The sequence below is a fragment of the Furipterus horrens genome, unplaced genomic scaffold (assembly GCF_987537825.1).
Source record: "Furipterus horrens unplaced genomic scaffold, mFurHor1.1.pri manual_scaffold_1, whole genome shotgun sequence".
Classification (NCBI taxonomy): domain Eukaryota; kingdom Metazoa; phylum Chordata; class Mammalia; order Chiroptera; family Furipteridae; genus Furipterus; species Furipterus horrens.
Window position 1 is genome coordinate 208,674,341 of NW_028327171.1, and position 61,798 is coordinate 208,736,138.

General features: G+C 40.3%; 1 protein-coding gene across 1 annotated transcript; it reads right to left on the reverse strand.

Moving 5' to 3' along the window:
* Window positions 1-50,011: 50,011 nt before the first annotated feature.
* CCDC195 (coiled-coil domain containing 195) lies at window positions 50,012-60,616 on the reverse strand. Its single transcript, XM_090269173.1, has 3 exons — window positions 60,355-60,616; window positions 54,455-54,695; window positions 50,012-50,135 (listed from the first exon to the last, which is right to left on the reverse strand). Exons 1-3 carry the CDS (start codon window positions 60,614-60,616, stop codon window positions 50,012-50,014), a joined length of 627 nt encoding a protein of 208 aa, XP_090125299.1.
* Between the last annotated feature and the right edge of the window lie 1,182 nt (window positions 60,617-61,798).

A 61,798-nucleotide genomic window follows, 5' to 3' on the forward strand; every position in this document is an offset into this window, starting at 1 on the left:
ACCCACTAGCTGCTAGCAGCACCCCTCCCCCACTTGGTTGTGAGAACAGACCTTGCTCAATGTGCTCTGGGTGCAAAATCGTCCCTGGTTGAGAACCACTGATGTAATACCAAGAGGTTCCGAAGGTTTGGGAGGTCTGGCAGAGCTCCTGCTTAGAACCAGACCTTCCAGAAAACAACAGGTCAGGGCAAGGTAGAATCCGCTTAGGACAATCTCATATACCAAATTATCAAAATGAGTTTGGTCACAGATACAAGCTTCAGTGTGTTTTAAACTCCTATCAGAGCAGCACTAGGTGATGAAACGATTAAAATGGGGCTTCTCCATTTATCTCAAATGATAAAGCTTGGTCTGCCTAGGGCTCAGGGTGGGGTTAAGCCTGTAGAGGGTGTGCAGTGACTAGAAAGCAGAGAGAATAAGCAGGTCACAACCAGATAGCATTGCAAGGCCAGAATTGTCCCAGCTGAGATGATTCAGAAAGTATCATAGAAGAGCTGTCCTCCGGGGGCGGGGGGGGGGGGGGGTGTTATTGTTTAAAGGCAAACTCAGTGGTTGTGAGGGACAGACACCTACCCACATTACTTCCAGTTGAAAAGGACGTTTAGTTTTAAGACACGGAGCTCTCGTGTACCTGAATTAACAGCTGGAAATGGGGCTGCCAACTGGGGAGCTGCCAAGGACCACAGTTGCTTTTTCTTCCAGTGGCTGTCCAATTCCCCTCTTGTGAATAATTTGCAAGCCTGTTCTCTTCTGTTTAACAAACTGACTTTCTTTGCTTATTCTTCGTGTCTAATGCTTCATAACTTTGCCTTGCACAAACACGGCTTTGGGTTGACATGGTACTAGCTAATGGATAGACCCTAGATGAACTTTTACATGGCTTTCAATGTTGACTCACTATGTTAATTCCAGATTTGCAGCCAAAAAAAAAAAAAACCTAAAAACTCTGATTGCTTCAGTTTTGCTCAGCTATGCACCTACCACAATCCATCCAGCTCAGGGTAGAACTGAGAATACATGATAAAAATACAGTCACATATACCCACCCCTTTAGCAGCCCTCGTAGGGTACAGTGGACTCTGGCAGGTCTCAGGAAAGGGAGTTCGGGAAGACTCATTTCTGAAAACTTAACTACGACAGCTTTAAAGTGTGAGGTGGTTGTTTTCAGAAGGTCAAGGGTGTTGAGCAGTCGGCTGCGGCATTTAAACTTTCCAGGGCAGCTGTTATCTCTGTGGACACACCGTGGAGGAAAGCTTTGTGTTTTTCGAGAACATATTCTTTGGCTCCCAGGCTCCAGAGTCAAGTAGCAGATTAATTTGATTTTATGGTGTATTTACAGAGAAGTCAAGCCATGAAAGGAGACACTCAGATATAAGGCACCTGGAATACAAGTTTGCTTAGTAAGCTAGTCAAAAAGAGAGGCTATCTGATATCTCAACTTCTAGTTATTTATTTGTTTGTTTGTTTATTGAGGGGAAGGGAGGGAGAAAAAGAGGGAGAGAAACATTGATGTGTGAGAGATACATTGATCAGTTGCTTCTTGTATGCCCCCACCTGGGGACCTGGCCCGCATCCCAGACAAGTGCATGGCTGGAAATTGAACCAGCAACCCTTCAGTTCACAGGCCAGAGCTCAATCCACGGAGCCACACCAGCCAGGGCAATATCTCAACTTTTAGAAATAAAGTCAGTAGATCACTAGAAAACATTTAATTAAAAAATCAAGCCAAGAAGCCAAGAGCTGATCTACTACAACTACAAACAACAACAATAATTAAAAAAACTAATGTTTATCAAGCTTCTTCTATATGCTGGAAGTTGTGTTAGGTGTTTGTGTGAATGGAGCAAGATAAGTGAGTTGTGTTCACGATCTTGTAAATGCATATTACCTTTTTCTTTCAGTGACTAGAGTCACTGATTCTTTGAATTGCAAGGGGCAGGCTTCTCTAGCACTTACCTGTTACTCCTCTAACAGTTATCAGAGGCTCCCTGGTAACCGGCTAACCAGCTAGAACCTAACTAGTCCAGAGCTGAACAGAGTTCCAATTACACAGCCTTCCAAGTCTGAAGGCTGGACAAGCAGTTCCATGCGCACGAGGTAGGGTAGGCTTGGATTCCACATTTTTGGACTTAGAGTCCACACTAGAATATCAAAAGTGTTTTGTAAACTATATATCTCTATAGAGAAGAAAAATCTCTCCTAGGATTTAATAAGCCTGCTTCTTGCTTTAAATTTAATGCTAATGGCCAACTGAAAAAGATTTCTAGTGACAGATAATTAGCGATAATGGTGATCACCAGCATTTATGGTCTTTCACCCAAACAGATGGCGAAGAGCTTAAAAAATGAATGCTCTTAAGGCATAATTTCTCCCCTTTCTTAACTAAAATTTCCTCCAGGGTCAATGATCGTTTGTATGTAATACACTGCATTATGTTACCCATACTAAATAACAATTCTTGGGCAATTCAGTTAGTCTGTTAATTTGCTTAGCAATTAGCTCCGAATAGATTTTTTACCCTGAATACATTACAGAGGTACAAATGAATGCCTGCTGTATTTATTTTTCTTAGTCACTTATTTAACTTTTACAAGCCTCTGTGGTTTCCATCACATGGCTTTCAGGTCACAGGAGCCTCAAGTCACTTAGCGGGCCTCTCTCTGGTGGCCTGCAGAGCCAGTCCCTGCCGCCATCAAGAAAGCCAGCCTCTTGCGATGTACAGGGATAGAGCTGGGTGTGAGACCTGTAGGTATTCTCAGATCCCTAGCACCAAGGACGCAATTTCTAGGTATCTTTTTTTCTCTTTCTATGTCAAGTTTCAAAGACACAATATTAAAAAGGCATTAATGTTTAATCAAAGTGTATCCTCTATTAAGTTATGACAGGTAACACTGAGTTTCTTCCTTGCTCTCTCTTCTCCCTTCCTTTCACCTCCTCTCTTGGGGAAGGTGGTAAAGGCTTTGTATTATTCACTGTCTGGTTCACATGGGTGCATCCTGGTGTGATCTGGGGAAAATTCAGGGCAAATGTGTTTGGGTCTAATAAGTCTAAGATATTAATTTGGAAGAAAAAAGTCAAGGTAATGTTAATGGCAAGAACATGAATTTCTATTCTAGACCTCAGACCAGGCTTCAGAAGGAAATGAGTCTTGGTGTTGGTGGATGGGTTTGGTTTTGCCTCTCAACAGAGGAGGTGTGGCAGCAGGTAATTTGGGAGCTGTTACAGTCTGGAAGAAAGACCCCAACTTCCCTGGCTTCCACCCTATCCCTCAGTCCTTTTCATGCCTTGGGCAGACTTCCTTATCTTGAAATTCTCACTAAGATCCCTGAGCATCCTCATAACCATTTTTTGGACTCTATATCTGATAAATTTCTTGTCTCCATTTTTGGATCAGAGACCAGCTCTCTCCTTTTTAGAGCAGAATATGCTGGATGGCTGGGGATGGGGATGGGGGGGGGTGCGGTGGGGCAAAGCAAAAGAGGTAACGTGGTTGGAAGCCTGGATAGGTGATCTGGATTGGAATCGTGTAGCTTGGTATCACCAGGAATGCCATTCTCTATCTGAAGCTTCAGCTTCTTCCTTGTGTAAAATGGGCTTACTAAGTTCCCTGAGTATCATATAAAATACTAAGACACTTAGCCCATAGTGCTGGCCATGCCGTATAAACTATCATGTTAGCGCTTCTTATTAATCACCGGCACTCAGTGCCTGGAATTGTGACATTTACTTGGTTAGTTTCTTCACAAAGGAGCAAAAAGCCCTGGGAAAGATGGAAATGGGATATTAGAAAGGAAGAGAGGAGATAGGAAACTTGGGAGACCCAAGCAAGACATCCTCTGAGAGCCTGAGAGGCTTCCTCATGGGGCTCATCCCCTGCCTAGGAGGGCGAGACCTGAAATCTTAGCCACAGTGAGGCCCGAGAAACCTGAGAATCTCCATGAGGTGCACCAGGTTTAATCCCACCTCCATCTCACTTCACTCCCCGCTTGGAACGCGACCTGGAGGGGAAGACCTGGTGCAGGAGCAGCAAGTGCTAATGTCTTCAGGGACCACAGCCACAGCTCAGCGGTCAGAGGCATCCAAGTGGAAGAGAGCTGGGGGTCGGGGCATGTGTGTGTCTCACCTCAAGGCCCTCAGATTCACATTTTTTGGGGGGAAAAAAAAGCCCTTTCTACCAAACGGTTCTGCCCATCTTTTGCTTTGTTTACAAGCTTTCCCTTAATTTTTTAAGCGGTCCTGTGCAATGTCGCTTCAACGAAAGGGACACGGGGCAGTAACTGTAAAAGGGAGCAGAGACAGCTCTCTTTCCTTCTCCTTGTCACGCAGAGCCCTCATCATGAGTCACTGGGCTCCGGAAGCTTCTTCTGGTAGACCCCGAATATCTCAGAAGGCCAAAGAGGCAGAGAAGGTCTGCCGCCTGGGTTATGTAATAATGCCCTTTTATTGGGAAGAACTCAGTTAGTATTGGCTTGGAACTGCGTAGAAGGTAATGAGAAGACAAATATCACATGATTTTGTTCATGTGTGGAAGCTAATGAACAAACTAGACTTATAAGCAAAAAAGAAACAGACATAGAGAGCAGGATGGCAGTCATGGGGGCAGTTAGAGGGTGGAGGGACCGAGCAAAATGGAAAAAGGGCTCATGGACACAGACAATGTGGTGACGTTTGAGGTGGGGCCAGGGGGGGCGCACGGGGGATAAATGGTAATGGGGAAAAATTTACAATAAAGAAAAAAATGAAGGCAATGAATTCAGTGAGACGAACGGTCAGGAAGAACCAACCCTTTGGGACATGACTGGCTGGTGGTATGTGGCCTGGAACTGGAGTCTCGGATTCTAAAATACTGAAACCTCCAACCCTCACATTTCGTATTTGTCAAACAGAACCCTCACCGCGCCCTCATGCAGATGTGCATGTCTGATGAAGCCACCCAGAGGGAAGTGTTGCTCTGTTACATTTCCACTGTCTGCTTATTTGCATGTGTACTCTCTGTCTGCAAATGTTCCCTTGATCTCTTTATCCCTTTTAGCACAAAGCTGTTCCTTTTTCTGAAAATTTAAATGCAGCTCCTAATCTCCCCCTCAAAAAAGTTGTCTATTTCCAGATAATTTTGTATATCTTTGACTTTCCTCATGAGTGATGAGACAAACTCTGTTTGATAATTGTCCTTATGTTCCCCCATGCCAACGCTGGAAAGGTCTATGCATTCTGAAACGATGTTCAGTTCTGACGCATCTACCCCAGCGGCTGCTTAGCTGGTACTTTCATCCACAGCCCACCTGCAAAGATGCATGTATTGTTCATTGTGGTTGAAGTTATCTGCTGTCGCTGGAAGGAGGTGCTGGAAAATTGGCCTCTTCTCATGGTCTGGCAAATCTGTTTATTTATAAGCAAACCTTTGTATACAATTCATATCTGTCTATGTACACCAGATGCAAGGAAGCACAGTAAAGGCTAGCTGCCATTCTGTATGACAAATTAGAGGTTCATTTAAGAATCTGTGAAACAAATAAGAAAAAAAGATGGCATAGGTAGATTTCTCAGTGATGTTTTCTAGTCAAAGTGTTAGAGTGCGTGTCTAAATCATTTTTCTATCCTGATACAGTTTTCTGACAGAAGAAGCCGCTTCTAAGAGTTGGGAAATAGCTTAATCTCGGTTTCTCAGCTTCTCTGGGATCATATTTCTTTGAATCTGGTACGTATGAGTCAGAGCTTTCCAAAGAAACAGCACCTTAGGGGTGGGCAGGTATGTATGTATAGATCCTAAAAAATAAGGCAAGTGACCTGTGTGATTTGTGGAGATCTGTGCTCAGCAAGCCGGAGACCTAGAGAATCATGATGTAAGTCTGGTCTGAAGGCCTGCAGGCTCCAAAACCAAGAAAAACCTATGTTTAAGTTTGAAACATTGCATACGCATTCTATTTACAACTTCTTCTTAAAATATAAGTTTAAATGAGAAAAAAAGCATTTCTCTAAACAATCTATAATTTAGGCTGTCTTTAATGACCACCAAAAAGCTGAAGAAAAGAAAAATCCAGTCAGACAATAGAAATGCCTTCAGTTCCCGTCTTTGAAAACACTTGTTTTTGTACGTCCTTTGCTTAACCTGACCAAACTTGTCGACCAAAATTCTCCAGTTGGAGTTTTTATCAATTTCTCTAAAACCATAGAGAAGCTGGTTTTATTTTAGAGGGCATCTTTTGGTAAAATGGAACTCAGACAATGGCAGTGTTTTTATTTTCCAATAACTTCTTTTCTTTTATTCTGCCTTTATTACACGAACACCAGAAAATGTAGCTCTGAGGCAGCTGCTATTAATGGCTGCCTCATCCTCCTTTTCTCAGGTCTATACATTAAAAGCAATAAAAACGAGATCATCTTACATGTGGCTTTTTAACATTTTCAAATTTGTATTTATACTTATACTCAAAGAAATTATTTTTAAAAAGTTATTCTGGCATATTTTACACCATGCTATTCTTTTGGGTGATAAAAGAAATAATCAGTGCAATCACAAATTAATTCTCTATGAAACTCGTGTTACGTTTTTACTGAGTATACTTTTTTTGGTGCGATGTATATTCCTTAGTTGTTGTTAAAAAAATGACCAAACTAAATAAAATTATATTTCCTTGGGTTTGAAAATAGTTTGTGGTATAGGAAATGAATATTATGTGGTGTTTTAGGTGATGGTATTATATAGTTTTAATGAAAGTTTTAATACATTTTTGCTCTTTTATCTTCTACTGCCAATGTTTTTTAAATTAAAATTTCTAGAAGTTAAGAAAAAGAATTCTTCAAAAACATGGGAAGTGGCAAGAACTTGGTGAGCTTTAGTGGTAGGAAGACAAGAGCCCTGGTCAAATTGTGTGGGTCTTCACATTTTTTCATTGCACACATACACACACACACACACACACACACACACACACGCACACACTCTTCTACCCAGGTGAAATTATTGACTCAAAATTAGCACTCAGTGTGATTCTGAGTACAAAGTGATGTCACAGCACATCTAGGGCCTGAGGGCATTTGTTACATGTGGTCATGTTTACGAACTCCAGTTCTGCCTCAGCACCTGCTTTCTCTTAAGCACTAATTGTTTTCTCAGTTATCATCCAGAAGGCTCGGTAGGGCAGCTCTTAGTACTTTAAGAAGATTTTGGTGGGTCGGGGGTGGGAGGGACTGTAAGGACCCCTAATCTGGAAATAGAGGATCCTGGATGATTACAATAATAATTAAGTATGTGTAATGAAAGGGTGAAGCGGGAGAGCTTATGTGTACGAACCATGGGCACGGACTTGGGGGGGAGGGATTGCTGGGGGAGGGGGGGCTGGGGGGAGGGGAGTAAAGGGGAAAAAATTGGAACTATTGTAACAATATAATCAATAAAATATACTTAATAAAAATAATTAAATATACATACATTGCATTTTTGTTGTATAATTTATAAAATTGAGATATAAATCATATATCATAAATTCACCCTTCTAAAGTTTACAAATCAGGGATTGTAGTATATTCATAGATTTGTGCAACCATCACCATGATCTAATTTAAAAACATTTCTATCACCCTTGTCCCTATTAGCAGTGACTCTTTAGTATTCTTTCCTCCCAGCCCGGTTCTGCTAATCTACTTTCTGTCTTTGTGGATTTACCTACTTTGGACATTTCATATGATTAGAATCATATAAATGTGGATTTTGTGTGTGTGTGTTGGCTTCTCTCACTTTCTATAAAGTTTTCAAGTTTCATCCACGTTGTGATGTGTATCAGTATTTCATTCCTTTTCATGGCTAAGAAACATTCCACTGCATAGCTATGCTATACATTTGGTTTATTTGTTTATAACTTGGTGGGCAATGCAGTTAGTTATTTCCACTTCTTGGCTTTTAAGAGTAATACTGCCCTAAATATTCATATACAAGTGTTTTGTTTGTAGATGATATTTTAGTATTTTTGATGTGCTTTTAGGTCTGATTTGGACCTCACAAATACTTCGTGAGATCAAGACAAGGCTTCCTCTTTCTATTTTTCAGGTAGGAAAACAGAGGCTCGCAGAAATAATTGCCAACTAAGTAGTGAAGTCAGCACACAACTCCAGTTCTGTTATGAAGAATAGCTTAAAGAATGTCAAAAGAAGCATACTGTTTCCAAAGAAAGACAAAATTTGTTGTTTAATTTCAGTTTTATAAAGATGTGAATGTATTTACCCATGCCTATTGGAAAAAAGTTGCTTAGATTAATTTACAGTTTTCAGGAGATAATATTTTCATAACAAGTCATCAAAATTTCTTAAAACAGAGTTCTATTTCTTATACAGATACAGGCAGTTTTGTCCTTTGTTGTTTCATGATTTTACTTTCAAGGAAAATGGAAAGACATATTGTAGCTGTTCACAGTTTTAATGGTTCACAGAAAGTAACATCTCTGGATTATTTTTCCTCCTAATTTTCATGCATCTTATCTTGGAGACATATTTATGACTAGATTTAAATCATAACACACTCTATTAATACTTCAGTTTTGGCATCAGACACATGGAATAGTATTATTCATGAAAACCTTGCCAAAAGCACTCTATGAGTCAAAACTCAACTAAATTAAGTCCTCTTTTGATCATTTCAGTCATCATATATCAAAATTTTGCAAGGGGTTTTGAAGAGTTTAATCCAAAGTTCTTACTTAATGCATATGTTCTGGTCCAAGAATTGAATTCGTCCTGCCCACCTGCCTTGTTACAGACAACAGCGACATCAGTAATAATAAAGAACAGAAGTTGAACAAAACCACAAAAATTCCTCTTCAGTTTTTACTTGTTTGGAATATCTTTGCCACACACTGTATTCCTGATTAATTCTGACTTGTTTTTGCCTTTCTCTGGCTTGCTGGGGTAGACAACTCTATCTTGTATGAATACTCTTATTCCATGTATCACATTGTATTAAAATGACTCGTTTTAAAAGACTATGTTCTCTACTAGATGATGTCTTGAGAATTACGTGTTTTGTTCTCTTTGGCATCTGGTAGAATTCCTAGTATAGTAATGTAATAAAGATTTGTTGAATTGAATTGACTTTTTAATAGGATCTCGAGAACTCTGAGTTCTGACTTTGACTGCTGATTGTGAAATCACTCTGTATATTACTATCATAGCCCTCATAGCTAGAGGAAGTGAACTGGACCTAGAAGATTGTAAAGTATCTTGCACCTGGTCCCTGAACTTAGGAAGTTAATAAAGTCTTTGCAAAGTAGAAGTCAAGCCAGAGAAAAGTAAGTTCAAAATTAATATTTAGAATGACTACCCATTGTATGCATGTAACTAGTGGAATATCAGTGTGTAGGATATATGAAAGGATTAGAAATATGAGTATTGGGATTAGGTCATGGTAGTCTATAGGCATTGGGTAATGTTATTAACCAACTTCCCAAAGGTTAATCAGTCCTTCTTTCAACATGAAATTATTGAGCAATTATTTTGAAGGTGGAGCCAAAAAGATTTCCTGACTGATTGGATGTAGGTGTAACAGGTAAGAGCCAAAAATCCCTCTGATGTTTTTGACCTGGGCCACTGAAGAAATGAAGTTGTCATCAAATGAGAAGAAGAATCTGTGGTGAAGCAGATTGTGGGGGATGATTAGGAGTCAGTCCTATGCTGTAGGTGGGCACGTGGGACCCCTCAGTGAACAAGAAAAGCTACCAGCACTGCCATTACATTCTCATGGAGGAGGGGGGACAAAAGCGTGGCTCCTAAGAAAATGAGAGAGATGTAAGAAGAGATGAAAGCTCGGAGAAAGTGTAGGGCAGGGGAAGGGGATTGGGAGCGCTGGATGGAGGTGGAGGACATCTGAAGAGGAGTGATTTCAAGCAGGGAAAATAGTTCAAGGGCCCTGAGACCGTGTTTGCTAGTTTCTCCTAGGATCACTGGGGACTAAAGAACAGAGTAATGTAGAGAGTGGAAGAGATCCAACAGGCTAAGGGACCAGATCCTGTAGGGGCTTGTAGACTATTATAAGGACATTGGCTTATGCTGCTCTTGTTTAAACAGGGTGTTTGGGGTAGGTCTCCAGTGGAGGCATGATCTGACTTACGTATTTAAAGAATTCCTCTTGCCGCTGGGTTGAGAATAGACTCCAGGAAGGTGGAATAGACTCAGGTGGAGGAATGGAGACTTTTAAAAACGCCATTGCAGTAATCTAGGCAAGGGATATAATAGATCACTAGGGTGGCAGGGAGAGGTTGGATTCTGGATATATTTCGAAAGTAGAGCCCACTGGATTTCTTTGCATTGAATTTGGGGTGTGACAGGAAAAGGAATTGAGGATGACTTAAAGGTTTTTGACCTGAACCACTGGAAGGGTGGGGTTGCCATTAATAAAATAAGGACGTTTGTAGTGCAGGAGATTTATGGAGGAAGATCAGAGTTGTTTTGCACATGCTCGCCTTGAGATATCTATTACACATCCAAGTGATGCAAGGGCTATGGGAGAAGATAGGTCCATCAGCTGTGAGGCTGCAGGGGAAACAGTGTCCTCAGGTAAGAACCAGGTTACAGTCAGAGCAAGAGGAAGAAGGGAATGTTCAGAGAAAGCTTGCGGATACAGCGGTTTTACAAAGGATAGGCTTTGAATTGTAGAGGACAGTGTGGGACAGGTTCCAAGAGCTGGAAGGAGCAGCAGATGGGGTTGAATAGGGGTTAGAGCTTTACAGGGGTTACAGCGAGGAAGGTTCCAGGTGACCTGAAAATCTGGGCCTTGTTAGGGTGATTGACATGCACAAAGATATGGGCTTAATGAGATTTGTTCTGGGGGATTCAAGGCTTTGAATGTTAGGGGCTAGGCAAAGGGGGCTATCTGTAGCTCCATTTTGACCCTGTTGGAGGTGGGGAAGTCAGAACGAGAGGTTTCCCTTTGACCCCTGTTGATGTGTTTAAGAACCTTTGTGGAAGATTGAAGTTGCTCCAAGCAGGCACCCTGTATTGAGTCCTATTTATGTAGGGTAGGAGGTGTAGGGTATTTGAAACCCTATTATATTTAAAGCATTAGGCTAAGCAATAGGGGGCAAAGAAATCATGTGAAAGTTGCCCTTAAATTACTTGTGATTATTGTATTTTATGTTATAATTGAAACAATAGTTTCATTATGGTCTAAAGCAGTGACGGCCTAAGTTAACCAGTAACAGAGTCTGTGCCACTTTGATATTCCTCAGAAGATTTCCTCGAAGAGAACACTTTGTCAATGATGGTCTTCAGGGAGGCCAGTGGTTTTATAAGAACTTTATTTTTAAAGGCACTAATTGGCAGAAAACATGAGTTCAGGTTTCACTTTTTAATTTACTCAGGAATTTTCATGTTCATTCACTTTTCATAACTTTTGATATTGGTATGATGAGACCAACCTCATAGACAAGTGAAAAATAAAATGAAAATGTATGCAAAGAAGTATTATAAGCAAATAAACAAAAAAAGTATCATAGAAACAAAAGGTGATATTATCATAGAGAGAAACGTTAAATATTGTTCTGTATATTTAATCTGAGTACTATGGGAGCCTCAAAAGCATCCTTTGAAATACTCAGTAGGTCCTGTGCCCCATCACTAGCGGCTAGAGGAACCAGCACTAATATTTTGAAAAAGGAAATTTCTCCTTGGATTTAAAAATATAATAATGAAAAAATATATTATCTAAGTACAATTGTCATCACTTGTTATATTTAGCAACATAGGCTATAAGGGGTAAAATTTAAATATTTTTATCTGCACTAAAGTTGAGATTAAAGTATTTTCTTTTCAGAGGAAAATCATAAACATTGTAAGATTTTATACTTAATGCACTTTACTTAAACACTTCCTATCAGTTGAGTCAACTTAAATGTCCTTCTTTGTTCACTTTCAGCTCTTTCCTACTGAGAATAGTAATGAGTAGAATTCAGCTAATATCTCTGCTGTGGCTGCTACACACACAGCCATAATTCAGACTCTTAGGGTGGAACCATTTTCGAGAGATTGTCTACTTTATCTGTGTCCACTCTATGGCTTTGAGTCAATAGAATTATCCTTAAGCCATGGCAGATGAATGCAACCAAGTTCTACTTGTAAGTATATTTTCACTGCAAATGATTTTTACAACTGAAAATATACATCCAGAGACAGTCATGGTTTGATAAACTTTCCCATGCCTACCTTACATTTCTCACACTGTACTTTAGGTTAGCCCTGGCTGGTTTAGCTCAGTGGATTGAGCGTCGGCCTGCGAGCTAAGTGTCGCTGGTTCGATCTTCCAGTCAGGGCACATCAGAGAAGGAAAACTCTGACTCCAAAAAACCTCCGCTGCCTTGCGGCATACCTCTTCAGGGGAAAGGCTAAGGGAGTAAACCCCGACAGAAAATCCGGAGCCGGAGTCCCTAAGGCGGTTTGACGTTGTAGTCAACACCGGCAACTCCTGCGGCGCACCTGAACCCAAGCTGTATCAACTCCGTCTTTCCCTTGGACCCTTCAGCTGCAAAGAGAGGGGGGGTCTGCTGCATGGGCAACAGCAGACCCTCCATATTACCCTGCCCAGGCTCTGTAGCTTCAGCGTCATCGCAAGATGTCGATTCAACACGGGAGGAGACAGATACCATGTTACTCCCGAGTCGGACTGCACAGCCATTCTCGGCCGTGCAGATAGACTCTTAAGAAGCTACACCATCGTCTCTCGAGACGGACGGCTGCCGACGATGACTTTAGGTTAAATTAGCTGGAGAGAAAGGAAGCAATCCTGCAAAAAACAAGGACAGAGAGGGGAGAAAGCACCCAATAACCTCAAGCGTCATAACTGAGAGGTAGAAGCGCAGTTAATGCAAATGCCATGAGATGCTGGTGGCATTCCCTGTCATTATCATCATTGAGAAAAAAATGGTGCAAACCATGGATCTTCTCATGGGAAGAGCTTTTGGTAAAAGCATACCACACAATTTTGTTTGCAAATACAAGGAAACCCAACTCAAATGGGCTTAAATGACAGAGACATTCATTGACTCCCGTAACTAGAAGGCCATACGTAAAACAGATTTTCAGTTGTCTTCATCCATAGACTGGCTCCATTTCCCCGTGACTCTCTCAGCTCTGCACCTCTTTATGGATCAGCTCCATCCTCAGGCTGGTAGTGAATTGGAGGCAGCAATTCCAAACACATAGTCCATGAACAATATCATCAGAGGAACAAAAAAGGAAAGCTTCAAGAAGCTCATTCTGAAGAACACAGGGGAAGTCCCCAGTATCCCTCGTCTCCTGACTCATTGGCAAAAATTTTCCCCTGCCCAATTACTGTAATAGGAATGGATTTACTTTTCATCCAGAGTTCTGTCTGGAAGGCTTAAGGGGGGAATGCATGCTAGATAGATAATTACCAATGTCCTCCTACTCTATTTCTGCTAGATATTGCTGAGGCTGAGTATCACATTTTATTCATTCTTTTACTTTTGTCATCTATCATGGTGACTAGCACATAGCTGCCATTCAAAAACGCCATTGAATAAATAAGTTAACAAATGAGTACCTTGAAAGGTGGCAAATCTGATTTATATTTGTCCTGTAGTTAAAAAAAGAAAGTCTAAATAACCTTTGGTTTCCTGAGATTAAAAAGGAAGTCATTCATAAGAGCATCTTTTCTGGAGGGAACAGAAGAAGATACAATAATATAATCAGAAGTCCAATTACATAGGGTTTTATAATAGACCAGATGTCAACCATTTGAATAACATTTAGTAGTAAACAGAAGTGCTACATTTTTTAACGAACAATTTGGATCCAGAATCAGATGAGCTTCTGAATTTCACACAATGAAAGCTCCCAGATTTTCAGGCTGCATTAATAGATTTAGAATTATTTTGCTGGAAGATGGGGGACGGGAATCATGGGTCAGCAATTTGCAGGTATTTCTAACAGATTTTGTGATGAGTGGGACTGAGAACTGCTGTGCTCAACGAAAACTCAACAGAGAGCACGGAGCACCGGGTTTTCGGAAGGACTCCCTGGTGGAGCAAGTTTTCCTCTGCTTTCCTCACGATTTACCCAGAACAACATACCTGTTACCAATCACTGGCACTGGCTTCCTGCGAGGGGGAGGAAACAATATCCACAGATGTTTTGCATCTGCCCTGTGGGCTCCCTAATGCGCCCAGCCTACCACTGCTGTTCTTAGGGTTTAGCCTCTCGCATTGCATCAGTGATACCTTGAAGTTTCATGCCAAACCCTACAAAGTAAACAGCTCCCCAGGTGGGTGACTGGGGAGGAGCCCTCAGTCTTTCATGCAACAAATTCAGCGCTTCCTCATTATGGCTGCCTCCTCATCCTGGTTCAAAAGAAAACAAACAAGCCCGGCTTCCACCTCGGTGCCTGTACACCTGCCAGCCTGCTGTTTACTGGCGTGAGCGCTAATTACGCTGCTCTGGATCTAACCAGAGATTGCAGGTTTTTTAGGCAGCACAGTGTGTGTGTGGTTTTTCTTTCTTTTTATATTTGAATTTGAATGACGTTAGAGGAGGCATGCTCTTTTCCTTACTGTAAGCCTCACTGTGTCTTCTTTGACTCACACATTTATGCTACCCGCCCAGCCCCTGTAGGCTTGGAGCTTCCCATCCCAGACTAAACTGCAGAAGGAGGTAGATATTGAGGCTGGGCTTATCTAGGTTAAGTAGGGAAAATACAGAGGAAAACAGAGGCTTCTTTAGCACCTTAAGATCAATGTAACCATTAGCATTTTTCAATCACTGCTTCCAGAACTGTGTTGAAACCAGCATTGGAAGGTGTTGGAGGAGGTCATCAAGAGGACGTGACCACTGTTTGACCCATGTACTGGATATGGGCCATCAGAGGCTCTTCATTCCTTCCCCTGTCTTTGGAATGTATGTTCTGCCCACTGTTTCCATAGTGGGAGCCATTTCAACGAAGCAGCCTTAACAGGGAGAAGTGTTGTTGAGACCGTCTGGATGGTATACATTACTGAACCCAGAGAAGGCCTCTATTATAAACTTTTAAAATTCTGGTGACAAATGTGGAGGTCTACTTGCCTTTTGATCACCCACGATAAGCCTTGCATGTAAGTTCCTTTGCCTATTATACTGGCCGCCTACCAAACGGGAGTGATCTAACTCTTTCTTAGATCTCTTCTAGTCTTCTTTGTGCAGGGGTCAGCTTCAGGTTTCACTCAGGGAGCTCCCAAGATTTCGAATCAGAATTTGGTTATCTTTACATCTATCTAGATAGACCCATGATTTTGGATCAACTTGGTACTCAAAAGAGTTTCCTGGAACTACCCTAAGAATGTGTTGCATTTCAACTGTTTCTATGAAAAGGTCTGATTTTGGAGAGGAGAATAGCGCTTTCAGTATGTGCACAAGGCACAGTGGCACTAAATCAAAAACACGCTACTCTCCCTGGTCCAGTCTTGATTCTCTACTCTTATAAGTTCTTTCATTTATTACTTTTCTTTCCATATTTCTTATGTATGTTGCCCTGGTGATTTGTCTTTTTCTATCCTTCTATACCTTTGCTTACTATTTTAAATTCATGCATCCACTCAGCCAATATTTGTTGGGCACTTGCTGAACCAGGGTGTACCAATTCTTGCCTTTTTGGTGAAAGCTGACCATGGGTGAGAACCTCTGAAAAATGAGAATTATCGTTATAAGCCAATTATTTAGAGGAACCTTTATTCAGGTCACTTATGAGAATAGAAAATTCTAAGAACTATATTATAAATCCTTAAAATGTGTAGGAAATGTTAGTTATTCTAATTAGAGTATAAGTGATCTGTTTTATGCCAGCCATTTCTTAGATACCTAGAGTGACTTAAGTATACACTTAAAAAAATCATTTGTCTTGAAGTTATTACAGGTTCACAGATAGTTGTAAGGACAATATTGAGAATTCCTTTGTCTCTGTCCCTCAGTTTCCATAGTGGTTACGTCTTGGCTATCTATAGCACAGTATCAGAACCAGGAAACTGACATTGGTACCGTCAATGTGTGCATAGTTCTGTGTCATTTTATTACATGCGTAGATCTGCGTAATCGCTACAGCAATTCAGATACAAAGCTATTCTAATGCCAGAGATCTCCCTCTTGCTACCCACCCTTCTCTCCACATAACTAAACCCTGGCAACTACTAAACTGTTTTCCTTTTCTATAATTTTATTACTTTGAGATAATTATTATAAGTGGGACCGTATGGCATGTGACCTTTTGATTGGATTTTTTTGCACTCAGCTTAATGCCCTTGAGACCTATCCAAGCTGTATCAATAATGCATTCCTTTGTATTGCTGAGTGGTATTCCACGGTATAGATGTACCACAGTTGGTTGGCTATTTTGCTTAAGGTTGCTATAAGCAACTGTATAGAGTTTTGGGTGCACATGTATTTTTGTTTCTTTAGGATAAATGCAATTTCTGGGTCATAAGGTAAGTATATGTTCAGTTTTGGCTTTTAAAAACTTCTCAGCTGTGCCATTCTACATTTCCAACATGATATTTTTATTTACAAAAAATTAGTTCCTTAAGAAACTGATCTGATGAAGGTTCTTCAAATGGAAAAAAAAAAATTTGTTTACAGTTTTGTGATCATTCTGTCTTACCAGAGTGTGTTTCCTCTGCAAGGTAAGACATCGTGATTGATGGGGAAACCTCAGATCCCAGTATGTGACTTACTAGAGACCAGCAGACACAGAAGCTGTGAGCTGGAGTGGACACATCAGGCTTGCAATTATTGACCTCATTTTATCAACATGGGCACAGTTTGTTCTGGCATTCCAGATAATTCGCCATCAATGGGTGCTCTTCTTCCAAGACATTGAAACAATTTTTGAGCTTTTTTTTTTTTTTTGGCTTGGACCACATTCTCAGGATTTAGGAGGCATGTTCTTTTCAGTCAATTTCTTGAAGGAGAAAGGGCAAGGGTGTAAAGTCACAGCAGTAAATCTCAAAGGCACTAGTCAAAGTCACAGAGTGGTGGGAGGGGAAAAAAATCTCTGGCTTCATGGTCAATTGTGTCATTTTCTAGCTGTTTTAGTAGTCCATATTAACTCTTTTTAGCCTCAGTTTCCTGTTCTGTAAAAATGCAGACACTGGTGTCTACCCCATAGGATCTATAAAAGGAGCAAGTGCAATTCTGTGTGTAAATCTGTGGACATATAGTATCAAGAAACAGTTTTGCTGGGAACTTTACATTCGAGGTAATGTGCTCACCCCCTTATATTGAATGTAGTTGCTTAAAGGACATGACTATTCCCTTCCCTCTTTCTTAGTTCTTTTTTTCTTCTCTCTTTTTTATCTTCCCAAAGCCAGAAACACAATGGTGAGTTTAGAACTTTGTTCCTTCATTCAATAAATATTTATTGAGCAGCTACTGGGTGACAGGCATAATTTTAGGCTCTGAAGACTAAGCCCTGAAAAGGACAGACAAGGTCTGTGTTCTCGTGGGGATTATATTTGAGTGGAGGGTCACTAACAAACAGGTAAGCAAATACCTATACTAGATAATTTCAGACAGTGTTAAGTTAAAAAAAAAAAAAAGAACAAGGCAGCGTGAGGGGACAGAGACAGCTGGGGTGGAACAGAAGAGATCATGAATGAAGGCTATTTTAGAAGTGGTGCACAAGGAAGCAATCTCTAGGGATAGGAAATCCGAAAAGAAACTTAAAGGAAGTGAGGAAATAGCGTTAGAAAAATGTAGGAAAATAGAGTGACGGGCAGAGTGTTTGCAAGTGAAGTGAACTTGATGTGTTGGATGAGCAAAGATACGTACTGTCGAGCAAATGTGGAAGAATGAAGATGAAGATGAAGCTGGGGAGGCTGGGCTTTCAGGACACAGCAGGAAATTCGGACTTTATTCTAAATATGATGAGAGGGTTCTGAACATTGGAATGACATGATCTGATTCATGTTTTATGAGGAGCATTTATTCTGCTGGATGGGAGGGGTGACGGTGGTAAGGGGACACTGGAAGGGACGAGTTCAGAGTTGCTGCAGGAATCCTGGGGAGAGTTGACTGTGGCTTGGCCAAAGGTTTTAGCAGTTGAGGTGGAGAGAAGAGGAAGGACTTGAGATAAGTTTTGGAGAAGAGCTGATAGAACATGGGAAGTGAAAGAAAACGAGAGATCAAGGGTGACTCCCAGGCTTTTGGCTCAGCGTTCGTTAGGTGGGGTCCCCAGGGGTCTCTCCATCACTCCACTGTGTCTTTTAAACAAGACCAATTTCTTGCGCTGTAAGAGATGAGCTCATCGAGGTGTATATGTGCGGTATTCAATGACACTCAAGACTGGGCTATGGGTAGATTAGGCAGAACTAGAGAAGAGACGTTAATCGCTTCTGAATCCTTTAGACGCTCTGGCACAGCAGTGGTGGGTTGCTTTGTCACTTCGCTTGCTGGTGGATTAATTGGTACTTTTTGCTTGGGTTGCCTTCCAGTTGTCCCAGCTTCCACCCCTACCTACTCCCTGGCTCCCGCTTCTGCTGCTTCCTCTGCCTCTCGGCAGAACGCAGCGCAAGGCTAGTTCCCCAGACTTGGCGTGGCCCTGGCGGAGTTGTCCTGCCCTGCAGGGGCTTGGCCTCCCGGCTAGGGAATGTCCCATGTTCCCCCCTGGCTGTCTAGGCTGATCCCTCCCAGGGCTTGGCGGCTGTCACAGAGCGGAGCAGACCCCCACTCATGCTTCCTTTGGTTAGGGTCTGAGGGGAAGGGGACTGCAGCCATGGGTGCGTCTAGTCCTGAAGCCCCAGCACTGCCGCTTGGAGCTGACCCTGGGAAGCTGGTGCGGACTGGCGACGTTTCTCCTCTGCAGGGCTCTGTCTGACTCGTACTTTCGGGAGACTTCCTTAACCTCTGTGAGCAATATTTCCCTCGCTGGTCAAGGCGACGGTGGTAAGAATGGTCGCTTCTCGGGGTTATTGTGAGAGCTGACTTAATTTGAGAGGCAGTGATCACCCAAGGTGTGCGTAGCAAACTTGGCTTGGAGTCTAGACTCAGGCCACCCAGGTCCTTTCCCATCCGGATGCTGACATTGGAACAAATTTGTTAACCTCTGTGTGCCTTGGGGTCCTTAGCTCAGTAAGAGGATAATAACAGTACCTACTTCAAATGGTTATTGTTAGAACTAGATGAAATATTTTATGTACCATGCTTCGAACTGTGACTGACATTTGCTTATAAGACCTCAAAATAGTGCTTGATAAGAGGCACTGAATGACTGTCTATTAGGGAAGCAGTGTCTGTGAAAAGGGCATGAATAGCCTTACACAGTTATTGTTTTAATTTTTACAGCCTTCATTAGCCTTCCTGATTCTGTTTTCCAGAAATCATTACGATTTGGGCGTGTGAATCTCTGAGATGTGATGAGAGAATTATACTCAGATGCCTCTGGGGGGAAGCAGGTCACAGAATGCGACGGGGAAGCAGGCCCAGGTGAGCCCGTGAGCACGTGACCTGGTCTGTGAGCAGGTTGTTATGACTTAGCTGTAGTTGAGTGCCTGACAGCTAAATGACTGTTTCACACAAGTTCAGTCACACGCAAGTTCTTCAAGAGAAGCTGGAGACTGGGAATTTTTAGGCAAACTTTCTGGGTTTATAAATATTGGCAGTGAAATCCGAATTTAAAGACACCTTGCTGGCTAAAGAAATGTATGTTTCAGGGGGTAGGCCTGGCACACAGCCGCCAGCTTGGAAACTTTGATCTCGCTAACTGTGGGTTAGCGTCGGAGACCAGCCGCAACTGGGAGCCAGGGTAGGTAATTTAAATGAGAGGGCGGATTAAGCACTAGGAGCCACCGGGGCGGAGAAGCCCAGGTGGTTGGTGCCCCAGAAGCTCCTCTAGGGTAGGAGGCAGGTTGGACTTGTGATGAAGGCGGATGCTGAAATGAGGAACCATGTGACCAGGCCATACTTCAGAGCCTGATGTCGGGCTGGCCCCAATGCCACAGATGTCTGTGCTTTGACTCTCCAGGTTGTTTTTGTTTCCTTGGCAGTCAGGTTACACAGAGGCAGTATTGTTCAATTCCCGCTGCTTCCTGGGGCCCGCATGGCAGCTGCTGTGTGTAGCTGTGGCATTCTCCATAGCTCGGCAACTGCTTGCCTTTGTCTTGAGGCTCCCGTGGGCCTCACAGGATGGAGGCAGCATAAACAGAAAGACTGCTAGAATCAGCTCACGTAAGCCAGTCCACTAACCCGAACTATGGAGAACAGGTGCATTGTCAATGCTGGACCTTAGTTTCCCTTTCAATGACCTGGACTATCTATCACATGGCTATCTGGTTAGAGTTCAGCAATGCCAAATTAAAGCTTTATGATATTTGTTGAATTCTTTCATCCAGAGCAAAGTATAAAAAGTAGGGAAAAAGAACCTTAATAAGTGCTACTAATATTCAAAATGAGAATCTAACATCTAATGTTATTTAAACATTATATAGGACAATATTAGCTGATCAGTGGTTCTTAGGGGCAATTTTGCCCCCACCCCCACCCCTGGCCTCCTGGTGACATTGAGCAGTGTTTGGAGACATTTTTGGTTGTTACAACTGAGGGAGGGCTTTGCTTCTGACATCTAGTGGGTAGAGGCCAGACCTGCTTCACACGCCCTACGATGCACAGGATGGTCCCCCACAGCAAAGAATTACTGAGCCCAACATGTTAGTAGTGACAGGACTGAGAAGCCTGCCATAGGGTGGAAAAAAAAATCATTTGAGTATGAGAAGATAACGTTAGAAGTGAAATTTGGGGCATAAGTTAAAGGCCACGATGCACTGAGTTAAAGGTGTGTATATGTGTCAATATAGCAGATTGCCCTTTTCATGAATTCTTAGCTGGATTAATTAAACTGATTATATATATCATAAATTTTATTATATAATATGTTATATATATAACACAACCTATCGCCTCGTATAAGAAACTTTTTTTTTTTGCTGTAAAGGGGCTTAGGTTGCACATAGAAGTCCCCCAAAAGGGGAACATGCTGACATCCAGAGCAACAATCATACAAACGGGCAGAACCTGTCAAGAAAGCAATACCTAGGGTCTTTGATCCTCCTAAGCGGGCCCACCAATTGTCATCTCCACCAACTGCTCCCAGTAGTAGGTGTGGAGTTTACCTTTGACATCTTGCTTTACTGACAGATGCCTTCAATATGAAGGAAATTCAAAGACAAGTCAACAGAGGCTTCTGCGGAGTTCATGCAATGGATGTGTCATGGATTCATCACCATGTGAAGTTCAACATTTAGCAGGAGGTCCCCCTGAGTGGGGGATATTTCTGCTAGTGAAGTTCTCGCCCTCCTTGGTGACAGCAATATTATTGTGTTCGCTTCCAACTCCAGAGCTTAATTTTTTAAAGTGTACTTGTTACAATTTACTACATTTTTATATGAGTCTATTTATCGGTGCCATTAGATAAACTCAGGTCTTTCAAATGAAAGAATTTCTAGCCCTTTAGGGAAAGGGAAAAGATAATTGTATAGACAGCCATAAAACCAATGGTAGTAAAAGTTGGAACTGGAGACCCTGTTGCTACTGGTTGTTCTTTGTTAAAGAAAAGTCCAAGTATAATACAAGTGTTATCAATGTTATTTCCAGCACACTGATAGAACGTCTTTCCACTATCCGTCTAAACCAATCCTTAAAATATTCTTTGGTGAAAACATCACTTTACAGATTCTTTAAGTATAAAAATTTGTTTTTCTCATTTATATAAGAACTGGCTTTTGTTTTCAGAAGATGAAGACAGTAGCTCTGTACAGTGATACATCTATATTGGTCTTCATCTAACAGGTAATTTCCTCATATTATGCTTAAGGAAATATCCATTCTCTAAAAGCAGAATACCCTACTCTTTCTGGTCCATTTTCATGGCATTCCCAAACAAATTCTAACCATTACAATCCCAGTACTAAAGAAAAGGGATTGCATGTCATGCAGACTGTTCATATTACATGTATGTATTGTGATTTCCTCATGCTCCCTGCCTCTCTTGGGTCATGATTCCCCAATGTCCCTGTCACTTTCCCAGAGAATTTTCTTTAGAGATAAAAGCTGTGCAAAGGCATGAGACTCAGGCCATACTTTGTTTAAATGATGGAAAAAATATAAATTATTTTCTAAGTAAGAAAGACATGAAAATTATCATTGTAAATAAAGTTTAAAGTTTGAAATGAGTCCACAATATATGGATATCTTTATTGTTTATTAGGTGGCACTTTTCTGATCTTAAAAACAATACCAGGCAGAACAAACAAAACCCGGGAAGACAGAGCTAGAGATGAGACCCCTAATGTGTCAATATTTTTATGTACAGCCAACAGCCGTTACTATTTTGGTGCCAGGAAATATTATCACACAAGGAAGGTGGGAGGATTTGTAGTGGTCGAGGGGGCTTTTCGAGATTACTCAACTTTTTCTCAATACCAAGACAGAGGTGGATCAACATTTTATGAATGTGGAAATGAAAAAAAAAAAAGAAAAGACACTGTGAAGAAGACTGTGGTGATGGGTATGTCACAGATCATGTGAAGGCAGGGACAGGTTTCTTTTTTTTTTTTTTTTTTTTCATAGTCTTCACAAGAGATGAGTACTTTCCACCTCTGGCATTGGGCTAATTTCTGTCCTCTTTCCCGTAGAATCAGGTCCTTTTAAAATTAGGAAGGATCGCCCTCTAGAGGTCAAGTTAAAGAGAGAATGCCTGCAGGTGAGATTCACTCCGTGAGGATCTGGGAGCTGAAAGAAACTCCTCATTGCAGAGATGAGTGTAGGTTCTGCACACCGGGAGGCACTTGACCATGTCAGGTTAATTAGTATAATTCAGATAATTAGGTAATCCAGTGTACCTCCCTTCTGAGGCTTCCCCATTACACTAATTAAATAAAGCGGCAACTCTTCAATGACAAATCCCTTTCATAAGCAGGAAGTTCAAGAACACTAAGCAGACGACACAACAGTTAATCAGCAGCGGCTGGCCCATTTCTGTTTATTTACTCTGATCACTGCCAGGAAGAGTGATTGCTTTAACTTCGTGGGCATCATTTAGTTAATCTGTCAAGTCTGGACAGAATGTATTGAAATGCCTGCACCACTAAATTTCACTGGCGCTCCGCTTGTACGGTCTGTTTATGAATGTCCTGAAGGAAACTGATGAAGTGCACGTAGAGAAGGCCATGGAAGGCATGACCAGGGCCGTGGATGCTAGGCTGGAGCACAGGAGGTGTCCTTTTGGAAACATAATTACACTGATGTTTAGTGAGACATATGTATGAGTGCTTGAACATAGTTAAAACTGACATCCACATTTAAGAGAAAATGTTTTTGAATTTTAATTTTTCAGTTATAGTTTACTTTCAGTATTACTTTGTATTGGTTTCAGGTGTACAGCATGTGGTTAGACAGTCATATACTTTACAATGTGTTTCCCCCTGATATTTCCAGTACCCACCTGGCACCATACATAGTTATTATAGTATTATTGACTATATTCCCTCTGCTGTACTTTACATTTCTATGACTATTTTGCAATTACTAATTTGTACTTCTAAATCTTTTCACCTTGTTCACTCAGCCTCCAAACCCCCTCCCCTCTGGCAACTACCAATCTGCCCTTAGTGTCTAGGAGTCTGTTTCAATTTTGTTTATTTTGTTCATTAGATTCCACATATAAGTGAAATCATATGGTATTTGTCTCTCCCTGACTGACTTATTTTACTGAGCATAGTATCCTCTAGGTCCATGCATGCTGTCACAAATAGTAAGATTCCTTTCTTTTTTTATGGCCGAGTAGTATTCCATTGCATATATGTATCAGAGTTTTTTTATTCACTCGTCTATTGACTGGCACCCAAATTTGAGAAATGTTTTTATTAAAAATTTACTTCATAATGAAAATGGCACTCACTGAAGATATCTGTATTGGTCCATTTTGATCACTAAAGATGCAATGTATTCATTTCAACATTAATATTTTCGGCTCGGGAAAGTTATGTTCTGAGCAATATAATTTATATCTAGTAAGCAAGCTGGTAATCAAATGTCAAATTCATGTAATCTTTTATACATATAAATCCTTAACAAACTGATGATACATAAGCAATGGAGCTTTGTAGTCCGTGTCGCTTACTTCTCTGCTATTTACCATTAGTATGTTTAGAAAATTGCACTAAAAGGAAAGGAACAAATCGTATTTCTTTTAAGGTGTTAGATTTCAGAGTAGATTTTCAGTTTGTCGTTGGAGGTGAGCTGACAGCTGATTGGATCTTAACCAAAAGCTCTTTCAAGGCCATACATTCTAGGAGTCAGTCACAAAATCAGTAAACAAGTGTTACACCATCAGTGAAGTACAGGTCTGAGACCCCTTTAAAGAAAAAAATGTGAAATTGGCTTGAAAGATACAGCACAACACTCAGGATACAGATGTAGATAACCACAAGGAAAGCAAGTCTTGTTTTGGCTAAGCACAGGAATATGGGACCATTGACTTAAATTTAACAAGATACATGGAGAAGTACTTTTTTGCCTCACAGATCTGACCTGTATAGAGTTTTAGGGAAGTAAAATATCATTCTAACTTAAATAGCATGTGGACAGGTACATTTTCTCCACTCTATTCCTTATAAAGCCATGTGAATAAGGAAAAGCTTCACTCAGAAATGACCTGGGATTGCCTCTGTTGATCTTAAAGAATGGTGGGTGGAATTATTGTTAGCCTGAAATTTGTACTCATTAATTTTTGGTGATGAAATCACTTAGCATTTGTTAAGCATTTGAAATTCTGAAAAGCATAATGGGTTGTGTTTTGATGTGGTTACTTTTAGAAAATAAATGGTAATAGCTATAGATTTTGTATTTAGTACTTGGGAAAGGACTCCAACACATTTGGTGAGAAATTTAGCCTAAGAAAATACACACGTGTAGATGCACACACACAACACCCTCCATGCAGCATACTGGACGTGATTTTTCTCTGGGACTAACTCATCTAATCTAGGTAGAACCCGTGACACTGACTTGGCCACTCAAGCAATGGTTTCAGGTAAAAATGCATGATGTTAGAAATGTGCATCCCCCAAACTTCTAAAATACCTTTTATTTTATTTTATAGGCTCTGCTCTTGGTCAGTAACAATTAAGTCCCTTCTTACGACCAAAGTAATATTTATCATAATGGTTAGAAGCATTGGCATCAATCTAGAACTTTTTACATTGCAAAGTCCTTTCTCTCGCAAGGGCAGATGAGGCTCAGATGCTGCAGTCTGAGCCTGAATCCCCTGCTGCTGGCATCGAACCCAGGGGACAGCCAACTGAGTTTTCCCTGAGGTTTGCATCCTGCCATAATTAGGCTGGCAAAGTATTTTCTAGTGGATGTGGTTTTGAGGATTCTCACAAGCGCAGCCTCACAGTTCTGACCTTGAGGAGTGCTCCCAGGGTCTCAGTAATCAACGCAAAGCCTTCAACGATGGCTTATTCAATTCAGCACTGAGCTCGGAACAGCTCCTCCAACGCTGCTGTGTAATTGCGAACTGCTAGTCACTGTGGGCTGCACCAGGAAAGCACATGTAAACCCAGTGACATCTGGCCTTGACCAGCAATCAGGGGTATACATATATATGGCTATAGAAGTCTAACTGTTTTTATTTTCTTTGGGGCAAAAGAGATTAACGAGAGAAACATTTAAAGTTTCTCCTGGGTGCTTAAGAGCCGGTTGCGTTTGCTCAGCGGTGGTGGGGTCGGGGGAGGGGTTTAAGAAGGAACAGTTAGTAAGGACTAAAGGAATCAAGCAGTCTGGAAAACTGTGACTTTTGCATGAATGTGAGGAGAGAGGGCATAAATATTTCCTAGAGTGTCGACTTTTCTATTAACACACTTAATTTTAGTTTTAATGAGAAAGGAATGCCCCCGATTGGCTTGAAGTGGAAGTGTTGCAATGGCAGATTTACTTCCTAATAGTAGTATTATATTAACATAAAGATTTGTGTGTGTGCAAGAGAGAAACTAAGGAAGAAAAACATAGTGTTAGTATTTGGAGAATATGTTGCTTTTTTTTTTTTTTTTTTCTTTCTGGAAGAGAACCCCCTTACAAATTCTCTGTAAGTTTTAGAACTTAGGGTCAGTTGATTCTGAGTTGTTTGTTTTCAAATAAAAAGTTCACCTGTTGGTAGCATGAGGCTTAGACCTTTATTCAGTATTCCATGAGTACCAATGCTTAACCATGTGGTACAAGAATGAGTGCTACCTAGACTCTAATGTGATGCCTACTCCCGCCTCTGCAAACATCTTCTCTTATTCCACTTTCAGGAGTTAGCGATGAATAGTGCCCACTCACCTCCTTTCATTCAAGCATGATTTGTCTCGAGAAAGCTTTTCAAAAGTAGACATATGAATTTCTCTCTGCTCCCTCTCCTCATCCGCAGCCCTGTGATTGCGCCCAGCTCTTTTTGCAGCGGAGCATAGTGATTGAAAGCTGGCTCTGAACTCAAGTGGAAAACGGTCACTGACATGGTTAGAGATGCTCCTAAAAACCTGTTCGGATTTTCATCAGCACCCCATATTTTCAGAGGTTTATGATTTGGTGGTAACATGATTTATAAGCTCTGTAACCTAAGTTGATGGAAGGTGGAAAATCTCTTAGGCATTATTTCAGTGGCTGGAAATATGCAGAAAGATTTTTGCTAACCCAGGCTACAGCCAATCTGTTAAATTTGATACCTTGAGAGAGCTGAGAAACAAGTGAGATTAATAACTCAGTAAGCAAAAAATCATTGCATGTGGATGATTGTGAGTACTGATAGTCATGGATAATTGATACAAACAGATATAACATGGCAGTTACGTAACTGTAGTATTTATCTGATGTTCCTAGAAGAGGATGTATATGCATAAATATACATATGCACATATTTATGTATTCTGCCTTCAGGCCATTCTCAAGCATGATTTAAAACATGCTCATATTTTGTGATACATGTGACTGAACAATGCACTATGATCTAAAATATGCTTTTTTTTCAAATATGCAAAGAAATTGAAGGCTGCAGTAGAATGGAGCATAAAAATATTCTTTGTTCATAAATTAGGTGTTATCTTCTGAGGCTGTCAGAACATTTTGTGAATTGAAGGACTTCAAACAGCTCTTCAAAGTTGCTGAGTTCAATAACTAGAGGAACTGGGAATGAAAGAATCTGGCTCTTTTGCCAGAATAATTCTACTGAATTTCTGAAGCCCGACTGCCAGTGGTAATTTTAGTTTGGACTATACACTTTTTAGTATTGGTAAAGATTAGATGTTAAACCGATTGCAGAAAGGTAAGAACAGTGATTGAAAAGCCTGTGTAATATTCTCTCTCCATATTACTTCAAGTGTGAATGCATAAAAACCTGTGCAAAGTCACTAGTAGTGGAAAAGTGGGGTGAACGTAGTAGGTAATATTGGGGCTCTGCCCAGACATTTCTGTATTTTTACAATTTTTGAATCCTCTCCTCTTTCAGCGTGCTTTTCCCGCAGTGGTTATGGCTTTGCGGAGGTCTGCCCTTAGGCTCTGTGTGTGCACAGAACTTACCTTCTCTGGGGGCTCTGCCGGTGACGGACAGGTGGGAACACCCCAGCTCCTCGTCTCCCATAGAGACCATTCTGCGGTGTGACTGACACTTCGGAGCGCTCCGGCAGGGAAGGCTGATGCCGCCCCCTGGGGACTGTGCCTGGCATTGCACGTGGCTGGGCTCCCTCCGTTCTCTTCCCGCTCTCCCCACTTCCTTAATCAATCCCCCCTCGCGCACGGGTCCTCACTGCAACCTCAGCGTCTGAGGCTGCGAAGGGACAGAAAGGAGGAGATGAGCTGATTTAGACAGTCACACAGTTTCTCTAGGCACGTGTATCTTTGACATCGTAATTCGTCATGAGACCACAAGAGTGGCTATCATTTCAAAGGGAAGTCACAGTTCAGTGGTTCTGCTTCCTATCTCTGGATGTCCTTGTTAATACCAGGAATTTTATGTCTCATTTTTAATCAATCGAGTGGAGACCTTGGACGATTTTAGTATCGAATAACAGGGACATTACTCATACTGGTCAAAAGGAGAATTTTTTTTGCCCACATATCTGAAAAGTCAAGAAGTTAGCATTTCGGACACAGTAAAATCCCGGTGCCAGACATCATCAGCAATGTTTCGCCCGTTTTTTGGTTCTGTTTTTCTTCATGCTAGCTTCAATCTTGGGCAGGTTTTCCCTTGTGGTGACAAAGATGGTATTATGCCACCTTGGCACCTTCTGAAAAAAACAAACAAACACATCTTTTCCAACAGTTCTAATCAAGAGACTAGAGTCAGTTTTCTTTTTTCTTTTTTTTTTTTTTTTTAGCATATTGGGTCATGGACCCACCTATGAATTGATCATTGTAGCCTGGAAGTTGAAAGCGCCTAATGGCTAATCTAAATCATGTGCTCACTTCTAGAGCCTGGGGTTAGGGATGGGGTGAGGTCAGCTCATCTAATCAGGTGGCCTGAGAGTTGGAAAAGGGATAGATCCCTGAAGAAAGACCAGGCGCTCACTTACAGAGAGGGGATGGATGTTGGCCAGGATAAAACAATGGATGTCTCCTACAAGACTGCAAAATCTAGTGGGTTTTAGAATCTGTTTTTCTTTTTTTATTAAAGAGGGAACAATAAAATATGCTTTAACTTACTTCACAGTATCAAATTCAATCCCTTGAATGAACTTTAAAAATTATAAAGGATTTTACAAAGGCAAGCTAAAATGATAAGTCCTCTTTCTCAGGTTTATGACTAAGGGACTCCACAGGGAGATATTACTGAAGTGTAGGTCATACCCAGTTTTCCTAATCTTACAAGATGTTGGCTCCAATATGATTTTGAGAGAGTTTAGGGGATATTTCTTTGAGTTTTGCAGAAGGTCAGACTCTGACCATGTGCTGATGACTCTAGTAGGAAATCTCTGTAACTTCATGGAAAACTTGGGGGTATTACATAATTACTTGTCCCTAACTAGTCAAAAAAATGACATATTTTAAGAGCTTTCAGACTTTTACAAAACATCACCAGAGGACTAATGGTAGAGCAAGTACCTTGGCTCTCACTCTCTTCGATAGCAGATAATCAGCAAAGTAGATAATTTGCTGGGAGATAATGGAGCAGACAGTTTCTCTGAGATTTACCCTTGTACAAGTCTACTTATTTTTCAAGGGTGGGTCTTTTCTTTGGAAGGAGTGCCATATTTTGGGAGGGCATGGGGAATTTAATTATTAAGTTAAGCAATAAACTTTAAATTACCTTAATTTTGAAGGGATTCAACAATTCTATTAGTCAAGGTGTATATAAGTAAATAAAACATGGAAATAATTAGAAAACCCTTGTATAAAAGGCAAAAGATTAGAAAGAGAGTACCCTGGGGCCTAAGCGATATAATTAAAAGAAGTATTTTTTAAAAGAAGTTGTCTTATAAAGTAGAAGACAGTTGTCTTGTTTCTTAGAAGCTTTCCTAGACCCTGGGTACATTAGTAGGATCTGCATAATTATTATATTTTCTTATATTTTGTAAAGTACAGAAAACATATGAGATCATTTATCTTTCTAGCATATAAAAACATTTTGAAAGGGCCAATGCTCTTGTTTAAATCCTATTTATATGTCACCATTTAAAGTAAAGTTAGAAGGCAGAAACATATCCCAGCATTGTGGGAGACAATGGAATATAGTAATACTGTAGTTAGCGGCTATCCTTTATTATAGGGCTTATGAGGCAGAGGGTCTTTTCCTTGACTATGTTGTTGTTATTTACCCTTTTAGACATAGAATAATTAATGATGACTTATCTATCTATATACCTACTTATTTATTTATTGGAGATGAGCACACCAAAACACCCCAAAACTTAGTGGCTTAAAACAAGGATTCATTATTTCTCACACTTCTAAGGGTTGACAGGGCAGGAAGACTCATTCAGGCCGCAGCATTCAGCTGGAGGTCATGGGCTAACAGTCCAAGATGGCCTCACATACACACCTGGCAGGTGCTGGCTGTTGGCTGGGGTTCCTCAGTTGGGTTCTACAGTCTCACAACCTCCATGAGGCCAGATTAGCTTTCTCTCATGGCTATTTCAGGGAATTTTTTGAACAGGCAAACACGGAAGTTCCAAGGCTATTTGAAGCCTATGGAACTTGAGTGAATTTTATTGGTTAAAGCAAGACACAAGGCTAGCTCATGTTCCAGGGGTCAAAAAATTGATTCTAGTTTTGGATGGGAGAATCAGTAAAGTCCCACTCACAAGGGCAGTGTGAGATGTGAGGCATTTCGGGCCTTTAAACAGTCTATCACGATGGTAATCTGACAGGTTGCCATTATTCTTTAGTTAAGGTGGGTGTTTTAATGCCAAAGACCGTGATAGAACTGTGTGAAAGGTTTACTTGGCATGACAACAAAATCCAGTTCTCAGTGGAATCTGTGTTTTTTTAAAATTTAATCTTTATTTTTTTAATTTTGTATTTTTTTTCCATTATAATTTAATCCCCGTTTACCCTCCCCCCCCCAGCAATTACCACACTGTTGTCCATGCCTATGAATTCTTTCTCCTTTTTGCTCAATCCCTCCATCCTCTAACCTCTCCCCCTATCCTAGCTGTCATCCTGCTCTCCATCTTTGAGTCTGTCCCCATTTTCCTTGTTAGTCCACTTTGTTCATTAGCTTCCATATATGAGTGAAATCAGATGGTATTTGTTTTTCTCTAACTGGCTTATTTCATTTAGCATAATGTTCTGCATGTCCATCCATACTGTTGCAAAAGGTAAACTTTTCTTCTTTTTTACAACTGAATAGTATTCCATTGTGTAAATGTCCCATAGTTGTTTCAGCCACTCATTTACTGATGGACACTTGGGCTGCTCGATTTGTTTTTAGCATGACTAGTTAGCTCCTTCATAGAGCAAGTAGAAGAGGATTCCCAGGTTATTATACTGGAAGGATGTATTGCATAGTGCCTGTAGATCACCTCTAAACAAAGGTGACAGGTAAAAATGGATACTGTCTTTTGTAGACTCTTCAGACCTGAGGTAGATCAGGACTAAAAGCATCAGTAGCACTTGAGTGATGGTTAGAAATACAAAATTTCAGGCTCCATCTAAAACCTACTGAATCAGGATCTCTGGAGTGGGGTGCAGGAATACGTATTTTAACAAACTTTCCAAGAGATTCTTAGCGCATAATAAAGTCTGACAAGTAGTGATTTAGATCAGACCCCTCTTAGAGAAAAACACTAGATTAGAGATACTTTTCTCAGATCTCTTCATATGTCTAAGGTTAGTCCAATGATCTATATAAAAGTTGGATTCATTTAACAAAATCATCTAATTTGTTTCTCAACAGGTTTGCATTTAAGTAACTTATTGATAATTATTAGTAATATTTATCCTGCTATATACTTAAGAAATCAACGATGAGAGATATTATATTGTTTGGCCTGATTTGGGATTGGAGGCAGCACACGGGCTTGTTCCAAGAGGCACCTTATAAACAATGGAGTATATTGAGCTTTGTGAACATATGTGGAGCTCATCTTGCTCAAAGGCAAAACAAATACACGCTGGCAAAGCCCAACCAAAGAGCATTATGCTTTTGAAAGGAACTTCACGGTAGACAGCTGTTTGCATTCATTTTCTAAAGGAAGGGATTTGGGCTTACTCACAAAAATAAACATGGTATTATTAACCAGAGCCTGTGTTTTTTCTTTTCAGTACTGAAGAGCTCATTTATTAAAGTAGGAGAGACTCATCACAGCCAATAATGTTCTAGAAAAATCATTTGTATGAAGAGATCATCATAGATAGCCTTAATGGTAATAGATAATTTTATTAGTAAATTTCTGAAAGGACTTTTGTTAAGCAAGGGATGAGCATTCCCATTCTAAACGAGGCAGTTTTCCCAGATTTATACTTAGTATTCCAGAAATCATTATGAGTTCCTGTGATGCTCACTATGTTTCAGCCTCAAGCCTACCATGACCGCTTTATTTTCACTGATCTTCAACCATGGGCAGGCTGCCTCCTCTCACACTTGGAATCACTGGGTACCTCATCAGGTAGCACAGAGTGCACTTCCATTCAGCAGACTCAGAGTCTGAATACAGTGTTTGGCTGGACAGAGCAGAGGGCTGGAATGTACACTGGGTTAAACTGGAGAGCCTCCAGATTTTGCAGCTCCTCCCATTAAGCGGTAGAGGCAGTTTCCCCTCCCCTGGATTCTGGGCTGACCTTTGACTTGCTTGGACCATAGAATGGACAGAAGTGACACTGAGTCCTGAGGCCTAAATAATTTTTTTAAAACATTTGTTTATGTTTCAATTACAGTTGATGTCCCATGTTTCAGATGAAAACCCAGTGATTAGGCATTTATATAACTTATGAAGTGATCACCCTGATAGATCTAGTATCCATCTGACACTATTCTTAATTATTACAATGTTATTGACTGTATTTCCTATGCTGTACTTTATGTCCCTGGGGCTATTCTGTAACTACCGCCTTGTACCTCTTAATCCCTTCACCTTTATGTGGAGCCAAGGCCTAAGTGTTATGAGACCTTGCAGCTTCTTCCTTGCTGTCTGGGAGCACTGCCCTGAAGTCGCCAGAGAGGGAAGTGGTTCTATCCTACTGGAGGATGAGAAGCATGGAATTTTGTTCTGTTCAGTGTTCTGAACGAATGCATGTTTGAAAAGATTATAAATCTGATGAAAAATAAGAATGAATAAATTCTCCCACAACTTAATAGAACCTTCTCTATTACTACCTGGAAGTATATTGAAAAGAGTGGGCTAACTTTTCCAGTGTGGGTATCATGCATCCTTCATCTGCGAAGTTTGTTAAACATGACTCTGTCCCAGGAACCAGGGAAATGATGGAGAATAGAATGGACCCAGTGCCTTCCTTCAGGGGACAGAGCACCAATGGCAAAAGCAGAGAAAAACAAGTGGATAGACCAAATAACTATATATTAGCATAAATGGTGCAAAGTAAAGAAAGAGAGGGCCGAGAATAATACTGGGGGGTGCCTACTGAGTACAGGGTGGTCAGAGCAATTGTCTGACGAGTAACTACTCAACTGAGATCTAAAGAGTAAGAATAAATCATCTACACAGAAAGTGGGGGAGAATTCCCAGTGGAGGGAAAAGCAAGCGAAGACCACTGGGCAGGAGAAAACTGGGGGTTGTTAGTGTGGGCATTAGTGTGCTGGCTCTCGAGTCAGAGTGCAGACCTAGCCTCTTATTCCCTAGCAGTATGACCCTGGTGTGAATTTCTTAATGTCTTTGTGCCTCAGTTTCCTTATCTGTAAATAGGGTGCTCCGTGAAGGTAAAAGTAGGCAGAGGTTATGTCACACACAAGACTTTGTAGGCCACTGCAAGAGATTTGGGGACCACCCTACGAAGTATAATGGGAAGCCGTTTAAGGGCTTTTCGAAGGAGAATGACCGCACTGGTTTTATATTTGAGAAGATTATTTTTGCTGCTGTACAGCAGAGGAGGAGGTATGTATGGCAGACCAGGGGGGAAGGAGTCCAGGGAAGAGGAGAAAGCCGATTCGGACAAACAATTGACGAGGCTTGCCAATGCCTGGATGGGGAAGGGCAGGCAAGCAAGGCATCCAAAATGAACCTTAGGTTTTGGCTGTAACAACTGGGTGATTTATGGGGACACTTGCCAAGGTGACATATACCTGGTTTCATGATCATGGAGCCAGAGAGGCTGGGTCTGGGCCTTCCAGACTATCTCGGGCCTAGATCCAACATCCAAGGTTGCACCTTAAAGTCTGGTAATAATTCCAGCCATCCTTTGTATACCCAAGAAATAATATTTCAATACTTCCCTCACTGGTCCTGGCATTGATCAAGGGCTGTCTAGATGGTGACTCTTCTAATGCTCAAAACAAACCTTTGAGGTAGGGACCGTCATCATGACTATTTGACAGACAAGGAAAGTCATGTAGCAATAAAATACGGAACATGCATTAGAGTCCAAGGGAGGCCAGCTCCAAGGCTGTACCCTTAGCCAGTAAATTACCTGTAGAGATTGTGAGGTATGAGGAGCAATTCTGGCTTTTTATTAATAAACTTTAAATTAACATATACTACACACACACACACACAAGAAAGTATAAAACTCATAGATGTGCAGCTCTGTGAGTTATCAAAGCAGACATGTCTGAGAACAACACTCCAGTCCAGCAATGGGACATTCCTGTACCCGAAACCTACCTCATGCCCCTTCCCAGTCACTGTCCCCTCCTTTCCAAAGGTCACTCTCCTGACTTCTACTACAGTAGCTAAACTTTGCCTGTTTTTGTCTTAACATAAATGATTAGTTTTGCCTTTTTAAAAATGGTGACAATCTGCCCTGTTTTGAGGTCATCTTGTGGAAATTGGAATAACTTAGTAGAACTTGTCTCTAAATGCTGTGGAGAAGCCACCGTACCCCTACAGGGTACTTAGGGACAGGTGGGGGATGTACTTCCCCGAGTCTGTCAGTAACAGGTGGTGCAGTCTGTCTGGAAAGAAAGGAAAATAATGTAGAAAGGAAATTTTAAAGAAGACATCTTGAGTGTGCATGACCAAAACTGGAGGGGTAAGTGCCAGGTGGAATTAATAATGTGGGAAAATAATGGAAGTTGAGGTCACTATTAAGGACAAGTTATAAAGGGCAAGGGCAAGGTGGTAGGCCATTTATGGAAAAATCATTCACTTAGCAGGGATGTTTGGGGTGAAGGACCACTTGGAGTGGTCCTTTCTAAAATCCATTTTGAAAAACCGCATGGGTAAGCTCTTAAAAGCCAATACTATGGACCAGAGACTATGTCATACAGTGTGGCTTCTGTGATGCAATGAGGAGCTTAGGGGAAGGGACAAGCACACAATTGTCAGGTCATTACAGGCTGCGAGGAGTGATGAATGGGACTCTGCAGTCTGATTCCTGCAGTTTAGAGAAGCCCGCCCACACTCGTTAGGTGAATTGAGGCACAGTTGACTAAGGGCACCCTGAGAAGACACAGAGCTCAGGCCCACCCCTGGGTTTTATGAACGTTCTGGTCTTCACACTGTAATGAATTGTCTTCCTCATGAGGTCAAGATGCGGATACAAGGGTTGTGGTCTGAGATATTAAAAGGGGGAGCTAGAATCATAGTCAAGGATCATTTTGCAGACTAATTTTCTCCCCTCAGGAAAGACCAGGGGCCACTAGGAGTGGGAAAATGGTCCCCGTGGGTTTGCGGTGGGATGCCTGCCTGCACCAGGACTAGAAATTGTCCTTTCCACTCCTTGATGATCTTTTCCCCTTTGGTCAAAAGCTGGTTCCATCTCCTCCTTCAGCCTCAGTTCCTAAGTATTCTCTCTTCAGCATTCAGTGCATTTTCCTCTCAACACTTATTACAATTAGTATTTGTTTTATGTACCTTTTTTCATCACGGGGTTGGTAAATCTCTGTTGGCTTCCTTAGCTATAAATGGAAACGCCAGCCCGTCAGGGGACAGTCTGTCTAGTTTCTGCAGTAATCCCAGCACTGACACCGTACTTCCCTTGTCGTGGGTGATAATTAGGATGTCCTAGATAAAGAAGTGAACTTTCTGGAAAGCCTATGTGGCGACCACAGGCCCCTGAATGGCAGGCTTCTGTAGAGGCAAATTGCTGTTGATATAAGCCTGCAGTATACCTTTGGGCTCTTAAAAGCCATGTTTCTATGAGCAGGTATGAGTATTCTTGGTATTTTTGCTTGGTCTCTTTTCTAAGCTGACCCCTCAGCTTTAAAAATGAGGGAAGCCGCAGGGCCTGAACCACTTCTTTATTCCACTTTCCTTCAAGTCTGCCTGGTACAACAGACGTTGGCTCTCCTGGTGTGCTTAATTAACACCTAGGACATTTTCCTGAGTGGGCTCTCACTGCAGAAATTGTGTGTGTGTGTGACTTTGTTACTATTTGCAGATCATCCCAGCCCAGTGAATCTCAGATGTCTCTGGCCCTGCCTCACAGGCTTATTTACCTAAGTGTGGCCTGGAAATTTGGGGGATCTATGCAACACTTCGGGATCCTCTGAGCTGGAGTCAGTCTCCAGGCAGTTCAAGGTATCTTCAAGGCCGGAGAGCGCTGTGTTCCTCTTCTTTGTTCAGCCCAGGGCATGGAGCGTGGAGGCAGACTCATTTTAAGGCGGATGCACACACATGACCATGATTTCTGAGGCCTGGGCAGCAACAGAATAGTGCAGTGAATGGTATGAATAGTGGTTTTTCTCTTGGGAGCCAGACTGCCCGGGGTTCAAATGCTGTCTGTATCGCCGAGCGGCAGCGTGACTTTGGGAGAGTGACTTGTCCAATCTGCTTACCAATATTGGTGTCTGTGTTTTTACCTTCAGGGGCTAAATTCCATGCCCTTAAAAGTCCTTTCTGTTTTGAACTCCTGAGACCAGAAGGCATTTGTCATCTGTCAAACGGTGTATATGTGGATATTGTCCTTCTCAGGAAAACTCCAATGCAGGCATAGTGTTGTTTACAAGCAGTGGAGAAGCAATCCTGCTTCCAGGGAAAGCTAGTTGGCATGATACCCAGGCTCAGGGGCATGTTAGAACCCAGACGGCCCAGGTCTCTGGCAGGGCAGCAGGCGCACAGGTAAGCAGGAGTAGGCTGGCGTGGGGCCAGAGGTATGGCTTTTCATTGTATGTTATTTTCTTAGCTTAATCTGCTGATACCTCTTCCCCAAAGCAAATGTAATCTGTATTGTAATTGATACCATACTGTGGAATATTTATTTTCTTATTAGGCAAAGACTGTTAATTTAAATAGTAAGTATCTGCTGTGAACGTATTTTATTTATTTTTTCTTTTTATTGATTTTTTTTGGGTGACACTGGCTAACAAAATTATGTGAACAAAGCAATAGCTAAACTACCTTAACAAAGAAGGCTTATTCCATTCTCTTACAGTGAGTTATTTTACTGTCACATCATAGTTGCGTATTTAAAAAAAACATTTATTTTACAGCCTTTTTCAAACAATGGCAAATTTAAGTAGGAAGCTCAAAATAAAAACGTTCCCGGCTGGGCTAATGATTTATCTCTTGGCTTGTTTATCTAGTTAAAAGTCCAAGTTCACTACCAATTAAGTGCTTCCTATCATCAATGAACAGTTGGCAGTCTCTCGGACTAGGAAACATAAGGGGCATGAGATAAACGGAGATGAAACCTTCCTTAGGCTGCATGGCATTTCTATACACTGTACATACTATATGTAGATTTTTCATTTGCTCTTTAGCTAAATAAAAACATAAGCTTATGTATTAGATTTACTCCTAAATTGGATTATTTTTATTAGACTGACTAGTAGTTTGAATTCTGTTGGCTTCTGTCCTAAGACTTGATGAACTGTTTCACAAGCTTGAGAGTCTCAGGGTTTTTATGGAGATTTCTGTCCTCATTGTTTTTCTGTTCTTAGAAAACGTTATCTTTTAAAATTGAGGTATAATTAATACCCCAATAAACGTCCAAATCTTAAGTGGGTGGTAGGCAGAATAATGGACCGCCACAGAGGTCCACGTCCCCATCCCTGACAATTGAGACTATATTACCATTCACGACTAAAGGGACTTCACAGAACTGCTTAAATTATGGTTCTTGAGATGGAGAAATTATTCTGGATTATCTGTGGGGGTACAATGAAATCAGAAGAGTTCTCAAAAGCAGAAGAGGGAGGCAGAAAGGGAAGTCAGAGTGACATGATATGAAAAAGACTCCACCAACCTCCATCACTGGCTTGAAGATGGAGGGAAGGGACCAGGAACCCAGGAATATGGGTGGCATCTAGGAGCAGGAATAGGCAAAAAGTATATTCTCCACTAAAGCCTTCAGAAAGGAACACAACTCTGGCAATACTTCGATTTTAGCTCAGTGGGACCTTTGCAAGATACCAGCTCACAGAATTATAAGAGGATAAATTTGTGCTGTTTTAAGCCACCAAATGTGTGGCAATTTATTATGGCACCAATAGGAAATCAACACAACAGCAAAATACATTTTTATAAATGTGTATAAATCTAATCTGTGTAACCACTACCCAGAACAAGACATAAAACACTTTCAGCACCCCAGAAAGTTCCCTCACGCCCTTTCCCAGTTAAAATCACCCACCAGGAGGACCCACTATTCTGACTTCTACCTTCACAGATTAGTTTTGCCCGTTTCTGACCTTCCTATACATGAAATCATGCCCTTTGCTCTTTTGTGTCTGGCTCCTGTCTTTCAACATAATATTTTTGAGGTTAATTTATCAATTCTGTTTATTTTTATTGCTATATAGGTTTCCATTGATGGCTATATCACAATTTTTTTCTTTGTTTCTAGATTTTGTCTATTAATAATAAGGCTTTTAATGGACATAGAAGCTTTTTTCTTTTGGAGCTATGCAAGAAGCAGAATTGCTGTGTCTTAGATAGGTGGATATTTAACTCTAATAAAAATTGCCAATAGTTCTTCCAAGTGATTGCACTATAGCAGAATAATTTTGCAAAGATTTGGATCAGCTGCAGAAACTCTCTCAGGAGGGACATAAAAAATTCTGTAGTGGGCTGCCAGTTGCCATAGTTATTCATGAAAAAGATGTTTTTCTGTGGCACCATGTTGCACAGGGCTCATTGCCAGTCGGCTGGAGGAGAGCAGAGAGCTAGGTGAGACCGCAGCTGTCACACTGTGCTGTAGACTTTCACGGCCATCTCATATGCTCAACTCTGTTCAAGGCACTTGTCAGAATCAAAGTTGGTAGTATAAAACCTAACTAGCACTAATATGTGTTGATCACCGTTTGGAAAAATATTGATGGCAGGTGTAAACAAGACAACAGGAAGATGAGAAAAGAAGACAGAGCCTTGGGTGTGGGGTATTGCCATTTATTGCACAACACAGAGTGAAGTGAGTATTGTGACCCCCCCATGTTAGGAGGAGGAGCGGTCCTGACAGAATCATAACCACCAGCTTCTGGAGACATGAAGAGATCAATGATCATTATGCACCTGCTTATCAAAATTCTTCAAGTTCACAAGTACACGAGTCCCCCAGACCCCCATGATCCTTCTCATCTATGTTCCATCTGTCAATGAGATGATGGATACAGTCGATCCTCATTATTCACAGACTCTGTGTTTGTCAGGTCACCTTCCCACTAAAAGTTATTTATAACCCCCCAATCAATGCTCACTGCCCAGTCACAGTCATTTGCAGATATGCACAGAGTCACAAAAAAATTTTGAGTCTCCAGGCGTATGTTCTCAGCTGATAGTGAACAAGTCAATGTTCTGTCTTCTTGTTTCAGCTCTCAGGCTGCAAACACATGTCCTTTCCATGTTCTATTAGAGCCATCATTTCCACACTTAGGCATTGTTTTGGTTGGTGATTCTGATGTGCAAAATGTCTCCCTAAACTGGTAGTGCTGAAGTACTGCCTAGTGTTTCTCAGAGCAAGGAAGTTATGAGGCACCTTATGAAGAACACATGTGTTAGGACAAACTCACTTCTGGCATGAGTTATAGTACTGCTGGCTGTAAGTTCCTTATTGAATCACAATATATATTAAACAAGATGTCTTCTAGACAGAACTGCACATAAAACAAGCTTATGTATGGATTGGATGATAAAAACTTTGTGATCACAGGCTCACAGGACTCTAACCCCGTATTTCCCTTAAGAGCGATTGTTCAGTATTGTCTAATTCAGTTCACGGAGAGGTTATAGATAGCACTACGAATAATGAAAATGCACTGTATATAGGACATAGGCTCTCAAGTTCACCAATATCCTTGAAGAATTTTCAATGATAAAACACACTGATCCAACATAGAAACAAGAGGAAACAGAGTTCTTACTGACTTACTGAAGGGATTTTGTTTAGGCTCATAGCCAAAATTCATATAAGCCCATTCTGATCTCCTTCAGGTTCAGGGAATATGGCTTCATATTTGCTCCTCTCTGTTTTTCTACCTAAAATAGACAGCAAGCTGTGGCCATGCTCATAGAATCTTAGAATGTCAGTGGTGACAAGACCCTCAGAGGTATCAGTCCAACTCCGTCTTTGAGGTCCAGCAGGGTCAAGGGATTGCCATGGTATGGAATTACATTCCTTTCACTGCCTTTCATTTAATAAATATGAACAGACCTGAGGAGAGGAGGTAATAATAATAGCAATATATGAAACTCATGTTAAGAAGTCAGTACAGTAAGAATAAATTATGGATTATCAACATCATGTATACATGGGCCATGACCATAAATAAAAGCATTAGTTTCTCAGCTAAATTAGAACTCTGTCATTGCAAGGCCAGGTTCCAACTGATAGTGTCACACTGCAGAGAAACCTTGTGACTAGATGATTGTCAATTCACTCCGTGTGAAGGACGGCTCTGCATTTTGGATGTGTTATTAAATAAAGATGAGCTAAAATAATGCTTGGGGGGTGCTCAGTTGACTGACTTCCTGGACATGGAACTAAGTCTTTCTTCACCTGTTCAGCATGAAGCAGACTAGTGTGACACCGAAAAGGCTGTTCCTATCTTTACAACATAGACATTTGATTTCACCATTAATTTTATATTGTTTATCCTGAAGTGATTTTTAATATCTCATTTGGAAAGTGTCTCATCTGAATAGATCTTTATTAATAGCCAATATTTTTATTTTTATATATCATTTTTAGTATATATGACTATATATGTATATAATAGTGTTATATGTAATTTTTTTTGTACTGATAGAAGGATGGTGCCATGGTCTGGAGAGGAGTGACCACGCCAGGGACCTGAGGTCCTAGAATGGCTGAATGATGTTGTTATTCACGCATGAAGGTTATGCTACCAGCTCATACTGTCAGTGTGATGCATGCTCTGGACTGTTTCTCTGTGTAATCAATAACATTTCCTCTGATAGAAGAGTTCACCATAGATATTTTGGGAAATAAAAGGCTGAAGAAGAAAATAATTTACTAACAATTCTGTCACTCAGAGATGAGTATCTGGTGTTTGAATATGTTCTATCATTTGTGTGTATGTACTCCTAGGTATTTGTTATGTTTTTTTTTTTTAAATAACAAAATGGGATTATATACTCTATTTTGTATTGCTACTTAAGGTTAATACAGCATGTGTATGTTCCAAAAACTATAAACTCTACCATGCTCCCAAATTTACTAAAGTGAGCCCCTATTTTTGGACATAGAAGCTATTTTTTCTTTTTTTTGCTCTGTAAAGTAACATTACAATGAGTAGCTTTGAATATTATTGGCATAACTTTGATTGTTTCCTCAAGATAAATTCCTAGGTGTGGAATTGCTGGAGTAAGGGGTCTGGGGAACTTTCCTAGTATTAGCACAGGGTTCTCTGCACCCATTGCAGAGGCAAGGCCTTTGATGTGATCACTGGAGGGGAAGGAGATTGCCCTCCTTGTGGTGGTAACTGCCCCATGAGAGGCTCCAAACTGACCACTGAGATGGGGCCTAATACTCTGTTTTTATAGAATAGCTGTAGCAATGTTCCTGGAGCAGGGTACCTGTGGTTCAAAGTCTTTCTTTTGATCTCCAAGGGGGGTCAAACAGAGTTAGGCAGGTTGATGGAGTCTCAGACATGGCACCAGCTTGCTGGCTGTGTCGGGGGAGGGATTAGAAAAGAGACAATGGTTTCCACTCGCCTCGATGCCAGACACTTCAGTTTCTCCCTGTGTATCATTGGTGCCTTTCAAGCTGCTACTCCCGTGTCAGAGCCCAGAGACAGTGAGTCTGAGCAGAAATTCTGATGCTCAACCAAGTGCTCCAAGTAGAAGGACAAAGCTTGGCTGAACTAGCAGGTTGGATTGTGAAAACCAGATGACAGGAGAAATGATAACAAATGTAGAGACTCAGAGTACAAGGATGGCCCCCACTTTTAAATGGATGGGCTTTTGGAAACTGAGGTGGGGCCAATGCAATTTAGATGGGTGAAATGGATATATTGCTGTGCGAGATATCTGAAATTTTACTGCCTATGTTTTCCTCTAGGAGTTTTATGGTGTCACAAGTCATATTTAAGTCTTTTAGTCATCTTGAATTTATTTTAGTGTATCAGAGAGATGCAAATAAAAACCAGAATGAGATACCACCTCACAACAGTCAGAATGGCCATCATTAACAAGTCAACAAACAAGTGCTGGTGAGGATGTGGAGAAAGGGAAACCCTAGTGCACTGTTGGTGGGAATGCAGACTGGTGCAGCCACTGTGGAAAACAGTGTGAAATTTCCTCAAGAAAGTAAAAATGGAACTGCCTTTTGATCCAGTGATTCCACTGAGATTGTGCCTGAAGAATCCTGAAACACCAATTCAAAAGAACGTATGCACCCCTATGTTCATAGCAGCACTGTTTACAATAGCCAAGTGCTGGAAACAGACTAAGTGCCGATCCGTAGATGAGTGGATCACAAAACAGTGGTATATTTATATAATGGAGCACTATGCAGCAGAGAGAAAGCATGTGACAGCATGGATGGAACTGGAGAGAATGATGCTATGTGAAATAAGCCAGGTGGTGGAAAACAAATACCACCTGATCTCACTTACAAGTGGAACCTAATGAAGAAAATAAACAAATGAGCAAAGTAGAACCAGAGGCATGGAAATAATGAACAAACTGATGATGTCCAGAGGTGGGGGGGGAGGGGAATAATGGGGGAAAGAATGGGAAGGGTCTAGTCAAGGAGCAAGTATAAAGGACCCATGGACATGGACAACTGGGTGGGGATTGACTGTGGGAGTGGGGGCGGGGGTGTGTGTGGGGTGGGTGGGGCAGGGGAGAGCAACAGAGGAAAAATTGAGACAACTGTAATTGAACAATAAACTAAAATAAAAAAAAATCTTTTTCATTGAATTTGAAAATCATGATTAAAAAAAAACCCTAAAGCTGATATGTTGATGGAAAAATGATAACAGTGTACATGAAAGCCATTTGATTATTTTAAGGGAGAACATATCTTTTTGAGGCTATTCCCCTCTGACAGGTAAGAGAGTTAGAGTCAGAGAAGGTCGTGGAGAGAGAAAGATAGGTAGGTAGGTAGATAGAGGTTGATTTGAAGGAGTTACTCTGCTGGCCATGAAGAGAATTGGGGGCCACGAGCCAAGGAATGCAGTCAAAGCCGGAAAAGGCAAGAAAATGGATCCTCCTCTGAAGCCTTCAGAACAAACACAGTCCTGCTGACACCTTGAATTTAGGACATCTGATCTCCAGAACTGTAAGATAAAAAGTGTGCATTCTACTTTGTTATGGCAGCAATAGAAAAGTAATAAAAATGTCCAAAAGGACATCAGAGTGATGGTAGAGGGTAGAGTGGCTTCAGGGACTGGTGAATTCAAGAGCTTAATGACATACTCAGTATCCTAGATTCTTTATAAAATTTCTCTTTGATATCCTCAGTGTGGTTTTTGCTTTTGTTCTCAGGTTAATCTACTCATGGTGACAAGATCGCTGTTTTGGTTTCAGGCATCGCATCTCACACCACAGGATTCGGGCAGGAGGAAAGAATGACCCCTTGCTTAGCCAGGAAGCTATAGCATTTACAGACTCATTCACACACTGCAGGGGGCTGCCACCAAGAAGATTCAAGCCTGGGAGGAAAGAACACTTGCTCCTAACAGCAGAATGCTTTTTGACCTGCATGTCCTCCACTCTTTGTATTGACCTGCAAGTCTGGATAGCTAAAGGAAAAAACTGCGAAGAGTTGTGTGGAAGTTGGGATGTGATATTGACTAGCTAAGTGACCTTTGAACCTCTGAAATTTCTTGTCACGTTTGATAAGAATGAGAGTTGACATGCAGGGCAGTCATTCCCAGCCAAAATGATTGTTGAGAAGATGTGCATATATTAAATATTCAGAGGCAGTTAATAAGGCATCTTGCATAGAGTGTTATACGATCCCAAACAAAATTTAATTCAGACCAAGTGCTTATCAGTGAGTAGCTATGGAAGTGGCCATTTAAGTTAAAGACTTGACTTCTTCTTTTGAAAGCTCTGAATGCAGATTGCCTTTTAAAATGACCAACATGTACTTACTTGCCTGTAACAAATACTTCTTTTAAGTGATTTTTGCTCCATAAATAGATTTCATGGACCTATTCCATTTCTTAGCTTATTCAGTTAATTACACCCCATTTTGTTCAGAGGTCCTGATGAGCAGAAGAATGACATCATGGCTCACTGGCATAAGGTAGTCTGTGTTAAAATTTCGCTGGAAATTTTCTCAAGAATGGCTGCAACTTCATCAAGGTTTCCGCTGCAGCCCAGCGACTCGAATTGACAGTCCCGGTGGGGAGAATGTTTTTTGTGGTCCTTTGAATGAAACTGATGAGAAATGGCTCAAAGTTCATTGAAACCTTTTGAAGCTGTTCAGCTTCAAAAAGGAAATAAACTCTTTCAGTGCATATTCAAAAAGGCAGATTTCAAACTTTTTTTTGTGTGTGTGAGAAAGAGCTTTGGGGCCATGTTCTGTCTTATTCGCTACATAAATTCTCCATTGCTACCAAGCAGCGACAGAAAGGCTGAGTTCATCAAAGGTAGAACTGTGTGTGGTGCCGGGTACAGGGTACTGCATTGTGAGTCAGGAGACATGGATTCCCGGTGTGGAATGCCACTAATGTTCTGTGTATGGTTGGAAGTGGGAATGAATCTCTACTTAACTTTTCCTTGAAGGCAAAGCCAATGTCTTGTACATACTACTGCTACTACTATTCCTATTACGATTTTTTCTTGTGTGCTTACTGGGTACTAAGTACTGTAGTAGGTAATTTACTAGTTCATGAAATCTCCACATGTCAAAGAACGTCAGTATATCTCAATTCTACTGATGAGGTGGCTGAAGCTTACAGAGGCCCAGTGACCTTGCCTAAGGCCACATGGACCTGCGGAAGTTGGGGCCCAGGGCTGTCTGTTTTCAAGGCTGTGCACTTCGTCAAGATCTATGAAAGAAGGGCTGATCTTAGCAACCCCTCACCTTTACAACAGTGATCCTCAACTTTGCTTGTACATCGGAATCACTGGCTTTGCTTTACTTTAAAGAGTGTGAATGCTGAGGTCATCCCCAGGGATGGTCACATAACTTGTCCAGGATGCAGACCGGGCAATGAACCTTCTAATGCTCCCCAGTTTATTTTATTTTGCAGCCAGGACTGTGAACCACACTGCTTTACATGAAGTTTCAGGGGTTGGGGAGAGAAGGCTGGGAAGACTGGGGTACTTTCCAGTTTTGGAGCTCTAGTGTTCAGAGGGCTGTCTTTGTTTTAAATGGTATCTGAAGAGATCCATTAAATGTGAGATTCATGAGGTTGGAACTGAGCTTCAGTGCAGCTCTAGAAATGTGAAGCATCTGAGGAGGGTAAAAAAAACCCAAATATTTGGGAGGAACACTTGACTGAGTTGGTTCAGGACAGATTTGATGTTGGGGATTTTGTTTTAAGAGGGGAAGTTTTATTGTAGGTAGATAGCTATTAACAAAGAGAGCAAAGGGAATTGGACACTGAGTTTACTAAACTGGGGAGCATAAGCCTGCTTGCCTAGCCAGGAAGCTATTGCATTTCCAGACTCATTCACACACTGCAGGGGGCTGCAACCAAGAAGACTTACTCCTAGGAGAACAGGAAATCTCTCCAGGACCACTGTCTGCCTTCTGGTTCCCAGATTGCTGGGGAGCCCTAGGGGAGGTCTGTCAGTATAACTAAGGGGTCCATCTATCAGAAGCCCGCAAAAGCTTGGGAAGTTGATTGGTTATTTTGAAAAAGCACCTGGTTCTCCCCCAATCCCATGAGAACAAAGACACACACACACACACACACACACACACACACACACGCATGCACACACATGCACACACATGCTCTCTCTCTCTCTCAGTGGCCCACACTCACCCTGTTCATTTGTGTGTTCTCTCTCTCTTGCCCAGGGACACATGCAACCATGTGGATCTAGCAGCTATAAAGGTCCACAGCAGACTGCATGGCTCCAAAGAACTACACTTTAATATGAAACAGAAACCCTGGACACTGGCCTGTGTTTTGGTCTTGCTCTGAAGACACAGTTGGACTTTTTCCATGGTGGGTTGGATGGAGATGGGACATTGGAAACCCAGGCGCAGATTTCCATCCAAATAAACCTTGCCACACCACAGCGTCCTGTGCGTGAGTCTGTGCAATGCTTTTCTCATGATCCCGTGGAAGAGTCTGGTTTCTACTGTCAGCAGAAGGAGTGTCTGTGTTTAATAATGTGATGGCAGATTTCCACACAATTTGTTCAGACAAGACTATGACTAAAGGCAATGGCAGAGAGGAAAATGTCCACAGTTTGGGTGGACAATATAGAATCATCCTCATAGTAGATGAGATAAATAGGAAGAGAGGAATTGACTCACTACTTGGAAGCCCATTTAAGTGTTACATGTGACCATGGGTCATTTAGCAAATTACTTTTTCTAGTGCAGTAAATAGTATAGCAGCTGGTTCAAAGCATTATTTGCTTCTGAGCCGTCCATTTTCTCTGCTGCTCCTCAATGCCAAATGCTTTTCTTGTATTGAAGAATGGAGTTTGTTGGACAAAACAGTATTTTAAAAAAATCAAGAATTTTCTGGAGGCTTTATAAAGTTTCTCATATTTAGAAAGTCTTGGTTGTACCCCTATCTTTCCATCAGAAGTGAGTTCCTGGGCTGAAGTAACCCTGTATGAATTGAAAATCCTCAAGGTTAAAGGGGAAAGGAAGGAGAAAGGGTGTGTCTTGTGAATTAATGATGGATGAAATTAGAAACAATTTTTCATGAATGACTAAAATTATGACTGGTGATTGTGTTCCCTAAAAAAAGGAGGTGCTGTATTTCTTGGAATACTTTTAACAAAGATGGGTATATATATATGATCACCATAAAATGATATTAAGCAGATGATAGAATGAATTTTCTTATCATTGTTAAGAATAGACTCTTAAATGGGCCTCAGATTCAGACATTTCAAGTGTAAGAATTTTGAGGTGACGTCAGGAGGAGAAATTCTAGTAAAAAAAAAAGAGATATTTCTTGAATGTAAACCCAAGAGCCACAGGGAATTATCTTTCAGTAAAACCTGGACAGGAACAAGTTTAATCTCTCTCTGAGGTCAGGGTGAATTGTGTTTCAAGTTCAACTCTTCAAGGAACTTTTAATAGTGTCAAACTATTAAGTATGTATGTGTGAGATTGGATAAATTCAGTCCTCCTTTTCTCACCTTTTAGAAAACTTAATTGTGAGAAGATTATTGTAGTTATGAAATATTTTGATGATTTTGTGGCACTGATGATAAAGGCAGAAATGAAAAAAGAATTAAAGGTACACCAGGTCTTTTATTCATTCCTGTACAAGAAAGAGTTTTCTCTGATTACATGCTTTTTCAAATAAAGCTTGAATGAATGGCTATTTCCCTGCATTGATATTTAAAAATCCAGTATTGCTGCAGGTGGCAGAACTCAGTCTCTAAAGGAAGGAATATAACTGAACATTATTTTTTGATTATAATAACCACGTACTTCTCTACCAGATAGTTTTATCATATTCTTCAAGTTCTATTGGTGGTGATTTCCATAATCAGCAGGTATTACTGTATTCTGCTTTTTATATTTGTGTCGAAACCATCAAGCTCAATTATTGTGCCTGCCAGGACTCATAGAGGGTCCTAAGATCTGTTTTCTAAAGGATAAACTGGAATTTGGACCAAGTAATCGAATGAACATCATCGTGTTTCACATTGTCCTTGTACACGGCTATCTTTCTGGTTAAGTTTTTTGTAGATTCACAGCTTAGGGAGTAGAAGGATCTCAAGGCAATGGGAACCGACAGAATTGGGCTGCTAGAAAAATTGCCAGGGCTTGTCATTCTGAACACATCATTTAAATCTTCTTTTGTTTCCATATGCCTATTGGTTACAGAAATTTGCAGAAGACCATATTTATGAAGGCAAATAGCTCTGCCAGAGATCGGTGTATGTTGATAGTTGATGTAGTTGTTAACCTTTGGCTTTTCATCACCCACACAGTTATTAATTGGTTGTAGTTGATAGTATTGATGACCATTAATAACTCATCATGAGGTGGTTTCCTCTTCCTACTTCTCTGTTCTCTTCTTTACAGGTAAAGCACATGACGGAATGCTAGGGGAGTGTTTTGCTGCCCATCTATTATTACCTGATGACTCATCAATTTAACCAAGAGAAAATCAAAAGCTGGAAAAAATAAAAGCTAACAACTTTACGTATAATTTTAAAATTAATTTACCACCTTCATTTAAAATTATGTTGGGGAATCTGTGTCTTGAATGGAAAAAAATAAGTGTCTTGTATTTGTTTAGTGCTTTAGGCAACATATCCACGTACACGATCTCATTCGATCCTTAGATACCCTGGACATCGAGAATGTAGAGACCGTCTTCACTTAATTGAGAATGCCTCCGATTACAAACATTTTAAATTTAATGACTGGCCTAGTGTTGCAAATTCAGGGGGGCATCATGGTACTATTAATTCATGCAACTATTAGTTCAGTTCAGTTCACAGAACATGTATGAAATGGCAATCACAGACTAGTCATTGAGCTTGGCACGGGCGGTAATTCATTATTATAACTTTGCCAGTTATGGCAATGTAATTTGGGTGGTTGTCATTTATTGCTTTTTTCCCTGTTTGGGAAATGTTTCTTTAAACTGATGTTAACATGAAGTTCTCCATTTTGTAAATATACAGATAATATAATTGTGCACAAACTAAAAATACCAGTAATGTCAAAGATTAATTACCTAATTGGTGTGTGTCTTTGTTCCTAGATAAATGCTTTTTACATCTCATTCGTATCTTTCCCTTCTGGCTGTAACCTTGCCCCATTGCGTACTTGTTATAACGTTGAGAGCAAATGAAGCATTTGACCCATTCTGCAGCTTTTACCTCAGGGTATTTTCTGGTTCATCCATCATCCTTTTAGGAGTCTGTCTGCGACCATTAAAATCCTTTCTTAGAAATGGCTAAGACCATTCCTGCCCTTTCCTTGTTTCTATTGCTTCCACTGCAACTTGGCAACCAGATTTGGGGAACCCTGGACTATGTTTCTTAGTATTAACAGTAGGGCTGACAAGCATAGCTATACATATAGCAGAAATCACCTGGGAAGGCTTGTTTAAGATGTGAATTTCTAGTCTTCTCTCTTACTGCTTCCCAACCTCTCCCATCAATTTAGTTGGTCTGGTGCAGGGCCCTGGAAACTGCATTTCAGCACTCTAGAATTTTAACCTATTTGCTTAAAAAGGGTATCGATAGTAAAATGTGATTATTGCAAACAAGGAAGTGGAGATAGTTTCTTGACTAGAAGTTCTTGAGAGAGTTCTGAGATTTTTAACCCTTAAGGAACGATCCTGAACCTTTTTCCCCTCCTTCCATATTGTCTTGGTCGTTAGCCAGCCCACAGTTGTGCTGAGCCCACAATGTGGCCGTGTTTGTGTTCACATGCCCGCGACACGGGGTAGTAAAAGGCCAGATGAGATAGTGCCAGTGACACACCAATGCACAATTAACTGTAAGGACATCCATTACTCTTACTCTAGATTTCTTAGTTTGATCTGGAAAGTGACACTTATGTGCACAGCAGCATTTTCTGACGGCATAACACAACGACTGAACACTCAGCACACGATTTAATTTATTCACATTTAATGGCTCCTATGTTGCATAGAGAATACAATAGCTGCAGTACACACGTGAACATTAGCATTTAGCAACAACATGAAGTAATTGCTTCAGTTTCTTAGCCAAGCCCATTGACAAGTCCACTGACCTCATACTGAGAGTTGTCTATGTTGTGCTGGGCATCTTGCTAGAGCTCGTTGCAGAAGAGGACACTGAACCAGTGAGGCGTTGGTGTTCCCTCTCTCCAGGGCATCAACTGTTCAATTTTCCCACCACACATTCTATTCTGCAATGGTACTTAGCTGATTTGCAGTCTGATTTGGTGAGTATTTCAAAGAGCTTGAATTTTTTGAATATGAAGCTATGCCCATGGGTAACAGGAAACTGACTGTCTTTACCTTGTCCCTAAAAAAAGCAGAAGAAAGGAAAGAGAAATAAAACTCCTTAGTAGCTTTTACACAAAACATTTAGTTTTTTCCCAAACCACCAACCACTGCTTAAGGTGTTAAAACTTCATTTTAAATATGTCATCATATTTTCTTTTTCTTATTTGCTCCATGATACGTCTAGACTACATGTTGAAATTGGCCTTTTAATTAAAGTCCAGTGAAGAATGTTGATAAAACTAAACTTTGGAACTATGGAGAAAGGGTTTGTATGCCTGAGAATTATTAACTTGATATTTAAAGTTGAAGAATATCATGCAGTCTCAGGCAGAAGGTCTTTGCCCATCCAAGCTCTTTAGTTGAAAAGAAGCATGAATTTGTGGTAACTATTTTATAATCCAGATCAATCTGCAGTTATGGACTTTGAAGTGACTGAATATCCATCACGTCTGAACAATAAAGGGGAGAGAACAGGGACAGTAATAACCCAGCATTATGTGAGTGATTATCTTTTCATTTTGCCCATTTTTCCTTTTTCCTCTAAGAGGGTTATGTAGAATTTTGACGTAAACCAGGATAAACTGCTCCTAGGAATAAACCCAAAGAATAGTGTTTAAACTTATTGCCTCGTCTCCAATTTTGTTCTTTCTATCTCTTTTATTAGATAAGGCAATAATGTCAGTGAATGGCATTTAGTAGCCTCCATCTAGGGGTACACATCTGCTCCCTCCCTTGGGAGGGAGGCCAGCAGTTTCATTTATTGGGATCAATAAAATAATAACTGCTTCTACTTAGTAAGCACTCGCTTCACTGCCTCATTTCTTCTTCACAAAAGCAATAAGGTAACTGCTATTATGGTTCCCTTCTTACAGAAGAGTAACTGCCACAGGATAGAGAAGTAACTCTTCCAAGGCCATGTTGTTGGGAAATGATGGAGCTGGAGTTTTAGCCATGTGAGTCCATGGGTTGCCTTCTTAACCACTTTATTACAGGAAACCAAGAGAGTATATTTATTTTAATGTGTCTGGTTTCTCCTATCAGTAAAATAAATAAAATAATAGCCTTTGTAATTTTGAGTGTCTCCATAGACCCTTTCTCCTTATCTTTTTGACAGCCTGAGATTATTTTTTCCTTCAACGTAGGAGGAAAAGATTGAATTTCTATGTTAAAATTCAAAAAAAATTAAAATCCTATCTCTGACTTCAGAAGAGCACTGGTTCTTAGAAATATCGACATTGGCATTGTTCTATAAAAGATTCCCTTAATATAATAGTGGAGAAGTTCAAAGCCAATTAGATATGATGTCTGACTGTTCAAAAAAGCCAGTTCAGACAAACTGGTCTTTATGAACTTCTATAAAATTCTTTGAAAGCTACTAGAAAGTAAATAAATCTACCAAAAACCAAAAAAAAAAAACCAAAAATCAGAGGAATAATGTAATGACATGTTACTTTCCTAGTTAATCCTTGAGAAAGTAAAAGAAAAAAAGTCTAAAAAAAACGTGTAAAACCTACTCAGCAGTTCTCTCTCTGTCTATTGGATCTTATGCCAACCCAGCTGTTGATTTTCATTCATTACTTACTCTCCTGTTTTACCATAATCCTAAAATTGGCTCGATCTTTCAAATTAAAGTAGATTCCAAATTAGAAATGGACTCTGTTCCAATAGTTTATTTGTTGGCAGCTTGGAAAATGTTTTGCTTCAGAGAAAAAATACATCATAAACATTGGGTAGGTTCCCAAGCTATCATAGAAAATATATACATCCAAATGGGAAAATTGATACTACTGTATTTCTCAATTAGCATTGTAGGTCTGTGTGAATGCAGCGGTTTAAGAGCAAAGAACCTAACATTATAAAACATGCACTGTTCAACTTCAAACTGTGTCAACACGAACGTGGAAAGATGCTCATTAAAATCTAAATGATGGTTGTTCACACGTGGGAATATGGAAGATTTTCCTTTGCACACATTTTTCTTTGAATATTGCATTTATATTTTGTAATTTGTAATTTTGTTACAAAAATTACATTTTCTGCTTTTATGTAACTATAACTACATATGTATTCACGTATGAATTTTTTTTTTTTTTTAGGCAAAAGACACCTCTCTGCTTTTCTTTGTTCTTTGAAAACACATAACCATTGGAACACAATAGTTGGGTGTGTAGTTCTTATTTCTATATCCCACAGCTGCTCTGTCAACAAATACTTCAAAATCTATTCAGAAGGTACATCCACTCTTACAACCCTTGACCAAGAAATGATCACTTCTTGCCTAGATTACTTTTTTTAGCCTTAAACCTGGTCTCCTTGTTTTCTGTGTTGTTCTTGTATAGTCTTTTTAGAAACAGGGTTACGAGCGTGAACATTTCCCTTAACTTCTCCCTACTCTCTCTGTCTCACTCCACTGCATTCACACCTCTCCCTTTGCCCTTCCACAGACACCAGTCATGAGCCTGCCCAGCTATCGTGCATTCTCTGTTCTTAATGCCTAGAATGTGGCCCCCTCTTTTCTTTACTCAAACGATGAGGCATTTTCTGGCCATGCTATAGACATTTCAACAATGCTTGCTCCTTATAACCAGCTAATGTAATATACGCTTTATGTATTTTCATGTTTATTGATTATCATGTTACAAAGGAAAAAGCCCCGTACGGGCAGGGATTTTTGACAGTTTTGTGTCATTCTGTATTCTCTGTGCCTAGAATCTTGCCCAGCACATGGCATATCTTTAGGATGTATTTGTTGAATGAATTATTGCATGCAATGAGTGCATAAAAAATAGACACAAAGGATAGAAACAAAACTCATAATGACACTTGTTCTTTAGGAGGACTGTGGAAGAGAGGCCCTCTCTCTTTATTAGTAACATTTTTTCCCGTTATATGTAATAATGTCTGAAGAAAATATGACAAAGCTCTTACAGATGAATGCACTGGTGTTTGTAACACCAGTTTCTGAATATTTCTGTATTTTGAACGTTTTTGTTTGTATTAGATTTCCCATAATTACTGGATACAGCACACACTCTGAGCTCCTGGGAGGTCTTTTTTGTTAGATCTTGCTCACTTCTCCACCCTCATTCACTTCTCTCCCCACAGTTATAATTTCCTCTATTTTCTTGTTATTTTTGCTCAACCTGGGATGATCTTTCCATTTTTCTTTGCCTGGCTAAATCCACCTGTCTGCATGACTCCAGTTACTCTCTTTGCTCCCATAATAGAACTTCCTTTAAGTGAAATATAATTTTCATCTTGCCTTGTAAAATTCAAATAAAACTGGTTCTACCTTTGTACCTCATACCCTGTGGGAAGTCTCATGCTCTTTTCAATGTTTATGAAAATTCCCACCAGCCTATTACTTATGATTGTCTCTTGATTTGACTTCTTGCCACTGCTGGATTACATGACTCCATTATTCTCTCCTCAACCGTATTTGTTCCACTTTCTCTTCCTGGTGATAAGCTAATTATGAAACTCAGGTTCATTTTTATTTTTTATTTTTCTCCTTCTACTCTTAGGAGACAAATGTATATAGACTCTTGGTAAAGACTCAGGGCCAAAGTGGGGATTGGAAAATAGGAATGGAGAGTGTGGGGGAGGGAGGTCAAGATCTAGGAGTTCAGAGCAGATACATTTCGCTTGATGGTAACACTCTTGTTTCAAAAGAACCCTTGGCCTCTACCCACTACAGGGGTCACTGCCAGCCAATGTTCTTCTTACACTCCCAGCCTGTCTCTCCAATGTCTTCTCAGGCCCTTCAGTTCTCAGGCTGCTTCTAACTCCCTAAATGCCAATTCCCATATTTTGCCCTGCATTTAGTTTCCTCTTTGTCCTTTGGGTTATGCCTAAAGGGCCCTTTTTTGTGCCCTCAAAAGCCCGTTAAGACAACTTTCTCCAAAATAACAGTTCTCTCTTAGAGAGGACTTCTGTGTTCAGCTCCTAGAGTAACTGTCTTCTCCCCACGACACACGACACTGTAGGGGTCAGTTAACACATGTGTCCTTGTCAGTCCATGGAAGTTTCAAGCCCAACGTTTGATTTTCGCTGACTCTCGCGTCACTTGTTCCTGTCTCAGAGAATGATCATTAATAATGTTTGATGAGTAAGTGAAGACTGTTTTCCCCTTACTAGAGGCATCTATTTAGAGTGCCATTTAACCTCAACTAAATGTGCTCCTTTGGGTTCCTGAAATGGACATAAGTAAGATGGAAGTTATCTTGGCCCAATAACCTATTTGGTTTTGTTTCCTGAACTACATATGACCTTGACCATCCAGGAGAATATCTCAGTAGGCATCACCTGTAGACTGCTTTAGGGAAGATTGAACCTTACCTGCAACCAACAACGTGCCCGGGAAAGGTTGTGTGGCTGCAACTCCTGCTGGTAAGAGAATCTTCTGCAAACACTTCTCCATTGTTTTGCTTCTTGACAGAAGAACATGCCAGTGATTGAACTGTTCCCTGAGCTTCTAGAATTCTATTTGGATGTCTTTTCCCAGCTTTCCAGGGATCATTTGCAGCAAATGACTGGATTGGTGAGGAAATGGAATAGCGCCTAACAATCATGACATTGCCTGTATAGGAGACACAAAATTTAAGTTTAAAAATCCTACATTTAATGATGTCCAGAAAATTTTGTTGATAGTACTTTATTGAAACTCATTACACAAAATTATTCTTTTTGATTATTTTTTGCATAAAAGACATACATTCACTGACTTCTTTTACAAATAATTGAGTTTCAATTCTTTAAAGAGATGAGTATGTGCTAGTGAACAACACAAAATTCTTACCTTTATAGAGCTTACCCTCTTGTGTGGCAAGAAGACAATTAATAAAAAATAAAATTCAGGTAGTGATAGATTCTAGGAAGACAAATAAGGCTGCTGAGGGCAGAGGAATAGAGAGAGAAGAGGGAGTGGGTCTGAAGGCTCTTTAAATGTGTGGTCAGATAAGAGCCTTCTGGAAATACAACATTTAAACAGACATGCCAATTCTGATGGCTTTCTCATTCCTGATTCTCAAGATCCCGCTCATCCACATCCCTCATCACCTGAGTGGCCACAAATAATTGAACTGGCTGCTGCTAACTGACCTGTGATTGTGTGCCTTGGCTTTAGTTGGGAAGCCAATTAAAGGAAGCTTGTTGAATGAGAGATGAAAGTGAAGCAGACACGTGGAAGTAAGCAAGAATGTCTTTTGTCCAAAACTGGAGTGCTGCTGAGGGAGATGGGGAGATTTGTGGCCTTATATTCTGAGGGTTTCCAACTCAATTTCTGTCCATCATGTCTCCCCGTAAGCTCTATTCCTGAAGTAAATCGAATTGTTAAAAACCATTTCTTGTAAGTAAAGCGCATTGATTAAAAAGAGCTTCGTTTCAGGGAGTCTTGGTCCTTCTGAGTCTCAGCTCTAACACTGCACTAACTGACCCCAGGGCCTGTCATTCAACATCTGCTTAGACGTCTAGTTATTACCCCTGAGGCTAACAACTCTGACCTCATACGTTGGTTTTCTTTTTCTGTATTTTTTTTCTGTAAGATGGCTCTAGTTATGCTTAGTTGTCTTTAACTTCATCCAAACAATTTTGTTTGATTGTGTTGTGACAGCTGTCAGATCTGTGTGCATTTAAAAAATCTTACCAAAACTGGTGAATTTGTGTGCAGCCATTTAAATATTGAAGGTGGAAGAAAATAAGTGACATTTTCAGTGTATTATGCTTTATTATTTCAAGAAAGGTAAAAATACAACTGAAATGCAAAAGAAAAAAAGATTTGTGCGGTGTATGGAAGAGGTGCTGTGATTGATCGAACGTGTCAAAAGTAGCTTGTGAAGTTTTGAGCTGGAGATTTCTTGCTGGTCGATGCTGCATGGTTGGGTAAACCAGTTGAAGTTGATAATGATCAAACTGAGACATTTAGAACAAACAATGTTATACCATGCGGGAGATAGCTGACATACTCAAGATATCCAAATCAATAAAGTTCTTGGTGAAAATGAAAAACGGGGCTTTTATTTTTCAGAAAAAATTAAACGGACTCCTTGGCCAACCCAATAAATGTTTTGAATCTTGATCATGTCTCGTCACAGCTTTGCCATTCACTAACATAGGAGTGTAAGGAAGCCCTGCCCTGTGTTCAGGTTTTGAGGGTGCCAGAGGCCAATTACATTTTATTTATGTTTGATGCCCATGTCTGCAGAACACAGACAGCTAATTACTATGGTCCTTGCAAAAAGTGGAGGCTGCCCTGGCTTTTTATAGTTTGGAAGAGCAGAAGATAAAATTTTAGTTATCTGAAGTGATTAACTACAAATACTGTTTATAAATTCCCTTGAAACATTTCCTTTAGCTATGATATACAGCTCCTATAATTACCTAAAAAACAGATTTATGACTATTGACAAATATAAATGTTTCTGTTTAGAAGGATTATAAAACAATCTCTTTATACTAAGGGTTTAAAAACAGGAGAGACAATTATGCCAATGATAACAATGTTTATTTTTATTTGGGACTTACATTCCAGCTTGGCTGTTTAGCAAATAGGTTCTTTGTTCACCTCCCTGGGTCACACTAATCTGTGTCTTTTAGTTTCTGATCAATAAAAAGGAAAATATACTCAATGCAGCATTATGAGGTCATTAGCAAAATTTTAAAGATCACTGCCAAGTGTAGTTCATTTGCAGCAAGGTCCAGCAATGCTGGAGGTTCCCTGTAAAGAGACTTTCTTTTATCTTCCTTGTAGCAAATTACCTCTTTCCTAATAGTCCCAAAGTAAGGTTGTCCAGAACAGGAGGGGCAAGACAAACAACCCTGAAAGTCCTGGTTGAATTTCATACCTACCAAATGCTTAAACACAATTACAGATGTTTCCATGATAATTTATCCAACAGAGATTCATTCTGAGCAGTAACCCTGTATTTCCAAATATATATATATATTCATATATCTCCCCAAGGAGCTGTGTCCCTGGGCTGGAGCATAGATCTGTGTTCTCAGCTGAATGATGGGGAAGCAGGACTCACCACTCATTAAAGCTCATTTTGTTTCACTACACACATCACAGAACCAACAGAAGATCTTTTCAGTTCCAAGTGATTTGCTGCCAGGTCCTCTTTAATTGTTCCCTTTCTTAAAGTGAGACTCACACTTATGATTGTACATCATTCCCTCTCAAAGAATAGGTTTATATTATTCTCATATCAAAAGAGAATTGGAGGTGCTGCGTGATCTCTCTGGGTCTACATCCTCAGCTGTAAAACAAGCCGATGGTCTCTAAAGTTCTTTCCCAGTATCAGATTTGTATGATTCAGTTGCGTGGATGAATTTTGGTCAATATTGTGAATATCTTATGAAAAATGCTAAGAAAAACTTATATTCAAGTCAAACAATATTTTTCTGAGGTAGTTAATGATATTAAGACAACTACTATCAAGGAACTCATGTGGAGTCTTATTTGTGTTCTTTCATGTAATCCTCTGAACAGCTCTATGTGATAGATTTCATCACTGTCCCCATTTTACAGATGAGGAGAGTGATCATAAAAGCATATTTCATTCCTAGAATCACAGAGTTGGAATAGGCCTTGGAGAGTGTCTGTTTCAACCCATTCATTTTTACATGAGGATGCTGAAATCAGGAACTCCATGTGGTCGGCGAGCTTATGCCAATATTCTTTCTGCTGTGTCATTTCCTTTCATGATAGCACATCCCATATAAGACTTAAGTAAACATCATTTAAAATAACTAATCTGGGCTTCCAAGCACAGATTTAAATCATATTTCTTTCTGCATTTTATCCATGCTAACAGGTAAGCATTCCCAAAATTTATCAGATGTTTTCACCAATCCTTGTCAAACATAATGCTAATATTACTACTGGAATATTAGCTGAAGAAGTGTTATATCAATGCCTTACTAATATCCTATCCTTTCAGCTTGATGGCATGCTCTATTCTTCAAAAAGTATACTTACTACTTGTTTTAGAATAACACAAAATACACACGAAGACCCAACCTACTTTCTTATTAGGATAAGCATCAGAGAAACTAGGTTTGAAGGAGTGTTGTTTACCTTTGGAGTAAGGCAGTGGTTTCCAGTTGGAGAAAATTTTGTCATCTAGGTGACATTCAGAATGTCTGAAGGCATTTTTAATGGTCACGATTGGAGAGGGGAGGCAAGGACTACTGGCATCTAGTGCTAGGAAGTCAGGAAAACTGCTGAACATCCTATCGTGTCCAAGACAGACCCCTACAATACAGAATTACTCAGCAACAAAAGTAAAAAATTCAGAGATTATAAAACCCTGGAATAGGGAGATATTATAAATGTCCTTTTTTTTTTTCACCAGGAGAAGGTCAAACCTCCTCAAGGGTTAGGCTTTCAATTTTATTAAATAATCACCAGACAGAACTACTCAGATCCCAACCTGTACTTGATGAAAAGGGAAAAAAATCCTGACTTTGATGTTTCCAAGTTTGCGACATAGGGTCTCATCCTAGAGAGAGACTTCTCTAGCAGAGAAGCAGCTGGTGAGTGTAACATGTCTCATTGCCAAGCTGTTCAGAACCTCTAAATGGTATTGCCTGAAGCCTTTGGCAGATAATATTAAGAGAGCTTTGAATATTTGAATACTATGTGTAGGGAAGCACTAACAATTTCGACGTAGGACATACTTTTTTGCTCTGCTGATTTCTGATCTCATGTGTAGTCTGCACAGTCAAAATTATTCCCAGTAAAAGGTGAGAGATTTGAGTTTTAGAATATATTAGCATTGACCCTGCATCTTGAAGCCTTCAACTTGTATAGTAGGTTGAATTACGTATAGCATGCATTCATAAAGGGCTGTAAAGTTCTTTGTAAAACATGGGTAGGCAACAATATCTGCCTTCTGTTTGTGTTTGCCCAGTGCTGTACTAAGCACTTGGTCTGTTATTGTAGTTAATCGTCACAACCATGTGGGATAGGTACTGTAACATTTCCTTTTTTAAATTTAATTTTTTAATTACAATTCACATTCAATTATTTTGTATTAGTTTCAGGTGTACAGTGTAGTGATTAGATGATTATATAATTTATGAAGCGATCCCCTGATAGTCCAAGTAACTACCTGGCACCATACATAGTTATTCCAATATTACTGACCGTATTTCCTATGCTGTACTTTACATCTCCGTGACTGTTTTGTAACTACCAGTTTGTGCCACTTAATCCACCAAGCCCTCCAACGCCCTTCCCTTCTGGCAACCGGCAGTCTGTTCTCTGTATTTATGAGTCTGATTCTGTTTTATTTGTTCATTTATTTTGCTCTTTAGGTTCTATATCTAAGTAAAACCATATGGTATTTGTCTTTCTCTGTTTGACTCATTTCACTCATCATAAGACCCTCCAGGTCCATCCATGTTGTTGCAAATTGTAAGATTTCATTCTTTTTAATTGGCCAAATAATATTTCATTGTACATACGTACCACGACTATTTTATCCACTCATCTATTGATGGATATCCAGCTGCTTTCGTATCTTGACTACTATAAATATCACTGTGATGAACATAAGAGTGCCTATATCTTTTTTAATTAACCTTTTGGTTTTTTAAAGATATATGATACCCAGAAGTGGAATTGCTGAGATATAAGGTAGTTTTCAAAAAAAAAATTTGAAGAACCTTCATAGTGTTTGTCTAGCAACAGTGCCCAGGGGCTTCCTTTCCTCCACATTCTCGCAACATCTGTTTGTGGACTTATTGATACTATAACATTTTCAAATGAAGAAAATAAAGATTGATGCTGAGTCAAGTAGCTAACTGGTGACCAATCATTGGCATCCGTATTTGTCTGACTCTGATGTTCATACACTTAACTATTGTGCAATATCATTCAAGCTTACTAAGTGAGCATCCCACTAGACAGATATCGTTCCGGTGTTCTATTATGTAGCATTTAAATGCTTGAAGTCAAAAACACATTGTTTTTAAAGTGACTGATGTCCACAAACTTGCCATTCTAATTTTTCCAGGTACATATGGAAATAGTTTTAATGTTGCCAAAATACGTTGTTTAATGGTGCTAAAGAAATGTTTGCCTCAGGGTTCAAAGTTCACCTAACGACAGAAAAGCAAAGAAACGCCACTGTGAACACCAAATTAAACAGTTATACAGAGGCACAATAAGGCTACCATTTAGGAGATATTTAGAAACATGGGCACAGCCCAGAAGACCTATGGACTTTCTTTACCTTGGTGTTCACGTACATCTGGTGCAGAATTAGTGGAGATACCACCATGAAGAGTTGCTGGAGATTGTCTGGGCACTTTTCCTAGGTCTCCGAGGTCTGCGACTTCCTCCTCCCTTTCATCTTCCGATTGTCCCCTTGAGTCTGGGATTCTCTGACTGCTTGAACTCAGCTTCATCCGGAGGGCTTGATTCTCCTTCTCCAGCTTGTTGATCTCAGCCCGCATTTCCTGGATGACTCGCACAAGCTGGACGTTAGTATCCATTGCTTCTTCTCTGGTTGCTCCGGTGTGCTCATCTGGGGAGACAGGTCAACTTTTCCTCGTAAGCCAAACGTGCAGTCTCCTCAGTGGGACAGGCTGATCTGCACGTCCCCGTCCCTGAACAATAGGTGCCATCCTTCTCTCTGCCATCTTTCAGCACCCGGGGAGTGAGGCCGTCAAGGGAGGTAAAGGGTTTCCATGACTTATTCATTCTGGGTTTTGTTTTTCAGGACAGAGCTTTTCTTTGGATTTTACATTTCATATCAATCCACAGTTCTAGAATATTGCTCTGTGTCTGAAGAGAACAGAATGCTCCCAAGTGTTCAGTGAGAAGCAGAGTTTCTTGTTTCTGTCCTGAACTTACCATCCTACCAGCCACTCAGTCTTTTTCTCTGTTGCTATTTCTGGAATCAAATGTTTCATAGAATTGCCAATTGTCACAAGTACATCAAAACTCGCACATGAGAATTACGCCTTGTCTTCTCTGTAACAAGTCATAATTCTGTCCTTTTGGGTAAATTATTAATGTTGACACCTGTTGGTTAAGGATAACAGTAATCATAGGGGGTCATATAAATTGCAGTGGTATTATTTAAATAAAATGGTTATAATTATACTTAAATCTCTCAAGATGAGATCAAAGATCACAGTCCCTTTTCAGCAGTTTTCTAGCTTATAAACAGTTTTGCTGTTATTGGGGGGACTGGAAAAGATTATCCAAAGAACATATGTGCATATGCGCATAGCCATGGGCACAGACAACAATGTGATGAAGGCTGGGTGGAGGGGGAAAAGGGGAGGAAATAGGGGACATCTGTAATAATGTCAAAAAATTTTTAAATATTTTTTTTTTTGCATAAAGGCTGCCCAGGGATACTTTGAGAATTTAAGAAGATACAGATTTTATATTAATCTTGAATGAGGAAGATATGAAACAGTTAACAGCTTTCATTACTTATTTCCTGAAAAGGTTTCTTTATTGGGAAAAGAGAAGTACAAATCTTAAATAGAATATGCTCTGAGAGCTGTATCTGTTTGGAAATTCAAGTAATATTTATGTATAAATACTCCTTTGCAATAAGGTAAAAAGGATTAGAAATTTTTTTATGGGGAGAGTTTAACCTGCACATTCATTTCTCGCTGTTTTCTAGATATATTGATATCTTTGCCTATCTTAATAAATAT

Excerpts from the sequence above, each read along its gene's own strand:
- CCDC195 (XM_090269173.1), bottom strand. The coding sequence starts at position 60,616 with ATGGATACTAACGTCCAGCTTGTGCGAGTCATCCAGGAAATGCGGGCT. Across the intron at positions 54,696-60,354 it reads AGATGTACGTGAACACCAAG|GCAATGTCATGATTGTTAGG; the intron begins GTAAAGAAAGTC and ends TCTCCTATACAG. Across the intron at positions 50,136-54,454 it reads GGGCACGTTGTTGGTTGCAG|GGACAAGGTAAAGACAGTCA; the intron begins GTAAGGTTCAAT and ends TGCTTTTTTTAG.